This window comes from Hydra vulgaris, chromosome 02, assembly GCF_038396675.1.
Source record: "Hydra vulgaris chromosome 02, alternate assembly HydraT2T_AEP".
Classification (NCBI taxonomy): Eukaryota; Metazoa; Cnidaria; class Hydrozoa; order Anthoathecata; family Hydridae; genus Hydra; species Hydra vulgaris.
The window spans coordinates 36866884-36936995 of NC_088921.1; the positions used below are offsets into that span (position 1 = coordinate 36866884).

Sequence of the window (70112 nt, forward strand, 5' to 3'; positions counted from 1 at the left end):
TGATTTAACTAGTTTATCAGGTGTTAATTCTAAAATCTTATAAATCTTTTTGATTTGGATACCTCATATTCAGCATCATTAATTTATTTGCATAAAATGGAGCTACCAAATAAGTACACAGGCAATATTTAAATGCGGCATTTCCGATCACTTTCCACGTTTTTCATCTCACAAAAATACAATAATATCTATCCACAAAAAATTCAAAAAAATTCTGCGTTAAATCAATCAAAAATCCGTGGAAGATTTTTATTACACTTTTATCAGGTATAAAGTTTCTTGATAAACTCTAGCAACTTTAAGACTGCATTTCTTGAAGTAACAAAATATGCGAAAAAAACAAATAAAAAAATTATTAAATCTATGGATACCACCTTGAATGTCATCAAAATCATTGGCTGTATAATAAGATTCTAAATATATATATATATATATATATATATATATATATATATATATATATATATATATATATATATATATATATATATATATATATATATATATATATATATATATATATATATACATATATATACATACATACATACATATATATATATATATATATATATATATATATATATATATATATATATTAATAAGATTATTTACAAAAATTAAAAATCTATTTTTGATAAAATGCGAAACTGTAAAATGCAAACCTGTAAAACTGTGCTTTTTCGCAGACCATATTCTTTTTTATTTACTTATTCATTTATTTAACCATAAAATTTACAATCACAAATTTAATTATAATTTACAAAATTAGGTTCGGTGTCACTCATACAGTTAACAACTAGTCAATGGTGTGACACTATAATAAAATAAAAAAATAAAATAAAGAAATACTAGGACGAGGAAGTAATAATGTTATAAAAGTCAAAGAAACAATAGTATTGAAAAGAACGAAATTAGAACAAAAAATATTAAACGAATAAGACTAACAAAAACGAAAAAAAAAGAGAGAGAACGGGTGAGATAAGATGAGTGAGAACAAATGTACGAGAAAACACAAATTAAATGACATAAGCTCGCAAGTGTTATAGGTAGTTAATAATGTAATTATTTACTAGCCATTTTTTTAAACAATGCAACAGTTTACTGATCGTTATTTAAACTATGACGATGACTAAATATTGTCCCAACTACTAATGTAAATTTACCAGGTAAATTTACCGGTAAATTTTAAATCTGAAATGGTAAATTTAAAGAAAAAAACTAAAGAAAATCAACTTTGGGGTTAAAAATGGGGTATGTAACCTAGCAGAGCCGGAACCAGCTTTTTTTGGTCTTTGAAAAGCTAACTTCCAAACATGGAGCAAACGCCAAACATTTATATGTTTATACTTATGTCAAATAAGGATGCTTTGCAAAAAATTGCGATGATTGGAGGCTGGAAACAAAATTTGTGCCCCCCAATAATCAATAAATTTTAAGTTTCATAGTATTATCTTTCAGCGTTCAAAAATAATGACTATATAAAATTTACAACCCCCTCAAATTAAGGGGGGTTTAAACTTTATATGGTCGTAATTTTTGAAAGCTAAATTATTTTACTATAAAATTTAAAATTTATCGATGAATATAAGTCTAGTTGAGAGTAGTACAAAAAATACTTCATCAACTTGTTGCTCTTACGTTTGGGGCAGGAGGGGGGGGCACAAATTTTGGGTTTTTTTTGATCCCAGCCTCCAATCAACGCAATTTTTTGCAAAGCATCCATATTTGACATAAGTATAAACATATAAATGTTTGGCGTTTGCTCCATGTTTGGAAGTTAGCTATCTCAAAGACCAAAATAAGCTGGTTGTGGCTCTGAACCTAGTATTCAATTATCCAGCAATTTTGACTCTACTTTCACTTCAATACATACTTTTGTAAACGAAATAAAAGAGCCTCGTATTTTTTGGTGCAGATGTCCGAAATAATGAATTTCCCTCATTGAAGGGCATTATATATGTATTCTTGGCATTCTACTGAACGACTTAAGTTTTTCCCACATCCTATGCATCATTAGGCATTAGTTTTTGATCCTTAAGGTGGCACACAACTGAAAACAAGTTTTTTTGTAAATAATCAAAATTTTGATTTTTTTTTTTTTAATGACAATTATTTTATATTAAAATAAAATAAAAAACAGATAATTTTTTTTTTTAATTAATTTTATTATCCATAATGGCCAAAAATGGGTTGTAAAACATGTGTTTTTAGTAAATCTTCAAAACCTAATAACTTAATTTTGCCTCAACTACTGAAACTAAAATTTTGAACATAGCTTCCTAATCATATTTCACCCTGTTTGACCGTGGGAATTTTTATAATTTAAATTATTTCATGAAATATTGCATTTCTAACAAAATCACCTAATATATATATGAAATATCAATAAATTCAGCACTATAAACATCAATATTTCACTTTCTATAACTTTTTATGAAAATTCTGAGGGTTAAATGAAGTATTATATTATGATAAACAAATCCTGAAAATTGTATTATGTAATTCTGTTTTGTTAATGAGAAAATGTGTTTCAAAGTTTAAAAAAATACATATTGAGAAAAAAGCAAAAATAAGAAAAAAATATATAACAACATAAAAATTATCAAAATCCACCAGAGATGTAACTATCAGTTGTTTCTTTTATTTGCTGATCGTCTATGAAACCTTTTTTAACTGCTCTTATTTTTTTTCTCTGCATTTTACTTTTATCCGTTGACTTTGACTTCATATGTCGAATTCTGGTTTTGTCAACTTTACTTGACGAAGCTAATGTAACAATTCCACTCAAGCCAAAGTATTTTAAAACTTCTAATACACCATTAGCACCATCATTATAATGCAGCACTGCTGAGTATGTTCCCATTTCAATTGTAGACTTACTAACAAATGTGTGCTTTGGTACGCGAGACCATATAATAGAATTTAATGCTTCATTGGCATTTTGCGTCGTTCCATGCAAACATTTAATTAGAAGATCATCAGCCTGAAGATCCTTGATGATTGGTAAAATAAGATTCTTAATCCAGATAGGTATACATGATTTTGATTTGTAATTTGTATTATTTAGAGCCCAATATTTGCACCAACTTGCCAATCCTCTTGGGCAAAACTGATGTTGCATTTGCTGATTTTCAAAGTTGGTAAAATGAAATAAAATAGCATAAACTGCCTTTTTCATAGCATACAAGTTGTTGACATTTTGACGAATGGCCATGCCATAATAGTTTTGCATAGAATTTATACATTTTTCTGTTAGGTTACCTCTACCTGATAAAGGTGTTTTAGTGCCTTTGTGTGCTTTGACTAAATTTCTAAGTCGTGTACCCAATCTTTTTTGCACATGACCTACACATTCAAGTTTTATTGGAGTGATGTCAAAATCCTGGTAAGGGTTTGAGTTTTTGACATCTTTGAATGAAGAAGTGTCTCCATCACCTAGAAACTCTTTATAAATTAGATTATTTTTTTTAACCGAGCGATTAAAAATTGTTACTGCTCCTGCAGACTCCATACTTCCAGACGAAGATTTGTGATTTATTTCACATTGATGATCAATTATCCAACACTGATATTCTGGAGTTCCTTTTTTACTGTTCCACATTTTACAGCCCATGCAGTACTTAGACAAAACTTCAATATCAATGCATTTATCCCCAGAAATCGCAGTAACTACACCGTGCAATGAATTGTGACCGCGTTTCTGCCATGTACCATCAATTGAAACTCTTACACATGGTATATCCTGAGCAATGTCAACTTTTTTAGAGTCCTTAGTCGCTAATAACATACTTTTCTCTGAAGCACTTTTATAAGCTACCATAATAGTTTTGTTTAATTTTTGAAATCCATTTTCAGATATACATTTTAAGTTCATGCAAGATGAAAATGTTTTTATAGCTCCATAACCACAGCCTACTTCTCGAAAAGCTATTATTGCACGAATATTAACATCATATGGTGAGTTAGCTGTTACTGCATCAAATTTAGCATTTATTGATTTGTTTGATGAATTAAATCTTTTAACATAATCACAGTGTTCACATTTTAATTGAAACAAATGTGCAAATCCTTTTCTACTGGAATCAACATCTGTTAAAAGTAATGGCTGAAAGCAGTTGTTGCATGCAGTTTTAGCTATAAGTTCTTTAAGAATTGAAAAATTAATAAAAACAAAATAGTTATCTTTTCCAGAATCAAATGTATTCGAGTAGTTGGGTTTGATTTTCCTTTCACTAGAACAGCTACTTGCTGCTTGAGTTGTGGACGATGTCATCGTCGATGATAAGATGTAAGAAGAAGATGATTTTTTATTTCCAACAACACCATTCCATTTTCGTTTTATCCTTCTTGATAAATTTTGTTTAGTTTTATTTCCTTGTTCATTCATTTAAAAACAACTTTATTCCAACTAAATTGAAATCAATTTTTAAATTATTTGGTATAAAATGAGAGAAAAGTTACAAAAAGTATAAAAGACTAACATTAACAGATTAAAAACACTCTTGTTCGTAATTATGACTTTTAAAACTGAAAACTAACAAGAGTCTGCGTATAACAAATTAAAACCAAGTTTGTGATGGTGTTTTACTGTTTTGAATTCAGAAAAACTCCTATGACTGATGGTTGCTAAGGCGTTGTTAGGGAATTTATTTTCAAGTGTCATCTACTAAAATGATATTAAATCAACTTTTATATCATTTTTGAGACTAATTTTTTTTTTATATGTTCAAGGAATGGTTATAGAATCAAAATACCCAAAAATCTAAAAATTGATTTTTTTCAAAAAACTTGGTTTTTTTCAGTTGTGTGCCACCTTAAAAAGTAACGACTCGCTTCTTAAAATAAATAAAAAAAGATCCTCAAAACTAAAATTTACCCAACTGAATTGTGTCAAATACCCGACTAGCCGATTAAATTCGTAAAAATACCAACTATAACTTGAAAATCGTCTTTTTCAGGGGAAGAAGAGGGTGGAACAACCCCCCTTAAAAACGCCTCAGTATATATATTATTTTATATATTATTAGGCGCAGTTTGCAGTCCGCCTTTTATCAACATCCGTTTTATGTCCTAATAATAAATTAGAGAAGTTGCGGAACATGGATTTTCCAGCCCAACAGGAAGTTCACGCCTCCTTCCTTACAAATGTTGCAAATGTATCCAGAGGCGGCTTCAAACCACCAAACTCAAGTTCTGGAGCCACAATACTTTCCACGTAGCTATAAAGATTTCTTCGTGATCATATACTATTCGCAATAGTTTTGCGATACTGATATTCTGCCAAGTAATAAAATTGTGGATTGGCAGACTGATTATCTAAATCAAAACTCATTCGATGTTTGTACGCTCCGTTACGCCTATCCCTAAATACTCACGACTCAAACCCAGACAATTTATTATTCGGCATATTACTAAAACCATTGCGAATGGGATCTAGATCTATGATCTAGAAACAACTGAGCCAAAGCTATAAAAACGAATTTCTCGGAACTGATCGAGTTCGTGGTTCGTGCTTTTATATCTTGTTGATAAATTTATCAAACTGTTTAATTTATAGTTTATTCTCCTTTCCATCTTACATTAGATACTTGCCTTAATCCCTAACTTTTTGACATTTTAATGGTCATTGAAATTTAATTTTAGATATGGCCCACGATACCAGTGATTGTTCTATTTATACATTTTTGGAAGATTTGGGGACTCACCTTACGAAAAATAATCTAAAATCACTTAAATTTTTATTAAAGGATCGTAAAGTACCAGGTAAGAAGGTTTTAAAAGTTTAAATTTATGTTTTAGTTTTTAGAAATTTTATAACTTTTTAAATATAACGTTGACCCTTTTGGCTGCTAAATAAAATTAAAAGAAAAAGAAACAGTAGAAAATCAAAAATAAACAAACTTTCGAGAAACTGCAATACTGACAATGCCATGATGTCTAATATGTGCATAGAGGCCAATTAACAGTTTTTTACTCTTTGCCAATTTTACAAGATTATAAACATATAACGAAATATAAATAGTTTTATGTAGGTATCGCCTCTATTGGCAATGAGATCTATCTTACAATCAGTTAAATAAATTAATAAATTAAATAAAAGTAAAAAAAAAAATAAAAAAATATAATATATATATATATATATATATATTTGTTATATATATTTGTTATATATATTTGTTATATATATATATATATATATATATATATATATATATATATATATATATATATATATATTTGTTATATATATTTGTTATATATATCTATTTTATATATACATATATATTTTTTTTATATATATATGGATATATATATTTGTATATATATATTATATATATATATATATATATATATATATATATATATATATATATATATCTATTTATATATATATATATATTTATTATATATATCTATTTTATATATACATATATATTTTTTTTTATATATATACATGGATATATATATATTTGTATATATATATATATATATATATATATATATATATATATATATATATATATATATATATATATATATATATATATATATATATATATTATGTTTATTTAATAACAGTTAAATAAATTGAAAAATTTTAAAAAAAAAATTTTTATGTGGTTAAAAGAAGCTTATTCTATTTTAAATACCATAATGATAAAAACTTTTTTTTTACTACATATAACAAGGAAACATTCCTATACTGGAAAGCTTCTTTGTTTTTTTGGCTTTGTTTTTATGCAGTTTTCTATCAGACTTTTTTTACTAAATCTGATTGTACAATGGTCTGATGATACCAGATACTTGTACAATGCTCTGATGCTATCAGACCATCGTACAATTGCACAAATGCAAGTCATCATACTTTCACCAACATATTAAAATTGGTTGAAATTTATTTGCTCTTTATTCTGCTCACCTTTTTCTTAATCCTGATTCTATTCTCTTCCTCTATAATTTTTTGATTCCATTCTATAAATCTCTTATTAATCTTTTTATGGAGTAATGTTGATATAATTGAGTAGTTTTTTTTCTCTTTACAAATACTATCAAGTATGCAGTGGCAAAGTTGTACTCAAATTGTTTCTCTATTTATTTTTATGAACAAAAATCTGCAAATCTCAAGCACCGTTACTATTATTATCAGATTCAATCTGATAACAGTAATGGTGCATTTAGATTAATAATAGTAATGGTAACTTTAGATTCAATCTTTGGCATTTAGTTATACTAATTTTGATATAATTGTTTATTATAAAAAAAAGTAATACATGTATAATGTAGAAGTAATAAATTTGCTTCATTTTTAGCAATCAAAATAACTAGAGTAAGTTTTAATTAAGTGTAGGTGCTTAGTTAAAACTAATGAAACTTAAAAGTTTTTTTATTTAGAAAAATATTTTTAACAAATTGATTTTAAATTGAAAGAATAAAAATTTTTTATTCTTTCAATTTAAAATTTGGAAGAATAAAAATTTTAAATATGACTTTTGATTTTTTTTTAACCAGGGTAGCTAAAGTTGATATTTTTGTTACCAAGCCTAAATTTTTTGTGGTTTTAAATAGTTTGATCTTATTAAAATAAATCAGAAAAAGATTTAATATCATCTAAATAAAGATTTAGTTTTGCTACTAATCAAATCGGATATTGATCAACTCAAGTATGCAATAGCGGTGTAGTTGTAGAGCACTTGCTTCATAAGTGAGAAGTTCTGAGTTCAATCCCCACCATATTTCTGATAATACTTTGATTTTGAAAATTCTTAAAAAAAACAAAGGACTAAGGTTTTTAAAAATTGATCCCCATGGCATCTGTTACCAAAGATAGTATTATTTTTTTCCTAATTTTTTTTTATACGCATCAGTTAAAGAGTGTATATTAATAAAAATCTAAGTAAATTAATGTCCATTTATTTATAATCCAAAATGATCTCAAAAATCTGGTAAATTATGAAATAAAAACTTATGTGTGTTTTTCCATTTGTTTTTTAATTATAACAATTGACATTAATTATATTCAATAGAAGTTAGATATTATAATAGGATAGTTATTTTATTATATCTAATTTCTTTAAAAATGTTACTAAAGAAGTTTACTTCTTTATATAAGAAGTATAAGAATATATATAAAGAAGTTTACTTCTTTAGTAACATTTTTAAAGAAATTAGATATAATAAAATAACTATCCTATTATAATATCTAACATCTATTGAATATAATTAATGTCAATTGTTATAATTAAAAAACACTTATACGCTTGTAGAAAATTAGTGCTAGAACACTTGGCTCACAATCAAAAAGTTTAAGGTTTTCAGCGCAGCTTCTTATTTTACAAAATAGTGGTCTTGTTTAACAAAGTGCATGTTTAGGAGTTTAGGATCAAAAGAAAATTTCAAAGAAAATGAAAAAAAGAAAAAAGATATAAGCATAGCTTCTTCAACTCTAGTGAAAGACCCCCTCTGGAGTTGTGGGGAGGTATATAACCAAATTAAATTTTCACAATTTTAAAATCAAATTTAAATTTACATAAATTTTTATATATAAAATGTATGACAATGAATATTTATGAATTTAATGAATATTTATGAATTTAATGAATATTTATGAATTTAATGAATATTTATGAATTTAATGAATAGATTACTATTAATAGTGATTGCAGTATCAAATGCAATCACTTAATGCAAGGTATTTTGATAAATTTAAACAAAAAAATATTTCAAATTTGAATTATGCTAATGGTCATGTACAAAATCTTAATCATTGGTTGTGCCATTGATGATAAACAAAATCATAAAAGTTTATTTTATTTTTTTACTTTCTTTATTGTTAGTTCACTCTCAGTGAATTAACAATAAAGTCAGGAAAACATGATAATGGGAGAGATTTCCATAGCATTAGAATGTGGTGCAAAAAAGCTAAATGAATAAAAGTTTTAGAGTATAAAGGAACAGATACAGTAATACATATATACTTAAGTTTAGAAAAAAAGTTTTTAATAGAACTTAAAGTTTCATGCCTATCGGCAATCATCAGCCATGAAGTACAAAATCAAAAATATAAAAAACTGTTTAAAAATTACAAACTATGGTAGATTTTTCTGATGTTATTGTGCAAAAAATGGAAAACTAATCTCCACTAACAAATAATGAAAGGAGAAATTTATTTTGTGGCTACATTTAGAAACTAATTCTCCTCTTTTGTTTAGCAGTTTGCAGAGGCTGCCTTTGAACTTTGGAGGCCCTGGGGAAGATCAAAATGTGAGGCCCCCCTGAAATGAAAAATTTTTTTTTTAAACTATCTTTATTAAATTATTATTATAGTCATGACTTCATTGAAACTTGACTTAACGAGCTTTAATATTAGCAAATGTTTCAACTAATGCACTAATATCTATGTTCTTTAACTCGTCAATTTCAATTGATATCTCAGCTAAGCCTGTAAGTCTGCACTGTGCCATATTTGATCTGAAGTAGGTTTTAATTAATTTAAGTTTTGAGAAACTTCTTTCTGCGGGAGCAACAGTTAGTGACAATGTCAATAAAGTTCATAATGCTATAACTATAAATATATATAAAGATTGTTTGTAGTGATAAAATAAACTTGATCAGTGCCTTAGGGAGCAATTTTCCTAGAACCATACTGGATATTGCTTTGATTTCATCAAATAATTGATTTGAAATCACATCTGAATGTTCATCTTCAGTTATGGCAACCTCTAAATCCTTGCTATGTTTCTTAAGTGCTTCAGTATTTTGGGTGACTTCTGCAATTTTATATAAGAATCCAAAAAGCTCAGAAAATTCTTTCAGTTGATTAAATCGACTTGTCAAAGATAATAGCACTTGATCTACCAGTACATTAAAAACTTCCACCACATACTGTGTTTCTGGATTTAAAATTGATTCATCTGCAGATTCATAGGAAAAAAGAGTTTTTTTCTTTCGGGGACAAACTGTGTTTTCAGCTTCAAACTAAGGACTTACTTCTAATTCTTCTGCAATTTCCATAGCAAAAAGTTTGGCATCCTTAATGTTGTCCTATTTACATCAACAAATCCAATAAAATGCTCTTCAACTGCAAATAACTTGCAGTTGTAAAATCTACGAACTAGAGTTAATTGTTCTTGATGAGTTACGTCTGTAGTGCAATCCATAATTATTGAATAATATTTTGCATTTCTTTATCTCTAAACCCAAAAGTTGAATAATTTGGTTTTGAATGCTTTTGCCAAGACAGTGATCACTTACTTCGTGTGATTTAATTTTTCTTAGATGCTTTTGAAGTATTGGATCAAATTCTGAAATTATTTCAATCAAGCCCAGAAAATTTCCATTGCCTTAAGAAAATAATTTATCAGTGTGTCCTTGGAATGCTAAATTGTGAGAGGCAAGAAATTTTATAACTGAAATTATTCTCTTCAAAATGTTTTGCCAATACTCCACTTCTAATTTGAATTTTTTTTAAAGTTGCATTCATTGACAGCCTCATTTTTCTTCATTCTTGCAGCCAAATCCATCCACTTTATAAAGCATTCCTCGTGGTTTACGGACTTCTGATGGTCCTTGAGATCTGATGTTAAATGTTTCCAATCAGAATATTCATTTTCAGTTAATTTTGTGCTCTTTTTTCTGATAGAAAATATTTTGCAAGAAAAACAAAATATGCTGTTTGAATGCTTGGAATAAACTAACCATTTTCTTTCATAGGTTTCCCCATTTGGAAAATGCCCTTTATAATAGATCACAGAGAATTTTCATCATGGTCATCTTTTGGAAAATCTTCCTCCTTCAGTTTTATAGACCTTGTTGAACCAGAATTTCTCTAAAAGAGCAGGATCCTCAATTCTGAAATGCAACAATTAAGGAAATTAGAATTGGATCTTTCATAAGAGAAGAAAGATTTATACGGTAGAGTCTCGACTATCCGACTAATACAGGAGCAAGGGGTGTCGGATAAGAGAAAAAATTGTCGGATAACAAGGATATGGAGAATGGAAAAAAAAAAAATTTATATGCATTAGTTGGTTACAGTTCTTAATGTGATTGTGCGTATTTATATTATTTAAATAATACAATACAAGGCAAAAATATGCAAAATATCAATAGAAACTATGAAAAGGAAAGGTAAATTAACAAATAAAAAAAAAAGGGAAAACAAAATTCTTTTCGGATAACCGAGTGACGGATAACAGGGATTGTACTGTTTTCATATAAAAATAATTTCCTACTTACTGTGATGTTGATGGAAACGTAATATTTTCTTCAACAAGATTATTTTCTGGAACATAGAGGGGCTGTTGATCATCTTCAGGGTTGAGGGCCATAAATCCCATTATCATCTTCTTCAAGCTGTATTGGAACTGGATTGTCTTCTCCATGATGATGAGGTAGTGTATGTGGATCTTCTTCAAGCTGTATTGGACCTGGATCATCTTCTCCATGATGATGAGGTAGGGTATCTGGATCATCTTCAAGTGCAGGAAGATTGTCAAGATCATCTTGAGGTTGTGGATCTTCAAGATGAGGGGTATCATCAGGATGAGGACGGTGTGCAACTTTAGAAGTAGCGATCTCTTAAGTATTTGCATCACTCAGTGGCTTAAGGTGACGCGAAATTGAATTCTTCTCAGTGGCGAGGTATTTTTCTTCCTATAGTTTTCTTTTTCTCTTATTATGACCAGATTCAAACTTTCTCCCAGTCATAATTACTCTCTGATAAGTTTTAATGTAGCAAGCAATTTCCTTCTGCGCCAACAAAGATGGAGAAACAAAACAGAACTGACTGAATGAAAGTTAAAAAGCCAAAGTACTTTGGAAAAACGAGTATATCCAGAGTTATAGTATATTTATTCCGGTTGGTATGCTTTTTTTATTCAAATTGTTCAAATGTTCAAAGTTCGCAAATCCAAAGAAAAAGATTTGACAGACATGTAAAAATATTGATATTTTTATTGAAAAATATATATTAAAATTTTAAAATTCTGAGGCCCTAAAAATTCTGAGGCCCTGGCAAAATCCGGAATTTTACATCACCATATAAAATATTTTTGGTGGACAATCTAACTTGATATTTTTTGGAAGATAATTTATTATGCTAGGTGGATGGTTAGAATCAGCATGTACACAATTTAGCTTATTATAAGGCTTGCAGTATGATTAGAATGAATTTTGAGTAAGATTAATAGTTAAATATAATAATCAACGTAGTTAACAATTTTAACATTGCAGTTGATAGAGATATTGAGGTTGTTAACAGCAATTTACAAATACTTTAAAAGCCTTTGCTTTTAATGTGCTATAATTATTAAGATCTTATTTGTTACAGGAGCTTAAAAACTGTTGATATTATGAAAGTATTTTAAAGTATCCCATTGCAGTTTAATTTAATTTTAAACCATACTAAAAATTATTTAAACTAATTAACAAAAATTATTAATAGAATCTAAATTCAGTATTTAAAAAAGATTGTATTTCTTTATAATTTATTTCTTAAAACAATTTTATACTTAACATAATCTTTTGTTTGTTCATCAGAATTATTTTTTTATCTTAATTGTTTTATATTTAATGTAGTATTTTTAATAAAGTTTATAAACAATTTATAGGTTAGATTTATCTGTTGCCAATAAGATACTTGTAAATGCAATTCATGTTGATAATTGTATTACGCCAAAAGAACTTTACACAATATTGAATTTATAAGAAACAAAAAATACATGTGTGAAAAGAATTCTCGTAATAAAATTTGGCATAAAGTTTAAAAAAGTTTGGCATGCTGATATTCTCCATAAACTTTCTTCTTACAGTATATCAGGTAACATTTAAGATTATTGAATCCTTTCTTACCAATCGTAGTATAAAAGTTGTCCTTGATGGACAGCACTCTTCTTTAAATACTGTAACTTCAGGGGTTCCTCAAAATTAGCATCTGCTAAGGTTGTATCCCTTTATCGTGCTTGCTGCTTTCTTACTCAGGATTCTATTCTTTATCTCTATAAATCTCAAATCCACCCTTGTATGGAACACTGTTGCCATAACTGGAGTGGATCTTCCAACGATGCCCTTCCTCTTTTAGACAAGATACAAAAACGTATTTTAAACATAGTTGGACCTGCTCTTGCAACCAACCTCCAACTATTATCACATCATCATAATGTTGCTTCTTTTCCTCTTTTCTATAAATACTATAATGGACACTGCTCTAAAGAGCTAGCATCTCTTCTGTCATCATCCTTTTACTGTGACTGTTCCTAAGTGCTCCAAAAATTCTTTTTTGTCTAGTTTTTTTCCTTGAACGTCTGTTCTTTGGAAATCACTCCATCAATCTTGTTTTCCTGATTTATATAATTTGCAATCTTTAAAGTTGTCTGTCAATTGTTATCTTGCTCTATAAACTTCATCTTTTCTCTTTCAGTAACTTCCAACTCTAATAGGGGTTGCTTGCAGCCTTGTTAAAAGTGAAGATGTTGAAAAAAAAATTCCCATTTTATAAGAAAAAAATATTTTAATTTTCTTTTGCCTAATATGCTTATTTTGCTTATAATCTATGATAATTATGATGGAGAGACTTATATTTTGAATCAGATGATTAGAAAAAAACTTCTTTAATTAATATTGTGAAACTATTTTATATTCATTTGAAACTAAATTTTAGGTTCAACATTTTACTATTTTTTTACATTCCTTCAAAACTCAATATAAATTTTTAAAATCATATTTAATTTTCTAGTCTTCTAAAATTAAATTTTTTTATAAAACAATTTGTTTCTTTAAATTTTCATTTGCGGTTAAATGTTTTTTTTTTACAACCTAATATTTTCTAAATAAATGTCACATAAACAATGTTAAAAAAAAATTTCTACCTAAATGTATGCTTTCAACGTCTGCATTTTACAAAAAATTTTTCAATCAACTGAACACTTGAAATTTATAAAAAAGCCAACTGCGCAACGCTTCCTAACAAGGCCTGCCAATGTATTTTTTTGACGAATTTAGTTCTATTACTTTATCTCTAAATCCTTAAATAAAAAATGTAAAATAAAAATAAAATATTATTTTTGTTTAAACGAACTAGAACTGCTGATAATAGTCAATAGTCGCCCTTTTTCGGGTGACTTAATTGCATCAAAGGAATAAATTGCATCAAAGGAATAGTCGCCCTACACAAAATTTGGCTGTCTGGTACCACTAGGCAACCACAAATGTACACCTTTGATAATTATATAGATATATAAATAAATATATATATAAAATAAATATTCATATATATATATATATATATATATATATATATATATACATCTTAAAGTTCATTTTATTTGCTTTTCATATATATCATCATTAACTATTTTGAACTATCGGAGTTTACTAAATTATGGCAAAACTAGTTTAATTGCACAAAAAAAAATGTAGAAATGTTGTTATGTAATAATGTTGTTCAATCTTACTTAGATTCCAGTTTTTGAAAAGTATAAAAATATTTGTTTATTTTCTCGACATTTAACACAATCATATTTTGTCTATAACTGAATTGATAAAAAAATTTGTGTTTTATTTTGAGAATAGGTATTAACAGATTATAACAATTATTTTGTGAATAGGTATTAACAATTAATAACAATTATTTTGTGAATAGGTATTAACAGATTATAACAGTTATTTTGTGAATAGGTATTAACAGATTATTTTTTATTTTTAAAAAGTCAGTAAGTAATAAACTAAAAACTTTAAATATTCAAAGAAAAATAAACTGAGCAAAGAAAAATAAGCTAAAAAAATTACTAATTTTTTTAACAAAATGATTGAAAAAGGCTTGTAATATTAAAATGTGTTAATAATACTTGTGTTATTTAAACAACTTTGTAAAGATTTTTAATAATTTAAACAACTTTGTAAATATTTTAAACAACATTTTGTACGTATTTTTAATATTTACAAAGAATTTCATTTGTATTATAATAAAATAAAAAGGTGAAACAAAAGCTTTATAGGTTTAAACAGATAATTCTTGTGAAAAAGTAAAATTTGGTTATTGAAAAATAAATAATAACATTCACCCAAAAATTTAGAGTCAATGAGGTTAAACCTAAGCATTACATTAAAACCTAACCATTATTTTAAGCGTACATGCCATTTTAAGCGTACATGCCTAATGAATCATTCTGTCAAGTGATAAGATCAATCGTTATATAGAAACTAAAGAATTAAATTCTTAAGAGTCAAGTTAAAGTTAATAGTTAAGTTTTTTAAAGCAATATTTTATTATATCTAATACCTGAACAGATGTAGCTTATAAAACTAAGTAAATAAATATTTACATACTCTCGATTAGAGTATGTACTCTTCGATTAGATTAATTTTTTTTTCACATTTTATCCATTTATGTCATAATAAAACAATAGATAATTTTTTTTTCTGTAGCTAAATATCTTGATTATTTTGATATTTTGATATTTAGAAATTCAAACTTTATTATTTTATTTGTAAATAATTAGTATATTTTGTTTGCAATTAAAGCTTTTGTCACAATGCTGAGTGGTTTTTAAAACAATAACTACCTCATCAAAATACTGTTTAAAAATATCTATAGAGTTATTTAAATTTATTTTAAAAATATTAATGAAAAAAAAGTTTTTATTGTAACGTAAATAGCGTAGTACAACATAGAATCGCATAAAAAAATTTAAGAAGGAAGTTTATTGCGAAAGAAATTAAATTTTCCATATTTGTCATTTCAAGTTGTACACGCAAAACTGGATCAATTGCAGAAGATGTATGATAAATGTGTAAAACAAAGAAAATACAATTCATTAAATGAAGTTTTTGATATTACAAAAAAGATGGTGAAAGGCTCTGCAGTGAGGACAAAAGATTATATCAACTTCAGATTGAAAGCAAAGGAAAGGTCGGTATGCAACTGGGATGGCTGCTAGTTCAAAAACTGTCCATCCATCCAAAAGAAGAAAAATGACCTTGAAGCCTACTTCAACAACAGTAACAACAACAGCAACAATGTCAACTTCCAAATCTGAGTCTGAGGCAGAATATCAAAGCTCTGAAGATTCAGAAGAACGGTCTACAAGTACCAGCAAAAACTTCAGCAAAACTGCAACCTAATTAGTAACACTTCAAAGTTATCAACTAGTAAAGCCACAACCATTTTTCAACTGTTATCTCAAGAAACATTAAAAGTCTGATATATTCAGATCAACTATTAAAAAAGCTGCTAAACTTAAAGAATAAATGAAGAAAGCACTATATTTAGAAAGCTGGTCATTGCACTTTGATGGTAAACATATTAGTCACTAAAAATATCAAGTGTTAGTGTTGAAGAATAAACAAAGAAAAGTTAAGTTATAAGCACTAGATATACCAGGCGGAAAAGCAGATACTGTTGTTAAAAGTATAACAACTTTTCTTGATGAATACAATTTATGGAAGAGTATGAAGATGATTGTAGTGGACGCTATGAGTGTAAACACTGGAAGAAGGAATGTGATTGTCAGTCAGTTACAAAGGCATTTTACTAAAAAGAAACTGGAAGAACCACAGTTTATTGGTTGACAACATCATGTTCTTGACTGAGTTTTTTGCATACTAATGAATTTATCTTGGAACTTTCAAAAAACTATAAACAGCTCAGGAAAAATTTAAAAAATAATAAGGAAGTGATTATTAAAACAGAAGTATTGCATAATAAGAAATTTCATTTAACTCGGGTATTCAGCTTTTTTAAACAATACAGTGTATTCTTTAGTGTAATTTCTATAGTGTAATTTCAGAAATTAAATAATGTAAAATGGAATTCCTGAACAATACAAGCTTTTTTGGCATTTATTCTTCTATCAGAGAGAAAAGACTCACTTGTCAACATTTGTAGATTCATCTCTTACAGATGGGCAGACCATTGGTTTACTGACCAAATGTACAATGCAAATGAACCATAAAGACTGGAAATTTCCAGAACAAATCAGTGTGCAGAACAAACAATCAAGTGTCTTCTGTAAAAAGCAAGAGAATCTGTAGATTAGATTTATTTTGACTAAAAAAGCATAAGAGTTGTATATTACCCTTTAGTTAAACTGAATAATAAACATCATTTTTTCAATATATACAGTAGCTTTTTATATTTGTAGAATTGTTATTCAAGTTTGTAATTTTATATTTATTTATGTTTTATAGTGTTGGGATGTAATAATAAACTCTCAAATGCTTCAAAACTACAGGATAACTATACAATTAAAAAAGTTAAAATTAAAAAATAACGATCATAAAATTTTGGTTTGTGGGTGACCTTTTCAATTAAAAAATCAATTTTTCTTTTTCATTACTTGTGTACAAATATTCATCAATTTATGACCCAGCAGCATGGGTTCACATATATATAATTTACCAATATCAGCGGTGTATCCAAGTTGATTTTAATACTGGTATGGATCCCCGAGTTTTTGCCTAAACTTAATTTAAAACAACCAAAGCAAACAATTCTTATTATTTATTATCTTTTACTGTTATGTATAAAATTTATGATAACTACAAAATTGTTATTAATGTCATTTATAAAAAGCAACATTTGCAATGTTTAGAAAAAGCAACGACTTTTAAAACAGGTTATAAATGTATTTTAAGTCAATCAGAATGCTTAATTTGAATTCAAGTGGATGAAATATGGAATATGCTACAATTGGATGAAAATGTAAAGCGCATGCTTTGATTGGATTAAAATATGAAACGCTAAGCATGTTATATTTTTATAATTCCCTTAATAAAAACATTCGTTTTAAAAAACACATTATATGAGTTTCTCCTCTGTTTAAATTTTCATAACTATATTTTACAATGCACTTAAAACTTTCTCATTTTAAATAATAGTAAAGTTGCAATTAAAATGTAAATAAAGGTTTTAAATAATAATCAAATAAATAAAAAATTTTTAAATGTAATAACATTATAATAATAGAGCCAGAAAATTTGATTTAAAAAAAATAGAAGAACAACAAAAAAAATTATCAACTTTTGAATGAATTAATGCTCTTGCTATGCAATAAAATGCTATATAATAAATCTTTTAAGACTATTTAAAAGAAATATAAATATTGTTTATATAATTATATATAAATATTATATATAAACTATTAATATGAATATATTGTTTAATAAATGTTATAGTTATATTGCTTCTCTCGAAAGTACCAACAATAATGGGTACTAATGGGAGAAGCAATAAGGAAATGAATTTAATTCTTATAAAGCTTATAAATAAAAATTAGCTGCGAATCGATGTTGACAAAAAAGCCGCCAATGTAATATTAATGAATATTTTGATTAATTATTTGTATTTTTATTTTGAAAAACGTAATTTAATGCAATTTGCACAATTGCTAAATATATTAGTAGAAAATCACTTAAAAAATTTTTTTTTTCATTTTACACTGTATTTCATCAATAAAGACTCATCAGAAATGAATGATCAAATTAATAAAACTTCAGTTTATACCAAAAATTACCAAAAATTAAATTACAGGAAGTCACAAATGTCTTAACTACTGTAAATTTTCACACATTTGTGGAATTTGCTGACACTATTATAAAAAGAATTCTTTAGAAATGATTACTTATGCTCTTTTTAAAAATGTTATTTTAAGAAGGGAATTTAATGTAGGTATTATTTGAGCTCATTTATTTTTAAAGTTTTTTAGTAGAAACTTATTTTCATGCCTACATTTAGAAGTTAGTTCAAATTTTTTGTTTAATAAGCGTTCTTGGTTTGCATGTGTAATTATTTTAACTTTTTCTTGTAGGCATAGTATGCATTTTTTGGAAATATTGTCATATCTAGACGCTGTTTTAAGGATGGACCAATTCAGTATAAAATTATCAATATATTTATCTTTTAATTTCCATATATATTTTGACAGCATGGTGTCTTTTGAATACTTTTTCTACTTAAAAGATTGCTTATGATTGGCAAAACGTTTTTTCCAATCACCCTCTGTTATGCCAATATATTGTTTATCAGGTACATTCTTAGAGGAAACAACACATTAATATACCACAACATTTATATACCATAACATTTATATACCACTTTTTTTGATAAACAACTTCTACTCATTGGACAATTGTTTTTTTGTTTAAAATTACAATTTTCTGTAGTTTTTTCATTTAGGATTTCTTTTTTTTTAACAAAGCATTAATTAAAAGCAATTGCGACCTTTTATAATTCTTTCCATATTTTTTGTGCAACTTTAGCTAACTTTATTTGTATTTCGATTAAAAATTTTATGTAATTTATTACATAAAATTTTTAATCGAAAATTGGGCTATTAAAAATTTTATGTAATAAATTACATAAAATTGGGCAGGAAATGCTTATCGACCAATTTTAAAAACATTTTTCCTATGTTAGTGGAAACATTTTTGCTATATGGGGGGTTGAACCAAATTACATTTCTAATTCTATTTCGCTTTTTTGTATTTTTTTTTTCAGAGTCAAATTTTAGTTCAAAATTTTCAAAACCACTTTTTTTTAGGGCATCTTCAAATATTCGTTTAGAGGAATTGAATACATTTTCATTAATGGAGTTTTGGTTTAGCCTGTTACTAATTGAAATCGGGATTTGTTTTAGATTTTGGGGTGGATGATTTGAGTTAAAATTAATATACAATAATTTATCGTTTGGTTTTTTGAAAGGCTTATATGAATTTTCAGAGAGGTTAAATGTGACATCAATTCACAATTTTTAAATTTATGTTTATTTTGATTTGAAAGCCAATATTTTTAAAAATTTTTATATTTTCTTTTCTAATTTTATAGAGCTGTGGACCAGATTTTTTAAGTATTACTATTAAACCATTGTCGCAATAAAGGCCTAAATCTTTATATTGATTATTTTACTTAATAAATCTAAAATATATAGTCCAACAAATTCACAAATTTCTGCTCTGTCATAACTGCCCCTTGTGACATCAAAGCAGTCATGTGTGTTTTTCTTTTTCCAAGTTTCCTTATTAAAATAAAGTAAGGTTTTTCTACAATGTTTTATTATACGGATTGTTACATCAGGAATAACTGTGTGGCTTTTTGCAAATTCAATTGTCTTATCTAAAATATCTGTGGTTATTGAGGGGTAAAAATCAATAATGTCAAATTGAATAAATGTACAGTCATTTTTATTTTTGATTATGGAGAACCAATTTATAACATCAGTTCTCACTTTTTGAGGGAACCAATAACCTACAAGGAAGTTTGTTTTGTAAATTTGGTTTATGATCTTTTAGTGTTAAGAAGGCTTGGGCAGAAGCAGTTGGTTTGATTTTGTTATCAAGGTTTATTTTTTTAGCAATACTTTGCGCTTGTAAATTGATTGTGTTTTCGAAATTTTTAGGCGCTTTCTCGTAAGAACTAGTAATATTGTTGCGTAAAATTTTTTCTTAGAGGAAACAACACATTTATATACCACAACATTTATATACCATAACATTTATATACCACTTTTTTTGATAAACAACTTCTACTCATTGGACAATTGTTTTTTTGTTTAAAATTACAATTTTCTGTAGTTTTTTCATTTAGGATTTCTTTTTTTTTAACAAAGCATTAATTAAAAGCAATTGCGACCTTTTATAATTCTTTCCATATTTTTTGTGCAACTTTAGCTAACTTTATTTGTATTTCGATTAAAAATTTTATGTAATTTATTACATAAAATTTTTAATCGAAAATTGGGCTATTAAAAATTTTATGTAATAAATTACATAAAATTGGGCGGGAAATGCTTATCGACCAATTTTAAAAACATTTTTCCTATGTTAGTGGAAACATTTTTGCTATATGGGGGGTTGAACCAAATTAAATTGTTTTTCTTTTTCCAAGTTTCCTTATTAAAATAAAGTAAGGTTTTTCTACAATGTTTTATTATACGGATTGTTACATCAGGAATAACTGTGTGGCTTTTTGCAAATTCAATTGTCTTATCTAAAATATCTGTGGTTATTGAGGGGTAAAAATCAATAATGTCAAATTGAATAAATGTACAGTCATTTTTATTTTTGATTATGGAGAACCAATTTATAACATCAGTTCTCACTTTTTGAGGGAACCAATAACCTACAAGGAAGTTTGTTTTGTAAATTTGGTTTATGGTCTTTTAGTGTTAAGAAGGCTTGGGCAGAAGCAGTTGGTTTGATTTTGTTATCAAGGTTTATTTTTTTAGCAATACTTTGCGCTTGTAAATTGATTGTGTTTTCGAAATTTTTAGGCGCTTTCTCATAAGAACTAGTAATATTGTTGTAATTTTTTCATAGTTTTCTGTTGTGAGTTGGTAAATGTTGTTTGTTTTATCAGCAAAAACCAAAATATTAGGGTTTGATTTAATATTTTTAACATCTAACTTTGATTCTGTTTAAAATTCCTTTTTTATAGGGCGAGACTTTATTGTTTTAATTAAATGCATTAGTTCATTTTCAAAGTTTTCCAAATCGGGTATAAAAGGTGGGGTAATTTTGGTTATTATTAAATACAGCATCTGTTAACTTAACATCTATAACTTTTTTTTATCTAGTATAGGTATATTTTTCAACAAGGAATTAAAATTATTCATTTCTGATCATTCATTTCTGATGAGTATTTATTGATGAAACACAGTCTACAATGAAAAAAATTTTTTGTTAAATGATTTTCTACTAATATATAATTGCTTTGTTCTTTTTAAAACATTGAGCACTCTCTTTTGAAGAATATATTTTAAAGTTGTTTAAATATATATATATATATATATATATATATATATATATATATATATATATATATATATATATATATATATATATATATATATATATATATATATATATATATATATATATTATACAAAATATATTATTTTAAAATCAAAAAAATATATATTGTCTAATCTTTAATTTGATTTAAAATAAAAAACATGACTATAAAAAAATACTGCAATTAAAATATTAAAGTTGTTATTAATAATTTTACTTTAAATTCAACAACATTGACACCATCCAATCACAATTTATTGCCCTTTTAATATATTTTTTTTTTACATTTCTGTAATTAATGACAATTAGTTTAGTTTTTGCATGTAAAATTAGATTAATATTATATAATAAATAATATTTATAAAAATGTTTTATTCATAATTAAAATGGTAATAAAATGATGAAAAAGCTTTAAACTTGTTTTTTGTTGTTGTTATAAATAAAGTTTATTAAGTTATAAAGTTTTATTTCTGTTTGTTAACTTTTTTAAGCTGTTTTGTTATTACTATTTTAATTGTATTTATTGGCTTTGATGAATTAATTTTATAGATGGTTTACGTGAAGGAATTAAAGATGCAGAATCTTATTTTGAAATTCTTTTGAATAGGAACATAATCGGTGAAAATAATTTAAGCTATCTTGTTGTAAGTTTTAAAACCATTAAAAGAAACGATCTTGCCAAAATGGTTGATGAATTTGCAAAGAAAAATGTCAAAAAAGAAGAGAATAACAAACCAGGTTAAATATTCGAAATTTAATAATTACTTTACAATTGTTAATAATATTATTTATCATAATTATTATTATGGTTATAATAATTAATATAAATATGTTACAATTAATAAAGCTATATTGTAGCCAGTGTAAGCGTCAAATATGGGTTTGTCAAATATATGTATTATATTTGCTTAAAAAACTTTATAATATTTGTATTGAGTAATTGGTTGAAATGTATTTATAGTTACATAAACAAGGTTGAAATGCTTTTTTTAACAGAGTCTATTTTTTTATTAATTTTTTTTAAATAGAAATATTTTTTAGTTAATGAACTATTTTCTTAAAATTTTTCCTTTTAATTAAGAATAAATGTGTTACTTAAGAGAATGAAAAAAAAAATTAAAAATTCAATTAAAAATAAAGTTAGTTAAAGTTGATCATAAGTTAAAAAAAAATGTTAAAAAAATATAAATTTTTTTCTTTACCTGAAATACTTTAAATTTATTACATTTATATTTGTAATTTGTATTTGAAAACACAGATTATGTATATTTGAATTTGTATTTGAGAATCTAGAAATTTGTAGTTGGAAATCTAACTTACTTGTATTCGACCAAATATATTTGAAATGATTATACTATAAACATTACAAACATAATATACTTAATTTATATCTAAATAATTATTTAGATATAAATTACTAATTCTCTAATTTTTAATATATAATTATAATTATATATTAAAAGTTAGAGTTCCCACAATTATCAATACTGTATTGAACAAAATTTTTTGATACCGAAACCATATGTTATAAAACTGGTTTTTTACAGTTTTTAAAATTATAATATTTTGAACTTAACAAATAAAACAATATGCAAATCTTACTTATTTAAAACAAAAAACCAAAGATTTGCATTATTTCAGACAATTAGTTTTCTAAAAGCTTTCAGTTTAATTCAATAAGTTGTATTCCAATTTTGTATATGAAAGATAAAAAATAGTTATTTTGTTCTGCCATTGCAATATATGTATTGCAACATATGCGTGATTATTTTATATATGCATATGTGTGATTATATTATATATTGATATTTTTGATTTGTAATTAATGTAACTTTATTTGTGGTATATTTGATTATTATTTTTGTATATTATGGAAAATCATACTATTTGGCTAATGACGCAGAATGTACCCTTTTCAGGTCTCAATAAATACAAAGATTCAAATGCATCTGGTATGATAACCCCATGAGAACCATCCATAATATAGTTATCAAAAATATCTAACTAGATAAAACAACTTTTGCGTAAGTTTTGAAAAAGCAAATGAAAGTAGACGAATTCTTTAAATGCGATACTTTGGCTTAGTTGTTGGTAAAATGTTCTACTAAAGATGTCTTTAGGAACAATTACAAATTCTGATGCTATACACATGTTTATTCCAAAGCAGGATTTCCTATTGCTAAAAAGTCTAGCCAAGAGCTGTTTGTTAAAATTTCTGTTTGTTTTGTGTTTTTTGAGTTTTCTAAAAAACAAGTTCCTGTCTGTTTCTGTTAAAAGTTCAGCATAAAAGTTGATTAATTGTCATCATCATTAAAGTTGATTAATTGCCATCATCATTAAAAGGTATAATAATGAAACTCTGCACAATAAAATTGCATATAAATTGAGTTTTGTTAAATTTGATGGTTTCTTTGATGTTTTTACAACCAAAGAATCAATAAAACAATTGGTAGAGTTTGAGTTCTACTCAAAATATATCTACTCACAATGGCACTGCAATAATGCAAAAACATAGGCAGATAATTACTATAGAGAGTCAACTGTGCCACTTTGCATATTCTGGTAGGAAATCAGTAAAAGAATATGCTAGTGAAAGCAATCAAGTAGACCACTCCAATGACAATAATGATTTAGAATTGGATTGTAATTAAAATTAAGATCCTCACAAGAGTTGAGTTGCAGCATATTTTAAATATCATGTACGTTGATGATGACTTGAAATATTCACCAGCTATGATTCAATATGCCAAAAGTATATTTAAATGAAGTATTAACAAATATAGCCCAATATGAAATGAAGTATTAACAATATAGCCCATGTCAACATTCAACAAAAGACTGTTTTCTGTTTGCTGGTAACTTTTCCACTAAGCTTTGAAGCCAAATTTTTTCTTTCTTTACTTCCAACAAGGCTGCAAGCAACCACTATTAGAGTTGGAAGTTACTGGAGGAGAAAAGATAAAATTTATAGAGCGAGACAACGATTAAAAGACAACTTAAAAGATTGCAGATTATATAAATCAAGAAAACAACATGAAGGAAGCAAATTCCAATGTTTGAGTAAAAAAACTAGATGAATAAGAATTTTTGGAGCACTTAAGAATAGTCACAGTAAAAGGATGAGATTTAATTAAATGATGAGTAACACAAGAATGAATTTCAGTAGATGCCACAAGAGAGTCTAGCTCTTTTAAGCAGTGCCTATTATAATATATCGTAATGTTGTTTTTCTTTTATATAATATTTATATAAAAGAAAAACAACATTACGATAATGTGGTAATGCTTGGAGGTTGGTTACAAGAGCAGGTCCAACTATGTTTACAATGGATTTTTGCACCTTGTCTGAAAGAGAAAGGACATCATTGGAAGATCCGCCCCAGATATGGCAACAGTATTCCAAGGGTTGAATTAGGCGTTTGCAATTTGCAACACTATTATAGTGTTATTATGCAGTTAGTGACTAGAGTGTTATTACTTTTGTAGTTGTAAGTTTTGTGTTTTGTTTTTATAACTTATTGTTGATAACAAATTTAAGCTAATTTGCTCCATGAAAACGAAGTAGATGGTTTTGCATAAACTTAAATTTTGAAGACCAGATATTTTGCCAGATATTGCAAATCACAATTGCTTAATTCAACCTTTGTATTCCATACAGGATAGATTTGAGATTTATAGGGGTAAAGAATAGAATCCCGAGTAAGAAATTGCAAGCACCATAAAAAGATGCAACATTAGCAGATGTTAATTTTGTAATCAGTTAGATATATGGTTTCCAAGAAAGATCGCAAGTAAGAGTTAATCCTAAAAGATAAAAGGTTAAAAACTCATTGAGTTCATTACCATTCATATATATAGGAAGATCTAAATTATTGCGATTACGATTAGCTGAAAAAATTGAATTTTATCTAAATTAAAGTTCACCGGGCGGCAAGAGCCCCATGAGAATTTAGCAGAATTTAGATCCTTTTTAAGCTCAAATGAGTTTTGAAATAATCTTTTTTAAGCTCAAATGAGTTAAATGCATTTGAATACTGCCTTTGAATACTGAATATATTGAATAATAAAATACTGAATAATTTTTGAATAATACTGTTAAACAATAAATTATGAAATGAAAAAAAAAATGATCTGAAAATGTTTGAGTTATGTTTTATAACGTTTTGGCTAAACTTTTTTGATAATATTTTGCAATACTGGTACCGGTATATTATGGTAAATTGGTGTATACTGGTACCAGTATATACCAATACTGATATATACTGGTATTGAATTATTTTGAATACTTAAAGTTGATTTTAAAATTTTCTGGCTTTTGGATAATCAAAAATTTATTATTTTTGAATATTGCTATTATAAAGCTCTAATCCTTTTATTTTACAGAGGACATTACTGATGGCAATGTGACTTCCCCTTTCACATTGTTATTGACTGAGGTAGGAGATGAATTGAAGGTTGCAGATCTGAAAAAACTAAAGTTCTTATTAAAAGGAGCTGTACCTGGTAAGTTAAAATAAAGTATTTTTTAAAAGATTTTATGTGGTAAAGCATTTGGTTGAATGATAATAATGATAATGATGATGATAATGATGATGATGATGATGATGATGATGATGATGATGATGATGATGATGATGATGATGATGATGATGATGATGATGATAATGATGATAATGATGATGATGGTGATGATGATGTTGGTGATGATGATGTTGGTGATGATGTTTGTTAAATAGCAAAGTAAAATTTTTGTTTATTGTTTCATAGATGGTTTAATTGAAGAAATTAATGATTATACAACTTACTTTTCAACTCTGAAAAATAGAGATTTAATACATGAAAAAGATTTAACCTATCTTAGTTTATGGTTTCGTTATATTGGAAGAATTGATCTTGAAAAAAGGGTTCACGACTTTGTTAAGAAAAATTCTAAATTAGCAAAAGCAGGTTAGTTTTTTTATTTGCATCTTTTTTATGCTACTGTTACATAATTAGACGCTATTACATTTTTTGTATCTTGATGATAAGATTTCAAACTAAGTTGTGAACTTAACTTGGTTTTTAAAAGTTTGTCATGACAAATTTCAACACAGTTAACTAACCCAGGGTGACCTGGGTTAGTTACCTGTACTTGAATGTGTGTTTAACTGTGTTGGTTACAAAGAGGTTTTTAAAATTTCTCCGAGGTTCTTAAAATTGAAACCACAGATGTCACTTTTCAGGACCTATAAAACTCTAAGAATTTTTCAGGTCTTTAAAAAATCACCCAGAGTGATCTTTGAAGACCTGAAAAATTCTTAGAGTTTTATATTTCTTAAAAAGTGGCACCTGTGGTTGTATTTTAAGAACCTTGGAAAAATTCTCTTTGTCTTCTCAGATCATCATAAAACACTGACCTCTCAAGAAAAAAATTCATTGCAAAGTTAGCATTTGTTAGGGTTACTTTGGTTACTTTGGTTTCAACTCCTCCTTTTTTGTTATCTCATTTACTGTTTTCTTATTCCATTCTCTGACTTTACACTCTTAAATTTATTATTCAAAATACTGTTGTCATTTTTGGACTGGTTCTTTTAACAAAGCTCTCTCTTTTTTATACAAGATCTAATGGTAATTAAAGTTACATTTGGAATTCACTAATTATAGTTGATTATGAGTCATTATAAACATAAATTTGTTAAAATTGCTAAACATTTGCACATCACTGTATATAACATCACAGTACCAAAATAACAATGTAATTAATCTAGTTTCTATTTCTTGAAAGATTTATTTAATTATACAAATTATATTTAAATATTAGGCACTAGAGAACTTTCATAGATTCATCATTTGTGCAATTGTATAAAATTTTTCTATTATAAAATTTCTCTTTTGTTATAAAATTTTATTAAAATGTTAGATCAAGTGTTTTACACAAAATGAGATTGACATAACATAACAAAATTTAAATGGAAATCAAGCATTTTTTATATAATTCATAATATCCATAAATGTTTAAGAAATTATTTAAAAAGTTCAAGAATCCAATTTTCTTTTTATTGAAATGAAACCACCAAACGATCTATAAGGACAGCACATTATTGCAGAAATTAATTCAGTAACATCACATTGAAGCCAATTTCAAACACATTGTCTCCTAGTGTACAGAAACAAAAAAACCTATAAAAGATTATTAAGAAAGATCTCAAGAAAAAGTTTTTGTTTTTTATTTTTAGTTTGTATTTTATTTACATGAGGCATTGTTAATCTCTACACCACCATTCCACGCTATCTAGGACGCTCTAAAATTCTGTGTTGAAAAACATAAAGATCTTATAACCAAAAAATTTACCATCAATTTTATCATAGAATCTGCATTTTTTATTTTGAAAAATAACAATTTTCTATTTAACAACTAACTATATTACCAAATTACAAAGTACAGCCATGGGGACAGATTTTGAAAGAGGCTAAGGATGTTTTCTTTTTCTTCTTCGAGGTAACAATTTCTAAAAATGCTACCAAGATATTTTTTAAAAAAAGTAAAAAGTATTGAACAGTTTTATTTTAGATATGTATGATAATGATTTCAACATACAACCAAAATATTTAGAAGTAAAAGAGTTCAAAACTTCATTTGCAGAATTAAATGATTCAATCAGTTTTAAAATAGACTATGGCAATCAACTTATAAAAGAATATACTATAATATCTATAATATATATATATATATATATATATATATATATATATATATATATATATATATATATATATATATATATATATATATATATATATATATAAAATATCTATAATGAAGTTAATTTTCTAGATATATCTGTCATTCTTAAAAATAACAAATATATCACAACTATCATATTTTATAAAGATACAAATGCTTATAACAATCTAAATTACAATAGCCATCATTCCGATCAGATTAAAAGAAACATTCCATACTATCTTTCAAAAAAGATGTTTTTACAACCAATTATGGCACTGAAAAGCAATGTTAAGAAGAACTAAAATTATGGTTAAGCGATTGCTCTTACCCAAACAATGTAATTGAAAAGACTTTTCACATTATAAAGTTACAAAGACCAGCTCCCCAAAGTAAAACTAAAAAAATTTTTCCTTTATTTACAATATTTTATTGCAATCTAAACTGCCAACCTATTCTAAATAAAACCAAACCTTCCATTCATTACCTACTAATGAAAGAGTTGAAGAAATTTTTTTGAACCTGTAACCTTTAATGGCCTACAAGCAACTACCAAATTTAATGAGACAACTTACTTCTGCCAAATTTCAATCTAAACCATAGTTGAAGAAAACAGGAATGTTTAAGTGTAAAGATATTTGGTGCAAAATTTGAAAGTTATATCTAAAAGAAGTACAAAGCTTTGTAACATTAAATGGAACTTCTTGGAAGATAAAAAGCCATATTACCAGTTATAGCAAAAATATGATCTTTATTATCCAAAGTGTTTAACATGTAATAGTAAATCTATATACACTAATGAATCAAGTAATATAAAGAACTGGGCAAATGGTCCAGAACAAAACTGACAAAATGGTCCAGTAACAAAACTTGACAAAATGGTCCAGTAACAAAACTTGACAAAATGGTCCAGTAACAAAACTGTGGAAACTTTCATCCAGCTTTTTGTTTTTCTAGAATTTAAAAATTAAAAATTATTATCTTATGAAAATCATTATCTTATGAAAATTATTATCTTATGAAAATCATTTACATAAATAAAAACATAATATCTTAATAAAAAAAACACAAAGCAATTGTTACTCTTAACAGAAATTCAATTAACTTTTTAAGAAAAAGAAATTTTATAAAAAAAAATTTTTTGGCTACTGATATAACTATGAAAGTCCTCTAATGCTTATCTAATATTTAAATATAATTTGTATAATTTAATAAATTTTATAAGAATGTTTTTCCAGTAAATAATCTATTGTTTTTAAAGTGAAAAAATAAAGACATTAACAGACTTAATATTTCTGATTATACATTTATTATATTATACATTTACTTAAATAATTTAAAAAATTTAAAGCAACATAAAGATGGGGTGTTCTAGAGTATTTAACCATGAAATTTGTCCTCTTCAGAATTTTAGTAAAGTTTATTTTTTGAATTCTGCATCGAAAATGGATTTGGAATGTTTTCCTTTATTTTTTATTTTATTATTTTTGCATTTTTTAAGTAAAACTTCCAAAAAGAATGCAAAATCAAATCAAGGTCATTTTGGGAAACTTGATCAATAATAAAATAGTGTTATCTTGGGAACTTGTCAACATTTTTGCATATGTTTTTAAAATCAACTATTAAGGTGTGAAACAAAAAGGCACACGGTTCATTGGTTTAATGTGTAACTACTCGTATGATAATTATAATTAAAAACAAATTAGCAAAACATCAATCTATTCTAAATCTTTATTATTTTAAATCTTATTCTAAATCTTTAGCATTCTAAATCTTTATTATTTTATTGGTTAATTGAAAAACACAATATTTTGGAACTGTAATTTTAAAACTGTTATTGAGAGCGTTTTAATTGCTGGTTAATATATTGTATTTAATATAAGTATTTACGTTTTGATCTTAAAATTATTCTGTTGGTTTTTAGGTTTTTTTATTTTTTGTCATTTTAAGCTTCTTAAAATGAATACAATAATAAATAAAGTTTTAAACACTTTTGTTAACGTAACAAAAAAATGGTAAAAATATTTTTTTCTACATTTTCTATTATGTAAACATTTTACTTATGTTATTATACTTTTTTACTTATGTAATTATTTATGTAGTTTTGCTGTATTATTTTAATAGTTGCCAAAATTTTTTAATCTTCAGATAATCGTATTTCTTCTTCTTTAGATAATCGTATTTCTTATATTTTCAATAAGAATCCGTGTGGAACTTGTCTTATAATAAATAACAGATTTTTAAATAATGTTATAACAAAAGATGAAATATTGTTAAACCAACGGGATGGTACAAATAAGGATGTTGAGGAGCTAAAGAAAACATTTTCATGGTTAAATTTTGAAGTTGTCCTACATGAAGATGTTGATGCAAAAAACATGCTAAATATAATTAGGTCACAAGAAAAAGCTATCGATTGTTTTGTTTGTTGTATATTGTCACATGGTTATAAAGATGGAGTGTATTGTAGTGATGGAGAAAAAGTTTCGTTTGAAGAAATGAAAATTTGTATAAATGGGAAGTTGTGTGATTTGTTAATCGAAAAACCGAAACTGTTTTTCATTCAAGCTTGCCAAGATTATGAAAAAATAGATAAACATTTAGATGATGACTTTCATGATAAAGTTAGAATCTCTGAACAAGAGGAAAATGATATATATGGAGCCAGCATACAAAAGTCGACTGAAAAAGTAACATCAAACGTCACAGATGCCACCCTTTATCAGTGTGAGATAGAAAAAAAAGTAACAACAAATGTTAGTGATGGGAAACTTGATCAGTTTGAGATGGAAAAAAAGAGGAGACAATTACATGAAGATTCAGACTTATGTTTTTTTATAGCTGCGACTCCAGGTATTTTTCATAAAACTTTTTTTACTAGTAATTTTTTTTAAAGCTAGTCTAAAATTAATTTACATATATTTTATAACCTTCTAACAAGTTAAAATATTTAGTATTGAAAAATTAGTGTAAAAATGTTCAGCAAATAAAATGCGAAGATTAAAAAAAAAGTTTACACTAGACAAAAACATAGATTGTATTATTTAATGAAATAGAGTCATGATCATAATCATAATGGTGAATATTATGACCAATATGGTGTTAATGATTATGATCAATAAATGTTATTAATAATGATGATCATGATGATCATGTGATTAATGATTGTGTTGATGATTGTGATCATGGCGATGATATTCTACTTCACTTTCTAAGATCCTAAAATTGCCATTGATCTTTAATTAATTATTTATTGATCAATTATTGATCTTTAATTGGTTCTGCTAAAATTGAAAAAAAAAATGATGAACTTTTAAAAGCATATTATAATTGATCAGGAAGCAATCTATGTTTGAACCACTGTTCAAACTCTGTCATAAATTACTTCTTAGCCATTTAGAATAAATAGTCAAGCTTAATAACACTCAGAGTTGAACAAAATGTTTAAAACTATAAAATTGTGAGATATGAATTTAAGTTCTCACTAAAAAAACTCACTAAGCTAAATCTTATAAAATCTCACTAACAAACTCACTAAGCTTATATCCATTTATTTAACCAAAAATTGAAAATTACAAATTTTTATAATTTTACAAAATTAGGTTAGGTGTCATTCATATAGTTAAAAACTAGTCATTGGAGTGACACTCCAATGACTAGTTTTTAAATAAAATAAACAAACAAAAAAATTCAGCAGCGTTATTAATAAATGAAAGCAAGCGTAAATTTAATTAATTTAAAAAAATAATGATTAAGCTATAATAAATTTAATAAAAAGAAAAAAAAAAAATGAAAACACTCAATTAATAACAACAATAAAAATCATTAATAAAAACAAATAAAATCAGCAACAACAGCACAAATAATAACAAACTTTAAGCAAACGAAAAGGCACAAAAACTACAAAATGAAAACAAAAATTACATAACGAAAAGGCAAACACTAAAACAAAATAAAATAAATTATATTTGTTATTTTTGGCGGATACAGAAAAGGGTAGAAAATTTGTAGTGAATTATTTTTGTTTTAAGTAGTTCTTATTGTTATTATTTTGAACATTTTTCGAACTTCTTTTGTTTTAACTTGTTACTTCGCTAAATCTTATAAATTCTCACTAAGAAACTCACTAAAAATCTTATAAAATAATTTAATACAGAAACTAGTTCAATACTTAATGAAAAAAGTGTGAAAAAAAAAAAATTGACAAGAAAGTTAGTGACTATTTTTGCATTAAAAAAGGAGGTGTGATAATTACCTTGCAGCAATTGTATAATTTAATCTTGACAGTGGTTATGAATTTATTTTATATTTTTATTTTCAGTTTAAAAGCAAAACTATAAAAATTTCAAAACAAACAAACTTTTAAAATAATATTTATATTTAAAATAATATTTAAAATAATATTTATATAGTAATTGTTGTTTTTTGAGACATAGTTTGCATTTATACAGTAATATATTATTATATTATATTATATACAGTATTTATTTATTAAATTAGCAATTTTAAAATTATAATTATGCTTAAAAATTGTGTATAAATTTCTGAAAACAATTATTCATCTTGAAAACAATCATTCATCATGTTTTCCAGCTGAGCTAATAGATTTTTATTTTTGAAACTATAAAATGTTTTAATTTAGGGTTGTTTTAAAGTAGTAAAATTTATAACTGATTTGTTCTTGATGAATTGGTTTTATTTCTTGTATTATTATTATTATTATTATTTTTATTTCTATCATTTGTATTCTTTTATTATTGTTAGACATTTAATGGCTTGCTGGTTTTTTTTTTTTTTTTTGGAATTAATTTCTTTCCAGTTGTATTTCTTAAGTTTAGTGGTAAATTAAATTTTTTTTAATTTCATTTTTAAACTTATATATATATATATATATATATATATATATATATATATATATATATATATATATATATATATATATATATATATATATATATATATATACATATATATATATATATATACATATATATATATATATACATATATATATATATATATACATATATATATATATATTTATATATATATATGTATATATATATATATATATATATATATATATATATATATATATATATATATATATATATATATATATATATATATATATATATATATATATATATATATATATATATATATATATATATATATATATATATAGAGGACAATGATTGTTACTAAAAGTAAAAAAATATTCAAAAATCATCAAACATTGTCAACATTAAACAGTGTAAGGTTGTCAATTTGTTGCTGACGTTTTTTCCACCTAACTCAGAGAGATGACTATATATGTAAAGATTTTTTTTGTGATATTGTGTCATTAATTACTAAGTTAGTTCAAGTATTACTGTTGTATTTTTTGTTTTTATTTAGTCAAATGCTATGATTAAAATGAATATTCCTAATCAAATGCTACTTTTAATGCTACAAATGTTGAATAAAAAAAAAGGCTTTTGAATTATAATAATAGTTTTAATTAAAAAAAAAAAAAAATTGTTTTTTGTGTTTGTGTTGCTCTTATATAGTTGTGTTGTTAACTTTTGTTGAGAAAATATTTATATAATAACAATGTCAAAACAGTGTTATATAATAACAATGTCATAACAACAATGTTATATAATAACAATGTCAAAACAACAATGTTATATAATAACAATGTCAAAACAATGTTATGTAATAACAATGTCAAAACATTGTTATATAATAACAATGTCAAAACAATGTTGTATAATAACAATGTCAAAACAATGTTATATAATAACAATTTCAATAAACATTAATTAAATCAGAAAAAAACTAGTTAAATAAAACTAATTCTAATTTTGGCTTAAGAAAGTTCGTAACGTTTGTGCACAGGTAATGTTTTTTATTTATTGAAAAAATTTTGGTCAAGTAACATTAGCATTCAGGCAGTAAAAAGTCAAAAAGTAAAAAGCCAATTGTGTTATTTTGTATAAAAAGCAATTGCCAACCTTTATTCAATAAATAATAAATTAAAGAAGTTGCTTTAAACAGTGTTGTAAAAGATACAAATCAGTCAGGAGCAGTGCTATTCAAAAAGATCATGTGCATTGAGTGATATAAGTCCAGCTTGCATTCAGAAAATAGTTGGTAGCTATGCTATATAAGATGAAGTCACAAAAAGTGAAATAAACTAAAGTTAATTTTATGAGTTGTAAACATGAATATTATAGGTCTTGTACTAATATGGGAAAAGCATTTTTCAATATTAACAGTGAAATTGCTAAGCAGTTCAGGATTGGGAAGTCGAAGATATCATATAACTTATGGTATTTTCCCCTATTTTCATGATGCTCTCCTATAAAATACTTTGAAATCTAACTTTTTTACATAATGTACACTATGTTGTACAAAAAATTGAAATCTAATTTTATTACATAATGTAACTCTTATGAATCTAAAACATTTAGTTCTTTATGCAATGGCTATGCTGAATTCCTCTCTTCAATTGCAAAATTAGCCTCTGCTAAGGTTGCATCTCTTTATTGTGCTTGCCACTTTCTTACTCCGGATTCTATTCTTTATCTATATAGTTCTCAAATCCGTCCGTGTATGGAATACTGTTGCCATATTAAAGCGGATCTTTGAATAATGCCCTTTCTCTTCTCTAGACAAGGTGCAAAAATACATTGTAAACATAGTTGGACCTGCTCTTGCAGCCAACCTTCAACCATTGTCACATTGTCATAATGTTGCTTCTCTTTCTCTTTTTTTAAATACTATTATGGGCGCTGCTCTAAAGAGCTAGCGCCTCTTGTGCCATCTACTAAAATTTATTCTTGTTACTCGTCATTCAATTAAATCTCATCCTTTTACTGTGACTGTTCCTAAGTACTCAAAAAACTCTTATTTGTCAAGTTTTTTTCCTCAAACATTAGTTCTTTGGAATTTGCTCCCTTCATCTTGTTTTCCCAATTCATATAATTTGCAATCTTTTAAGTCATCTATTAATTGTTTTCTTGCTTCATAAGCTTCATCTTTTCTCTTTCAGTAACTTCCAACTTTACAAGTGGTTGCTTGCAGCCTTGTTGGAAGTGAAGATGTTTAAAAAAGAAAATGAAATTTTCAACTATCTTTTTAAGCAATTCTTTAAAATGAGTTATCAATCATAAAAATGGCCTATTTCTTGCACCTCTAAATGCAAGCATATCATGGGGAACAATTCAATGGAAATGAATGCAAAAACATATTTTAAGGATATGTCCTAAAACATTGTGCGTTGCACAATGTTTTAGGGCATATCCCTAAATCTAGGTAAGATTTAACTAATCTTACTTAGCTCTTAGAGTTTTAGTTACTTCCAAAGCATATGCCATTTTTCATCACATTAAGTTAGTTGAAAGAAAATAAAACTAGAGTTTTCATTATGCAAACCACTAAATCGATTTGTGTCAAATTCAAGATCTGCTTGAAAAGATATAAAAACCAATTTTCTCAACCCAGATATGGAGACATATTTTTGATATGTGTTATTGAGCATGATTGATCAAATTTTTTGGAATGTGGTTGCCTGAGTCATTTGTTAGGAAATTGAAGGAAATATAAATAATTCGACACTTTTTATTAATAAAAACAATAAGATTCAATTAATAAGAAATAATATTAATAAAAAACAATAAGAATAATATTAATGAAACAATTATGCAAAGTGGTCTGATTGAATGATTTTGTGAACAAATTTGTATAGCTATTTGAAGACTGGTCATAATTTTAAATTTAAACATTAACGGTGATGGAAATATATGGGAATAAAAATCCCCAAACTTAGATTTTTCACAGAGACCTCTGATGATCCAGATAGGAAAAGAATCCCATGAGAATGCATCGTATTTAACTTTTTTTAATGCAGATATCAAAAACATGAAAGAGGTTGGTTTTATTATCTTTAATGGACAATATTTTAATATCAAAGTGAAGCATCAAATATATGTGTACTACAACTGGCAATGGAGCTAGAAGTCTTTCTTACAATGAGAAAAATAGAATAATGATTACTGACTACATTTCAAATTAACACAACAAAATATTTGCTGAGCGGTTTGGTCTCTTGTTGTCTACTATTATTTGTACTGTCAGGTAATTAACATAAAAAATGTAAAGACATATGTAAGCAGAAAAAATTTTCTACAAAAAAATTTCCTGGGTTAGTTTGACGCCGACTATTCATAAGCTGTTACAACATACTTGGGAGCTTTTACTACATACTCGTGAGTATTACAACATACTTGGGAGCTATTACAACATAATTGGGAGCTAATTGAGTTTAACAACAACTTAAATTATGGAGTGAGGAAGACTTAAAGGCAAACAACAAACAACTGAGAATATTCAGAGAAAAATTACCGAGAAAGACATATCAGTTGTAGAACTTGGAAGATTGTTTAAAAATACTCTGGGTGACCCTTTAGTATACAATTCAAATTGTGTGGTTTGATAAGATAAAGTAAAAAAACAAGCTTCAAAGTTCACGAAAACAACATTGTTAATACTTTGTTTATGTAAAATACGGAAGAAAAAAAATCTTTTTTGAATAAAACTTCTTGTGCATTATGCCTTAATGAGTAAAACATTGGTAATAACAAATAACTCAAAAAGCGGGTAATTGGTAAAAATATGTGACATACCAAATTAAAGGCAACAATATGTAGTTTCCAAATTGTATACGGTTTAGTAATACCAGAAATTAAAAATAAGGAGATTTTTTTTGGCGCAAAACTGACTTTTTCATTAAATTTTTTGAAAGAAAAGAAGAAAATTTAATTTTTTCAATTCAATTTAACAAAATATTTTTTTCATTTTTGACTATAAGTCTGGTAAATATATTTCAAATTAAAAATTTTATGTGAATATATCTATGCGTTAAAAAAGTTTTTTTGTTTTACGTTTTGAGTTTTTTTAAAACTTTGCAAGATTGTCATTTCTTAACCAGTAATGATAATGACCTCTAGTCTTTTGCATTTAATTAGTATTTCATAGTTTTAAAAAATACTTTTATTCTTGAATCATAGACTTTTGTCCACCATTTTGAAGTATAGATTTTGTCGTTTTGTCCACCATTTAGACTGTGTAATGTTCAATATCATTGCAATCACCCCAACTTTAAGTTTCAAGTAGTTCAAATGTTCAACTAATTTGGAGCAGTGTAGTTTCGAGTTAATCGTCTTTTTAAAGTATTGTTTTTTGTTATTTAGAAATGATTTAGCTCTGATTGGCGTCATAAAAAGAAGCCAGTTTTTGACAAAAGAAAAAACTTCAAAAGAAAAGCAGACAAATCTCTTAAGTTCGTCAAAAAAGTCTGTTGAGTATTTTAACTGATGCTTGAATAAAAAAGGTATTTGCACTTTACAAAAGTATGGTGCTATATAGAAAAAAATATAATAAAATTACTATGCAAATCATTATTATGCAAAGTTCAATGAAGTCCCTGATATGTAGTGCTTCTTTTTTGCTTAATTTTTTGCAGGTGCGTTCTACAATTGAACTACTAGGGATACATCATCTTTATAAAGACTCCTGCTTTTGCTCAGACCCATGTCAGACCCAAGAAAAGGTGTTGCTTGATTGCAAGAAATTTTAGCTCAATCAGCTGCTGCAACATTTTCAGGATCATTAGAAATATTTCTTGAAGGATTTAAAATAACTAATTTTAGATTTCCTTATTTTCCTGATAACATGTCCTTTTATACACCATAGGGACCTTCTAAAACTTTCCAGATTGGGATCTTTCTAAAACCTTAAAATATATTCTTCTTGGTTGAAGAGTTTTTACAATCTCCCATTATCTTGCGTAGCATTTTAGCATTTTCTATAAACATTCCAGAGCTTCTTGCTTTCAAAAATGATCTGGAAAATTTCAAAATGTTCTGGAAGGTTCTAGAGTGATCTGAAAGGTTTTAGAATTTTCTGGAAAGTGCCTAAATGTTTTGATTGGTTCAAAATGTTCTGTAATTTTCCTTTATGCTTTTGAACAGAACTGAATATTCTGGACTTTCTTTGAATAATATAAACCTCCTAAAATCTTATGCAATGTAATTAAACATTTCAGAATGTTTCGGAAATCGGTTTAGAACTTTAAGAATGTTCTGAATCTTTTCTCTTTTTTTCTTTTGAAACCTTCCAACTTTAAGCAATACGTTTTGTACAATAAAAACATGTTTTTGGTAATTTAAGAGATAATAATGATATGTGCAATATCTGTTGTATAAGATTGTATTTCATTTTTTGTTAGATAATCTACAAAAAAGGACCACAAAACTAGTTTATTGAACAATTTAAGTTTATTTAATTATTAAAAGTTGTGCAAAAAAAAATGAAATTGATAGAATCTGGAAGGATATTCTTTCTAAATTAAATTCCAATATAAAAACATTCAACATTAGGGTGTATCGAGGTGGGATAGTTTTGGTAAAGAATTTTATGGGAAATTTAAAAAAATGATGTTTTGCTGAAAGGGTCACTACTATTTTATTATCTATTGCTTTAAATGGAAAAATGAATATAATATGCCTAATATAGGAAAATATCTTATATTTAAAGAAAAACTTTTTTGACAAATTTTCAATAACTCAATTTTATGTGGACTTTTATTAAATGTTTTGTTTATTTAAATTATTATTTAGCTTAAAAAAAGTCATAAAAATAACCATATAAGTGAGTTTTTGTGAAAGATTTTTATTTTAAAGAAGTAAGGCAATTTTTTCTAATTTTCGACAAAGAATGTTACTGTAACACTGTTCTCCAAATTGACTGCTAGATTGAAACTCTCTCCACTCCTAATTTTTTTGCATATAATCAATCATATGTATAGTAAATAAATTTAAGTAAAGAACTAGCTCTGAACTAAGCTAAGTATGAATGTTTTCAAAAATAAAGCTTATATTTTTTTGCTTTTTTTCTTCCAAAGTTTTATTAAAGTCAGACATTATGGCAGTAATAATAAACTATTTACGGCTGCTTTCCAGATATAGTTATAGTTTTCCAATACGGCATGAGATTTTAAATTATGTATCTGTGCAGTTTACTTGATAAATCAAGGTATCATATGAAAATCTTTAACACCTATAACACCTTCAGTTCACGAAAAAATCAAAAAATCCATTTGGCAAAACTTCGATGCTAATCTTGGAGTTTGTCCTTTAGTAGTTTGTTCCAGCTAAAGAAGAAACTTATTTAGTCTAAACAAAGGAGAGACTACATCTTTCCTACTGGTTAGAGACTATATCAAAGGTACTTAAATATGAATTAGTTGCTATTTTTTGGTGTATATGTGTGTGTGTGTGTGTGTATGTATATGTATATGTATATATATATGTATATATATATGTATATATATATATATATATATACATATATATATATATATATACATATATATATATATATATATATATATATATATATATATATATATATATATATATATATATATATATATATATATATATATATATATATATATATATATATATGTATATATATATATATATATATAAATTAGTGAAAATACTTATCTAATTTTAAGTTGTCTTTAACAGCGTGTTTCTCTATCAGTAGGTTCATCAGTAGGTTGAACTACTGATGGAGAAACACGCTGTTGAAGACAACTAAAAATTAGATAAGTGTTTTTACAAATTTATTATTGCTCTGTTCTTTAAGAACATTGAGCACTCTATTTGTAGAATACACTAATATAATTTATTTATATATATATATATATATATATATATATATATATATATATATATATATATATATATATATATATATATATATATAAATAATTTATGTTAGTATATATATATATACATATACATATACATATATTATGCATTTTACTGTTAATAATGTATTTTAGATAAATAGAAGTACTATTGGATGAACCGCTACTATGTATCCAGGCAAATGTTGAGCCAGAGCCAATATTTTAAATGTGACTGAGAAAATCTGTGAGCTCTGGTATTTGAATCTTGTTATGGATAAATATTATGGTTTTACAACTTAAATAAGATTAATTGAAGTATTCTCTTGATGTTACCTTACAGTTTAATTTAGCGTATTATTGTTTCTTATATAATCCCAAGTTACTTTTAAAATGATTATAAAATTCTTTATATTAAATTTAGATGGAAAAATTTTTATAATTTTTGCAAAAGTAAAGCTGTAAACAATATCAATGAAAGTGAAAAGCAATTCATGTTGGCTACAATTCATGTTGACTACAATTCATGTTGACTACAATTCATGTTGACTACAATTCATGTTGACTACAATTCATGTTGAATTCTTCTCTCTATGACAGTTAGAGTATATCAAAGTAACTCTAAATCAAAGAAAGTAAATTGAATCTCCTCCAAACTATTACAACTCTCAAATGTATTACAGGTCTTAAAAACAAAACTAAAAAATAAGATTATACTTTACGCTAGAACCTTACTGGTGTAGAATCAAGCATTAATATTAAAATGATTGAATTGCAGGATACTATAGATACTTTATATAAATGTAAAACAAGAGCTTTTTGACGGTGATCATATAATTGCTAGAGATAAATTGTAGATATAGCTTCAGAGGATGACAACAATCTCTAAGAATTATTGGCACCTGGTCAACTTAAAGAAATTAATTTTCATCTGGCGTTTAATCTAAAGTGTGCAAACAGTATTTTTAGAATTTCAAGCCACTCAGGCAAATCTGCTTGTCTGTACTGTGAAGGTGAATGCTCCTTCAAAATAGGAACTAAAAAATTAGGTTCTACTTTACGTAAGAACCTTACTAGTGTAGAATCTAGCATTAATATTTAAATGCTATAAACGTTAGGCTCCATAAACTTATCAGTTTGGTTTGGAGCTGGGTATAGGTATTTCTGTTAAAATTGAAAACTTCAAAAGTTCATTTTTAGTCTCCAACTGCATTCAAAAGATATTTTTGACAAAAAAAGTAACTTAAAAGTTTTGTAAAAAATACATACTTTAGTTTGTTACATTCTTGCCTTATTAGAACACAATAGTATTAATTTAGGAAACTATTCAGATTAATGTGGTAAAGCTGTTAATAATGAATTAAAAAATGAACTATAAAAAAATTAGTAGGGCTATAGTGGATTTTAATTTAAACAAACAACATAATTATCATTTGTGTTGTAAATGTATTTATTATATGTGTTTTTTGTATATAAAATTAATATGTTAATATCTTATTTTGACAACCAAAATGATGAAGATGAAAGATTAAAATTCATTTTATTTTTATTTCTTACATATATTTAATAACTTCAATGTTTAGTAAGCAATATTTTAATATAGTTCCATATTTAGTTTTAAACAAAAATCAGAATAGCGCTTAGCATGAGTTGTATTGAATTTTAGAAATATTAGGAGTTGTTACTTGTTTTCTTCAGTTTAGCATTTATTTATTGATAGTCAAAATAGATGCATAGTTGCATATGAAACATATATACATGAGAAAAAAATAGTTAATTTATAAAGTGTCAAATGTAAATGGGTCTTTTTAGCAACAGTTGTGAAAGTTACAAAGAAAAATGTTTCCTTTTTTCTATTATTTTTCGCAAATACTAATAAATAAGTGACGTATATGGCAATAAAAAAATAACTATAAAAAGTGATTATTTAAGCTTTTATATTGTAAAGAAAATTTTATTATATGTTAACTAAATGAAATATAAAAAATTGTAGAATCAAATTATGGCTGCCTTAGCCATAAGTTAACTATAGAGACAAGAAACATAAGAAATACTTGTTTAACTGAGTTCATTGGTACTCGAAAAGAGTTTTATTCAAACATCCAACATATAAAGATATTTTGATGTGGAGTTTTATTAAAAAAACAACTTCATTAAAACTGCAGGTTTTTTTTATAAAAGATTTAAACAACAGATAGCGAGCTTTGCGTTAATATCCAGCATCTAAAAGCAAATGCTAGTTTGCTACAACTATTATTAATTCTGACTATTGTGAACAAAATTATAAAAACTTGGAACGTTTCCCCATATAATTCCCTATTAAACTTAACCCCCCATCTTTGTTTGAAATCAAAGCTGTTTAATAATGGATAGGTTTGGATGAAAAAATTTAGTGATTTATTCGATGTTACAATGGGAGCATTTGATTATGCAAAGATTGATGAACTTGTAGTAGCAGGGTCGCCGAGAGCTGTCACGCCGCTTGGGACAGCAACCCTGATTGGCGCCCTTATTTATCAAAATTTTCCTATATTATAGATATAGGACTTTTTTTTGTTTTCTTGTTTAGGTACCTTCTTTTCATTTGGCGCCTCTTGGATACCTGCCGCCCGGGACAAACTGTCTATTTTGCACCCCCTATCGGCAGCCCTGTGTAGGAGTATTTTTTTTTCCAAATATCACATTTTATAACAAATTTGACTTTGGGGTCTTCCATAAAGTACGTAGGTACGTATAGTATGGTAGAATTAGTTGAAAACACCCCTCAAACCTGGAAAAAAATCATATAAAGTTAGGCTTTTGCGTTCGATTAGTAGGATGGACAGCAATGACCAAAAAAAAAAGCACGTGTTTTTGAGAACAGTAAGTTCCATTTTAGGTCTATTTTTCAAATACAAATTTGGGCAAAATGACTAAATTTTTTTATATCGCTTAAGTTATTAGTTGTATATCATTTGAAAAATAATTTATTCCCGAGTAAAAACGTATAATGTTAGTTTACGCAAAGTCAATGTCTGCCAGCTCCCGGTAAATATGTATAATTTTAGCCGCAAATCATTATGGGATGTCTTTGCGAGATCAAATAATCCTAACTGTACACAACTCTTAGTGAAATATAAAAACTTTTGCATTAATCTTACTAGAGGGCTTCCCATTAAAAAAAAACTTTTCTTTTATGAATTAAAATAATTTTATAACCAATGACATATATTTAATTTTTTTTTTGTTTTTTACTTCACCTCCCCAAGGCCGATAAGGCCACTACAGATGAGGAGGCTACTTGTGGTTATAACCCTCACTCAACTCTATAATTCCAAACACGAACCTTGACGAACAAGGCCGCTGCGCGGAGAAACAAGTTGCGAGAACTAGATGCGTAAATTAAGTTAAAATGTATAACCATTTTTTTGCCTCCGCCATCTTGCGGTACGGCAAAAATCTTAAATTCTGAAAGCCTTACATAGCTCATTTAAACTGAGCTTGAGTTTTCAAAAAGGTTTTAGCTGTTAAATTTTTAAGAGCAACTACTTCTTTTTGGAAAATTGTAGAGTTATGGTTATTTCGTGCTGTGCATATGGATGCACAAATCGCCAAAAACAAAAACAAGGTTTATGTTTTTTACATATAATTGTTGTTTATTTAAAGTTATGCTTATTTTTTATTTTTCAAAGTTTCATTAAACAAGTGTATCAATCCGTACATAAACCGACTGATTTAGAAGTAGTCGTATCATTTTTATGAGGACTCACATGTTGATCATTTTTATGAGGACTTACATGTTCAATTGATAAAAAAAAATTGCTGCTAGACTTTTAACCATTAGACTCAAAACGTCAAAAATATTTCCTCGAACTTATTCAAGGAATAAAAGCAGGTCTTCGACTTGGTTAAAAAGCGCCTTTTTGTTAAAAGGTTTTAAAAATTTACAGGTTTTGATTCATGCTTACTTTTAATTGAATATTTTAAAATCTACCTTTTATTACTATACTAATACTTCTACTGTATTATTTTAGATTTCCTTAAAATATGATTTTAATTTTGTAAATTTTAATGATTTGAAATTTGCTTTATTAATTATAGGTGCCTCAAGAACCTTAAACATTTAACGGATCCCCAATAGCCATATTTTAAATATCATGTCTGGTCTCAAATAAAATAAAATTGTACAAAAATTTGAAATAATTAGTCTTTTTATATATATATATATATATATATATATATATATATATATATATATATATATATATATATATATATATATATATGTATATATATATATACATATATATATATATATATATATATATATATATATATATATATATATATATATATATATATATATATATATATATATATATATATATATATATATGTATGTATATATGTATATATGTATATATGTATATATGTATATATATATATATATATATATATATGTATATATATATATATATATATATATATATATATATTGTAATTGAAAATATAGTAAAAATTATTTTTCTATGGATGCTTAATCAAATCAAGTTAAACTTATCAAAATAATAAAGAATTTATCAAAATTTCATGACTAATTATTATTTATATATTATTTAGATAAATAATTCTTAATGTTTTTATAGTCGGATCTTATGTTTTTGCCGTACCGCAAAATGGCGTATGCTAGCTTCACTAATACGCAAAAAGTTGCGAGTCACACATCTAGTTATAATATTACGTCATTGTTTAAAATGATTTCATAACATTTGCTTATATAACATTTATATATCATCTAACATTCATGTTGACGTAGTTAAAATTTGATGTAAATTTAACCTGTTTTACATGAGTGATTTTAATTATGTTATCGCTGTACTCGGTTTCATTTTAGTTTAAATATTTACCCCTTAATTAGATGCTAAACAAATAGTTAATAATACCGAGAGAAAAAGCAATTATAAATAAGAAATAAAATCAAGCAATGAAAATGCGAGCTAAATTTTTTTCACATGTCTAGTTTCGTGGTACCAAATCTCGATTATAAAACCTTATAAAATAAAATATTCTCATATAATCAAAGTGTCGGATTAAACTTTCTTCTAAATGAAAAGCATGATCCACATGTTCATCTTAAAGAAATGTAAAATTGCAATCGTTTTTTATTATTTTTACACTTTCTTGTATAATATTTTTTTAAGTTAATAAAAGTTTCATTTGCGTTTGCAAAAACAGTTTCCATTTCGTGAAGTAGGTTTTGTAAAAAAGAATCAGTATTAAATAAGTTACTTTTACCGGGTGTCACGCTTGAAAGAACTTGTACACATTTTTGACGTTTTTATTAAATCACCTGCAATTGATTTCAAAACCTGTTTAATTGACTGTGAAACTGAACCAGTTAAAACATTTTGTTGCATAAGGGTGTATTTTCTTTTTTAATTATGCAGCTGACTGATTGAAAATCAATTATTTATTTGCAGAGATTTGATTCTCAAATACTCTGTTGGTAAATGAGTCAGTGGTAACTGCAGCAGAGAAATCTGATTCAGGGAGACTACTGTTAGAGTTAAATTGTTTTATCGGGAGGAATACTAAGACATTTTTATATGCTGATTTAAATTGCATTGTTGTTGGTCTGTCATTCAAGTCTCCTTTGCTTAGTATTAACGCAAAAAATTTTTGATTGAATTGAGCTGTGCAAACATAAAAAAATTCTTCATGGAGCAACTCGTTTGCAAAACAAAGAATATTAGAAATAGTGACGTCCCAATGACTGGATATACTTTTAGAAAAATGCCATCCCTTAATCCAAACTCTTAAATCTTCAAGCTTTTGTATAAAACTTCTATTTAGAATTAAAGCACAGCGTGTTGATTTATCTGCTTTTAGTTTACGGGAGTTCAAGATGTCAAATAAAATATCCATATTTTTAATAAAAAAAGCTGTTGAAAAAACATTTTCAGGCAACAGCTTTGCAGAAGCATAATCAGTCAAAGCAGTAGCAACATGATCACTAAAAATTGTGTAGCCAATTTTACTTGCATGGCTAATAGTGATCCTGGATCTAAATGACGATCTGTTAACTTTGGCACAATTCGGACAGCATTAACCTTGTTCAAATTATAAAGTTCTTCCAGATGCTTCTGCGGTATTATTTTAACATCACACCCCAGTGGGCATGCGTAGTAGTTCAAAAGTGACATTTTCTAGCCAAAACCCCCAAAACAAAAATTTTATTAACTTTTTTTATTGGAAACTGTTTATTACATTGAAAAACACAATCTGCGGTAAAAATAACGTTTGTTTTGAAAAAACTTTAAATCTTATTACATAATTGCGCAAATTATTTAAAAACTCCAATTTTTTCCAATTATAAAAAATTCCGTCAAATCACTCAACAGGTTAATATCAAGGATATCATTATTATTATTATTATTATTATTATTATTATTTATTCAACCAAAAATTGAAAAATGACAAGTTTTTTATAATTTAACAAACTTAGGTTAGGTGACTCATATTGTTAAAAACTAGTCATTGGAGTGACACCTAAATAAAATAAACAAACAAACAAAAAAAATTAACTGCAATAATAAAAAATAAAAGCATGCGTAAATTAAATTAATTTAAAAAGATAAAAAAAATAATAATGATAAAAAATACGACAAAAAATAATAAATTATAAGACAAAAAAATATGAAAACACTCAATAACAATTGCAAACAAAAATGAAAATAATAACAAAATTTACACAAACGAAGAAAGGCAAAACGCAAAAACTTATGTTATTTTTGGCGACAAAAGAAAGGTGTAGAAAATGTGGTAAAGAAGAAAAACAGAACAAAAATAAAAATAATTAGCTACAAACGCACAAGTAATTATTATTTTAAACTATATTTTAAGTAAAGTATTCTGTTGTTGGCTCATGCAATGGTTCAATGATACTAGAAGGTAGACTTTTTTTGTTATGCATATTCTTTCTAAATGTGCAAAGTAAAGGATTAGATACACCTAAAAGACGGTGAAAAAGGTCTAAATTGTTTTTTTTTCAATCGCATTTTCTTTTTTCACGAAAGATCTTAAAAACCTTAATGGTAGCCTCTTGAACCTCATCAGAAAACATACCTAATGAAAGAGTAAATAATTCAATTACTTCATAGTCATGAATCAAAATATTATGAAGTGTTTGGGTCATAGGATACCAAGGGTACAAGTTTACATATAGCTTAGCAGTTCCCCAACAGATTGTTTTAAATTTTGATGAGCTAATGTCATAATCACATGACATTGTGGTCAGAATAATATGAAACCTTTTCATAAGATTTGCACCTATGTTCATTATATTAGCTGAGACATCGTATTGCTGAAAAATTGCTTAGCTGTGTTATCATCGTTCGATGTACCTGCCCCACCGACTCTTCGTTGGTCTACAACAAGACCCAGCCTTTTTTGAAATTCAACTTGAACTTGAACCTTTCTCAGTTTAACAATACTTTTTTCTTCTTCAGTCCTAGCCTGCCACTTCATAATTGACGTCTTGTAAGAGATATGGAGCATTCATTCTAAAAACCTTATCCAAGCATGCAAAGATGAAACACCATGTCTGATATTATCTTCTAAAGTTTTTTTGAACTATTAAAGATAGATTGTTCATTTCGTTTGGAGATGCACCACACATAGAACAGCATTGGTAAGAGTTGGTAACTGTGAATTAGTCTACTACAATTTTTAGGCACAGGGGAATTTAACACAACACTATAAGCTGAACATAATCTTGATGGAGTATGAAAAAAAAGATCTTGTAATGGTAGCTCTGCAGAATAGTACTGACCTGAATGTTTTTAGGGTAGCATTTATTTACTGCCTCTTTTACTATATTACGATATGATGGGTATGCAGAGTTAAATTGAAGAGCATTATTTTTTAAATGCTGATAATGCATATTATTTTGACAATTTTTTCTTCTATAAATCTTTTTTCAAACTTTAACTCGCTGCATATAGAAGCTCATACGATCTTTCGTTTGCACAGACGTATCTTCAAACAAAACTGAAGGATGTTCACCTGAAATTATAACAATAATATAACGATAATTTAATTATCATAATAGAAACAAGTTGTATAAATTATAATAAATTTTATTCGTAGTTGAAGTAAACATGCTACAGGTTTTTGTTTTAAGTATTTGTTTTTTCCAGTCAAATATAATTTCATCTAACCAAATTTTGTTTCTTTTTTTAAATACTGCACTCGTTCTATTTGATTTTTTCCACTTTTATTTGGCTTTTATTTAATTTCAAAATAATTGACAAACTATTATTAGATTCTTCAAAGTTGCTTTCGGAAACAAAACTTAAAATTTTCGCATGTATGTCATCATTTTGCAGAAAATTATTTCCCATTATATAATTCATAAGACATCTTTTATCCATTTTCAAATGACCGTCTATCAATTCAATACTTTTTAGTTATTTTGTTATGAAGTAAATTAAATATTTTAATAAAAATTTTTATTAAATATATAATTTTATTTTAAATAGTTAAATAAATTAAATTAAATATTAAAATATTAAAAGGTAAATATTTTGTATTAAGTTAGTTAATGCTTTTTATGGTTTTTTTACGAGTCGTAACTAAGTCTTTCCTTTATTTCTTACTGGTTGTTGTCGTGTTTTTTATCGAATATAATTTTATTGTTTTTGGAAATTTTAAAATAAACAACAAATAAATAATATTGGTAATGTCTCAAACTTGTACAAGGTACAAGTTTATAATTTCGTATTTTATTTAGTTTTTATTACTTTAAAATTATAGCATATAAAATGACAAATTATGGTTTCAACGCGATCTAAATTTTTATTGAGCGAATACTATGCAGTAACTAGAAATCAAAAAAATCAAAAATGTTTTTTTTAAAACTCAAGTCTATAAAAAAACAATTATTATAAAGACAAGCTGAATTATTAAAAAGACAAGTTTTTTTAATTCCTCTTAAATTTTTTATTAATGATAAATAACGCAACAACAAGAAACGTGGACGTATTTATTTTGAATTTAAAAATGTACTTGTTAGGCAGCTATAGGCATGCAGTTTTTGAACCACGAGATTAATATCATAGTGTTTAATGATATATAACTTTTAGATTTTATATAACTTTTAGCGGTTGATACAGGTTGATCCGTTGGTTTTAAAAGATATGTTTGAAGGTTTTTTATTTTTTTACTCAAAATGAAAGATGTTTTCTTTGTTAAAAATATTTATATAAAGTGCAAACAAAACAATTTTTTTATTTTATTTAAATATTAACATAGTAATATATAAGTTATTTATATGGTAAAATATAAACTTAAAGTTCTTTAAAATAAATAAAAGTTTTAAAAAAAGAAAATTTTTTCACTTTTTTTTTTTTGATGGAAGGTTTTTAAAGCGATATTTATATAACAAATTTGATATTTTATCGCAAAAATATTTTCTAATAAAATATAATTTCTGGTTTAATAATATGTTGAGCGATTCTTGCCATTTTTTAAATTTCAAAATTTCAAAATTTTTTTGTATGGTTTTGCCACACTTTGACACTGTGCATCAGATAAAAAATCATGTTTTATTAAATTTTTTCCAACATTTTTTATAAAATGTGGTAGATCAAATATTATATAAACTTTTGTTTCTGTAGTTTATAGAATTTATGTAAACGTTGTAACTCATAAGAGTTGAAACTGAAATTATGTAGAATTTCAGTCTAAAACAGCTAAAAAGTTTAACAAAGTTAAAAACAATATACAAGATCTGAGATTTGAGGCTAAAATTTAAAGTATTTATCAATGTGGTTCTTAAATTGATTTACGTTTTTTGACTCAATGATTTCTTGTGTTAGTACATCCCAATCATTTACAATTCTATTAGTGAAAATTTTTTGTCTGATTATGTTAAACTTGTAGTTGTTTTGTGTTTTTATTGACTCCTTATGCGTTTTTAATTTATGACCTCTTGCTCGACCGTAAGTATTATGCATTTTTAATTTATGACCTCTTGCTCGACCTTAAGTATTATGCGTTTTTAATTTATGACCTCTTGCTCGACCGTAAGTATTATGCGTTTTTAATTTATGACCTCTTGCTCAACCGTAAGTATTATGCATTTTTAATTAATGACTTCTTGCTCGACCATAAGTATTAAAATATTCAATTCGGTTATAGTTGGATGTTTTACTTTTTTGACTTAAAAAATGAGAACTCTAAAATTACTTGAGCTTTGATCACAAATAAGACATCTTACAGCTAAACCTGGTTGAACACAGTAATTTTACTGTAAAAATAGCAATTGGTTGTTTCCATTTTGTTGATTACACCCGAACCATCAATACAAGTACCTGGTTTACTGGTTTGCCATTAGGTTGAATTCCAATGATCATGTCATTGTTTTTGTCATAGTCAATATGTTGCTTTAAAGACATTTCATCAAAAGCAAGGCTGCAGTTTTGTTCCAATTTTTTCATGGTATCTACTCGCGTTTTTAGTAAAGCCATAACCTTATTGGAAAACCCAGATTCTAGAGTTCCAAAAGATTTTTCAAGAAACATTAAAGTAGTGCTTCTAGCATGTGATGAAAAAACTCTTCTAAACATTTTGAAAACTTGTGTAGTGCGATACATGATTCTCAAAGCTAAAATTTTATCTTTAACAGTCCAGCGTTTTCCTTGTTTGACACAATTATTCATGTATAATTGACTTTGAAAAAATTGAAGTTGGGTGTTTGTTAAACATTTTTTAGACAAATTAATAATATGTTCTATTGAACCATCTCATTTTTTTTAATAACTCATGCTTTATCTTCAAGTTTTTGAGTTTTTTTTTAAGTCGAGAAATCTTAACTTGAGATGATAAGAACTTATTTTTAAAAGCAGTTTTGGCAGTTACATTATTTGTACTAATATTTCCAACATTATTTATTTCATTTAATTCGACTTTATCATTGATTTATTTTTTCTTTTTTTTTTTTTTGTATTTTATCTTGTAAATAAAGTCTGTTTATAGACTGTTTTCTCTTTAAATTTAACGCAGAAGGTTGATTTGGAAAGTTAAAAATTGTTGTTACAGCAGTAACAAGTGCTCTTTTACTACCATTATTGGCAAGATAGTATTGGGAAGAATCAAAATGTTTACTAAAAATAGTATAATTAAGATTAAATTCTCCACATGATTTTGTATCGAGATCTTGAAGACGACAATTACAAATTTAGTGGAATTATTTATATCATATTATGTATTAAAATTTTTTTTTTCATAAAATTTAAAGTCAAGTTGAAAATAGTGCAAAAAATATTTCATCAACTATTTTCTCTGGTTATTTTTAAAAAAAATTAGTGATAAATATAGAATAATAATTTTTTTAGGATGGCAGTAGTAATTTTGTTTATCTTTATGACTTTTTAAAATAAAATTATGTACAGTTTGAATGAATAGTTTTTGTTCTTCTGCGACACTTAAATAAGTTGCATTGAAAAAACGACATTATAATGAATATATTTATTAGCAATTCAACAATATAGCATTAGGACTAGCAATTCAACAAAATCTTGACAACATCAGTTTTACAGAAGCTAAGATCAAGACAAAGAATAAACTTTTATCAATTTTATCTTTGACAAAGTGCACAATAAAAACTCAATTTTATCAAATCAACAAAATTATTTACAAGATTAGCAGCAATTGCACAGAAAGATGATAATGAAGGTACTTTGTTTATGAGCTCAACCCATTTCCACAAGCTTTGTTTAAAAATAATCTTATGCGGAGACCTGATAAAGCCTCACTAAGAAAACTACTTCTAACAGAGAAAAAGGTTTGTTCAATAGAAAAAATGGTAAATTGCATCTATGTTCTTGATGAAGGTGCTTTATTGCATCGAGCGCACTGGGTTAAGGGAACAAAGTTTAGCAACATATTGTATGCATATGCAACCTATGTTCGGAACAACTATGGCAAATGCATAAGTGTATTTGATGTATATATGTCCACAGTAACAACAAAATCGAGTGAACACATTAGAAGAACAACAGCTACAACAGCTAGTGGATCTTCAAATAATATTATCATCAAAGAAGATAACGAAGGTTTGTACTCCAAAAAATGTTTTTTGAGTAATGCGCACAATAAGGAGCAATTAATATCGTTCCTAGCAGCAAACATCACTAAGGATGGCCATACGGTTCATGTATGTGAGGGGGGGGGGTGCTGACACAAAAACTTTTTCTGAGCCTCTCGAGGTTGCAAAAAACTTTCCAACAGTAGTTGTGGCTGATGATACAGATGTGACTGTAATGCTTTTTTACTACTGGAAGTTATGCGATTTTTTTTTTCAGGAACACGGTGAGAAATGTTGTAGCATTACAAAAAGTCAAATAGAAGTTGCGAACGTCAAGGATCATTTGCTTTTTGTTCATGCGTGGAGTGGATGTGACTCCACTTCAGCAATATTTGGCAAAGTAGAAGCAATGTTTCTTAACTCCGTCAAAAAGTCAGAAAGTATGAGGCAGATATCCGAAACATTCATAGACTACTGGGTAACAGACAAAAAAATTGCAGAATCCTCTGTCAATGCTTTCAAAGAATTATATAATGGACATCAAAAGACTTCATTAGCCAATTTAAGGTTTATTCTTTTTTAAACCTAAAACTATAAGTAAATATAAAAACATAAAATGATTAGCTGAGCTTAATAAAAATTTTTCAAATAGTCAAACTGTATTTGTTTTGTCGGATTGTCTTTATATTTAAACAAATTTTTTTTAAACGTTAGGTGTTCTAAATATCTCGAAGCAGTGTGCAAAAGTATTGTCGTCCCTAAAAAGCTACCACCAACGGAACAGGCTGCTCATTTTTATGGTTACAGAGATCATTTGCAAATAATTGAATGGAAAATGCTAAACGAAGGATTAAACTTAAAACCTACGGAATTGCGGATGGAAATCAATCAATAGACACCTTGATCCAATTCCAACTGCAAAGAAATAGCTCCAACAAATTTGCTCAAGGTCATCCGATGCAACTGCAGATCTAGTTCATAAAATCAATGCCAAACAAAAGCATGCATTTGTAGGAAAAACGGCATGAAGTGTATGCCAGCATGTGAAGATTGCCATGGGATGAAATGCAACAATAAAACAAACAGAAAATTTTAAAGAATTAAAATTATATTTACGCGTTAATTAATTTATATAGGAAGAGAAATCAATGATATTGATCAATAGACATTGAGGAGGAACATGAAAGCAATGACTACGGTGATAAAAAAGAAAACTTTAAAAATATTTTAAATGACATGTTTTAAATATCAAAATACTTAATAATCCTAATAACTTAAATGTTTTTTTTGTAAAAAATCTTTAATAAAAGGTATATTTTCAGTTTCAAATTACGACGATTAGGGTCCATTTTTAAATTGGCTTTTTTCATGGCAAAGTTGCACAAAAGTCTTTAAAAAGTTTAAAAAAATAGGTCCGCTAATAAAATTTGGGGCCATAAAATGTAAAGGGCCAAGGCTATACCCCTGCCCCACACCTAGTCCCTCCTTGATCCAGCGCTAATATTTTTATGTTACAAATTACACAACATTTTACTTAGCATTAGATTATATTTCTAACGATATATCATTCTTACTATTTCCAACAAAAAAAATTTCGAAAATTATGACGCCATAATTCTCTTTGAGCAGCTATAACTTACGAACCATACATTTTTAAAACTTTGCTAAGTAAACATTTTACTTTGCATTAAATTATCTTTTAAATGGTATATATAACTAATAATTTTGGCAATAAAAATTAGTCAGTTTGCGTAAATTTTTTATTTAAAAAATTGGCAAGTTGTAAGTGCAATCTCTCTGACCACTCTAAGTAAGATCAACAGCAAATGAAAAACCATACATGCAAAATAACCAAATACAATCAAAAAATAAAAGAAATAGTTTTTAAACTTGATTTGCAAAGTATTCTCAATAAACCACAAATTGCATACAATTTTCAACAAAAAAAAGTTGTAAATATATATCTACATCCAAGAATGAAAACAATAATAAATTCGTACACCATTCTAAATGCAAATCACAAGTTTCAATAAAAATAGCTACCGTTGAAAAACACATGCCGTTTATCTAATAGTTACTTGACGAAAAAATGCCATATAACAAGCAACTGTCACTTCAGATGACCCGATAAAACAATAAAAGCATACATTGGCGTAGGTAAAGCTTCCACAATACTGTGATAGGCTAAGTGTTAAAAATACTGCAATATTCCAAAAAATAAAAATTATAAATATAAAACTATCGAAATTCGCTAATGGGTAATGTCAATTATACATATTATGATTGCTCATCAATCTTCTTAGTCTTTCGCAGTATTAAAGATGTCTTAAGCTGGAAGTCCATTTTGTTTCTTTGCGTTAAATAGATTCAACCAAGGTTTTATCAGTTTTTAAATAAAAAGCCCAAATAGACACTGTATAATTATGGTGTGGTCTAATAAACACTTTAAATAACTTGAGAGTCGTATTTTCATGAATGAATGTGAATGGGATTAATTTATTATACCTTTTTATTCTATTTTCCATTTATTCCAAAATATTATAATTTTAACTTAAGTCTGCTTTGAGGTAGAGAATCAACGCTTTGGCGAAATCGAGATTACATTAATAAACTGCTGAAATGCTATAGAAGATGAAGCAATATTAAAAGTTTCTATTAGATTAGTCACGCATAATTTATGCTTAAGAAAGCCATGTTGCAGAGAGCATTTTATTATCGTTAATGTGTTTAGATACTGTTTTTATTTTATGTGCTCTTTTTGCTTTTAATATTTCAGCTTTTACAGAACGATTAAGAAGATAGCAGTTTAAGTTTATTATTCTTCCATTTAGTTGAGCAGTTGATATACCAAGCGGATTTTTTTTGCTCGGAATAGGTTTTTAATATTTGGAGTAACCCAAGGATCATACTTTTTCTTTATTTTGTTAAACTTGGGGATAAAATATTAGCAAACAGTACAATTGTTAAAAATTAAATTAAACAATAGTTCCGTGGTTTTATGCAGAAATAATTTTTTTTTTTTTAATTTTATATGGTGCCCCAAGAAGTCCTTACGGTCTTATCACAGAGCACTGCGGAAGAGCATTTAATAGGAAGTTCATGTCTCCTTTCTTATCGATGTTGCAAAGCTTGTCCAGGTGGGGTTCGAACCCCGGATCTTTTGTTTCTGAGGCAAGTGCGCTACCACTGCGCCAAGGCTGCTTTCTCTTGATTGATGCAATAAACTTTGATATTGAATCGTAATCATCTTTGCTGTAACAAAACAACTAAGACTCATTTTCGGGAAACGGTTTGAAACAAAAATTCCTTAAGTGATACTAAAGTGGCCCTCAGTATTATTACCTAATGTAGCATTAGGTTAATTACTATTATTACCTCAGTATTATTACCTAATGTAGCAATAGGTTAATTATTATTATTATTACCTTAGTATTATTACCTAATGTAGCATTAGGTTAATTATTATTACCTCAGTATTATTACCTAATGTAGCATTAGGAAACATATTTAAAATAGAACTACTGCTGTAGGTAAATAACAAGTCCAACATGGTTTGAACAACCATATGTTGATGTTTATGAGTTAATACAGTTTGTTTTAACTTTTTAGATATAAATAAATAAAAAGCTCACTATTTGAGGTATTAGTTAAATTATTATCAAAGCTAAAAAAAACAGTCTGAAGAGTTTTTAGTTCCTAACTATATAATAATAGCAAAAATTGTTAATCTTGCTATGTTTATATACATGCATATTATTTTTAAGAATGACAACTTAAATAAAAAAATTTGAAAAACTGGGATTGGTCCCCTAATAACTCTGGGCCCTCCCGCGGCTGCGGAATCGTCTCTACGCTATATATATATATATATATATATATATATATATATATATATATATATATATATACATATATATATATATATATACATATATATACATATATATATATACATATATATATATATATATATATATACATATACATATATGTACATATATATATGTATATATATATATATATATATACATATATATATATATATATATGTATATATATATATACATATACATATATGTACATATATATATGTATATATATATATATATATATATACATATATATATATATATATGTATATATATATAAAAGTATATATATATATGTATATATATGTATATATATATATGTATATATATATGTATATATATATATATATGTATATATATATGTATATATATATATATATATATATATATATGTATATATATGTATATATATATATATATTAAAGCATGACTTTACGACTAAAGATCGAATAGAGAATTTAATTGTTTATTTATTAATGTTAAAAAATTTCACAAGGTTAAAAGGTAATGGAAAAATCATTTTGCCACTCGGTTACTTTATGAGAAAACGATTCAAAATTTGTTTGACAAATTTAAGGAGACAGTCAGTAATGACAATCAAGAAAGACCCTGGATTTTTAAATATTTTTATTACTTTATTCCATCGTTATAAATACTTAAGTATTTACATAATTATTATTAGAGTTTTTGTAATTATTAAATTGTTACATTTTTTTAGTGTAAAATAATTTTTTAGTTTTTAAAACATTTTTAGGTGCACCTTCTTGGCGTAATAGTGAAACAGGTTCATGGTTCATTCAAACCCTCTGCAAAATACTTAAAAAACACTCTAAGAATAAGTCGCTGACAGATATGTTAGTCAAGGTCAACGAAAAGATTTCTAAAAAACAAGAAGAGTTTGAAGATGGCGAGCTTGCAATGCAAGTTTCAAATGTACGTTATTTAAGTTTAAGATGGCCATTATATTTTAAGCCAAACGGAACGTAGATCGACTAATGTTTTAGTACTGTGTGTAAAGTCATAATCAGGTAGAATTATAGCTTACAAATCTTTGTCTAACAAAAAAAGAAACATTGAATTAAATTAGTTTTTTGTTTGTTTGAAGATTTAAAATATTCATTGAATCATTCATTTATCTTTTTAACATTTAAGTTTTTAACTATATATTTGTAATTGTATTTTGTAGTTTTCAATCACACAATTTTTAAAAGTATTTTTAGTATTTAAATATTTTATATAACATAAATTTTTACATTAAGTATTTTAAAATTTTGTTATTAATAAGTGCCAGCCTCAAGTACACGCAACATACTCGCTACACATTCAAATATTTTTTTCAAGAAACATTTTGAAAAAGGTTATATTTAAAATTGATAAAATTTTTGATTTATTTGTTACAATCAATCATATTTTTGTCAGAAGTACATACGAGCATAAAATATCTGCCTAATAGTAATGAATTGAACGGTTTGCTGAGTAAATAACTTTATGGTTCAACCAAATAATTTCGATCGAAAGGGAAATAAGTCAATCCTTGGATATAATTAAGCTTGATGGTTCGTATATTAATAATTCGAAGAAAATTCGCGAAAGTTTGCATTTTAGCTTGTTGCTGAACTTTCAACAGAAAATTTTGTAAAATAATGAGTGCGCGCTCAACATTAAAAATTTGCTTTTTCTGTTTATTTTTTGGACTCAGAAAAATTCATGCTGCGAGACAAAACCTTGGTAATTTCAAAAATAACACACATTACGATTAGAAAGATGTACTGATCTTCAAATTAAGTATAAAACCTTGCGAAAAACAGTTTTTGTGAGGTCTTGCAAATTCTAAGGCCATTTTTAATAATCATAATAGTTTTATATTTTTTTCTAAAAATATTTTAGTTTAGTTTTTTTAATATATGAATTTTGTTAATTTGTGAAAAATGTTGTTAAATAAAGTGTAAACAGCATCCTAGATTTTTTTTCACATTTTTTTGTTGTCGTATCGTTCATAACTGTAAATTTTCATATTGTCTATATTATTTTCTTATCATTAAAAATAATCAGTAGTAATAAATTTAGTTTTAATATCCTAAAATTAGTAATTACTATTATAAAATTTAACAAATTCCTAATTTTCCAATTCAGAATCTTTTTTAATTTACATTTTATATACCCTTGATACAATGTAACATGTTTTATCAAAAAAAAAAAGATTAGTCGAGTGTTATAAGGTAGCCGTAAGTATGTGATGATATAGAAATATATACAGGTTATATTTTACATAATTGAGAAATAATTAAGTTTTTAATTAACTAGGGTAAAACACCCAGTGTTCGCCATTTTTTTGAACTTATTTTAAAATAAATAATTATTTTTCGCTTTTATTTTCATAAATTATAAATTTTTTAGTCTTAGCCTATAGATCGAAAGTTGGACTTTACGATGCTCATAGAATAAATGACCTCCGATAATAAATACAGGAGCAATAGCCTCCGAAAGAGCCAAATGGCGACCACAAGCAAGAAACATATGTTCGCCATCTGGGAATTTTTACTTTTACAAGTGTTAGCCACAAATAATTTTTTTAAAAAAATGTCTAAATTATTGTTAAAGAATCAAAGTTTTATATGCACTTTTTTTTCACTTTAGTTACAAATTAAACTAGAAATCTCCGGTCATATCATTGCGTGGAATCTAAAAAAGTGACCAAGTGGTTAGTGACCAAGGGGCAAAGACTAGGTCGCATGGCGAACACTGGGAATTTTATCATGTCTAATCCTAAACTTACGGAAAAAGAATTATTAGACGCAGTCTCTTTGTTAAAGCCCAATAAAAGCGTAGGTTTCGATGCCATAAGTAGAAATGTCGTTTTCAAATCAATAAAAAGCATCACAATTCCATTATTACATATTTTAATTTATCTTTAAAACATGGTGCTTTTCCAGAAAACCAAAAATCGCAAAAATCATTCAGATTTTAAAATCAGGCAATCCTTCTGAAGTTGCAAATTATCGTCCAATCTCAATTCTTACTTGCTTTTTTAAAATATTAGAGCGAGTTTTCTATAATAGGCTTTATTCTTTTTTAAATGTAAATAATATTCTTTACCATAAACAATTTTGATTTAAATCTGACCATTTCACCGATCGTGCAATCATTCACCTTGTTCAGAACATATTTAAATCGTTTGATGAAGGCAAGTATACCCTTGGTCTTTTTATCGATTTAAGTAAAGCTTTCGATACTAAAAATTTGAAACTAAAAATTATGGTATAAAAAATACTAAATTGTCCTGGTTCGAGAGTTATTTGACTAATAGAAAGCAGTAGAATAAAACCGGGTCAAACCGCACACTTGTCAATAAAAATTAAATGACTTTTTTTTATTTTTTTATTAAATAGGTAATAAAAAATTCCATAAGATAATGTGAATATATGTTAAAAAAATAATAGTAACATTATCGATAATATTAAATGTAAAGAAAAAAAAATTGTGGTTTTAGGCGACATGATAAAACCGCACATTTGAAAAAACATTGAATTATTTAAATTTTAACTTTTTTTTGTTATTTTATTTAACACAACTTATATTTAAGAAACTATATTAAAGTTTTTAAATTTTTTGCAACAAAAAAATTTAGTTCCAACTACATATTTCTTTGGTAAACATGTTTCTTCGCACAACCGTTCCCGACTTACCGAATTCTCGCATTTTTTGGGTAATACATTTTCCGCCAAATTTTGACATGTTGCACAGCTTCAATTTCTTAACATGCGATTGATTTCTGGCTTGAAAACTGCTTCAGCTCTATCTCGATACAGTTTTTGCAAAACTTAACATATGCTTGATATCTATTAAAACTTGAAGCAGGTGTAGTTGAGAAAGATGGTAATCGGTGTGTAGTTGGAGTAGGTGCTACGGCGGCTGTTAAAGATGATAAAACTGTGTCTGAGCAAGATGGTGTAGGTGCTGCGGAACCTGCTAAAGTTGATGAAGGTAAATTAAGCATTTGTGTGATTGCTTATGACTTATGATTTATGTTGTTTTTATTAAGTGGAAATGAGCCAGTGTACTGGAAACCAGCAATTGCGTGCAAGCGAGTAAAACATTTACCACTCTAGTACAGCAGTTTGTGCAACGGTGAAAAATTTTGTTTATCTAAAATCTTACATTTTGAGTCTTTGCAATACTTTGTAAGAATTTCTTTCCATGCTTGTTTGACATGAAAATAGACACCTCTATCTAATGGTTGTAGAATATGTGAAGAATACTCTTGTAGACAAATCAATAATATTGATTTGTGTGGTCATCTAATACTAAAATGTAATTACCACCAATTTGCTCAGTTTTGGGTATAAATACTTCTTTCAGCCATTCAAAAAACGTATCGTGCTCCATCCAACCTGATTTTGAAATTGAATATTTGGTGCCAACTGGACCATCTCTTGCTCAGTCATGACGAAAGTTTCTTTTGGCTTTGTATATCACAAATGGTGGCGATTGTTTACAGTATAATGAATTTTTTCTTTGTTACCAGTAAGTTTAAATCCACGTCTTATCCCTTTTCGACACACTAAAGTTTTTTTGCCTTGATCCCCCGTAAAACCTGTTTCATCACAATTCCAAATATGCGACCCAGAAGTTATACCAGTGTGTTGATATTGCTTGGCGACTCATTGAAAATAACGATTAATTATTTCTGGCGTACAAGAAGCGGCTCATTTAGATGCTAAGTTATCCGTTTTTCTTGTTAAAATTTCTTTTGACCATCTCTTCATGAAGGCAAAAAACCAGTCTTTATTTGGCTTGCCATTTTTAAATAAGTGCAATTGATCTTCGCGTTTAAGATAGCCAAATACAAATTCCAAGATTTCATTTTGAATTAAACCATTACCCTAGTCACCAATTGCAAGTAAACAATTGCTTCCAAATTTAATAAATAGTTTATAGTAGGACCAAACCTAGCTGAAAAAATTCCAAACCCTAAAAAATTAATAAAGGCAACATATGACCCTCTAAACTTGTATCTAAACTTTTTTGGTTTGTCGTTTGAAGAGTTTGAAAGTGCTTTTGAATTGTTAAAGTCAAATAAAGCAGTTGGTCCAGATGATGTCAATGGGAATGTTATTATAAACAGTTTTGACGTTTTAAAAGACATACTTTTCCAAATTTTTAAATGATCTATTAATTAGGGAATTTTCTCATATCCTAAATGTATATAAACTAAACACCTCTATCATGTTCTTATTTTCATGTTCAAACTTAATAAAAATATATTAATAACCTTTATTTTTTTCAATTTTTGAAAAATTAAATCACATATACCCTCCTAGATTTTCAAAATACAACTACATTCAATTCAAAACTTTAATATTTTAGCTTGTTATATATTATATAGCAACTTCTGGCCTACCTAATGTCAATAAAAAACAAATCTAACTAATTTGTAATCAATCCTAATTGTCTAAAAAAATTTAGAAATATCAATCCTTACAATCTTGCAAAGACTTGTGTATTGAAGTTACGATACTCAGTCAGTATTAATTAGGGTTAAGGTCCCTATTTATTTAATATCAATTATTACAAATAGTCAGATCAACATCAAACATAAAATACTGACGTTTAGATGAACCATGACCAATACTTGGTGGTGGAGGGTTCATAAAAATATCCTCAAGTTCCACATCATAAAGATTGTCATTTTCTCTTACAAATTTGTTAAAAGTCTCCTGATTTCTTAAGATACACAATTTTGTAAACTATACCAACGACTTCTATAACTGAAAATCTGCTACATAAAGTCCAGAGTATTTCCTTCCGGCCAACTTGACAGTTTAAAAATTTCCAGAAACAATTTCACTTTTATTATAAAGTATATTTACTATTGACTTACCAGTAACATTTGCCAAAAAAGTCAATATCAGTAAAGACGTTTTCATTAAAAGGATAAATACCTGTACATTTAAATCTGTTTACAATATTATTTGATACAAATGCATGAGGATAAGCTTGATTAACAAGGTAAGATATATCATAAGGTAAGATATATCAAGGTAAGATATATCATTTTACCAACATTACCTGGTGATATCATCCAGTTGTTCATGGCATTGCTATGAAAAGTTTTAAATGGTCCAAAAAAACTACAATCAAGAGATCGCATTTTATGGGTTGTGTGAGAATGAAATTTCATTAAAACTATGCCCGATTTTTTTACTTACTCAATAACAGAAATGTTTACTTAACTCTCATGATTATCCATTAATAAAAGAACTGGTTTTTCAATTGATGGTAGCACATTACTAATAAAATGTTCAAGAAATTGCACAAAAATGACTTCATTTGACCATCCAGACTTATTAGCTGCTCCTACACTTCCAGGAGGACAATTTTTTTACCTTTTGGAGCTAAATATTTTGGTGGTACTTGGACTGTGATAGTTCCTGTTTCATCACAGTTCTAAATATTTGATGGGTCAAAATGACAACGTTCTAAAACATTTTTGTAATTTTTATATACAATTCTTACAGTTTCTTTATTAAATGCAGAAGATCTACCAAGACCTGTAGGTTGTGGTTTACGTAGAGATAGCTTGTTATTACATCTTTTGTGATAATCTCGCAGCCATTGTTCACTTGTACATTTATTTTTTATCCATGAAGTTTCATTTTTTTATGATTTGCTAAAGTATACTCATATGCAAAGGACCTTATCTGCTTTAATGTAAGTCCATAATGCATATTTGCAGTACCTGCCAAGTAGTTTACCAAAATAATTCTTCTTCTGTTGAGAATATTTTTTTGGTTTGGTATGTGAATATAAATATTCGTAACTACCAGATTTTTTAAACTGCTTCAACTGATATATCAAAGTTGATTTTTTAATGTTGCAATGTCTTGCAGCTTCACTTAAACTCTTTTTTGATAAAGCACAAAATTCACTGCATTAAGCATATCCGTTTCGGAAATCTTTTTGCGAAAAACAGCAAACTTGCTCCTTGGCATTTTAAAACTAAAATATATTAACAGAATTAATTAACTATTTTTATGCATTTAGTTCCCTATAGCTGTGCAGAAGTTAGGTAATAAAATGAACTTGACAATAATATTGCTTCAGCTGTCCAACTAACTAAATTAACAAGATTGATTATTCTGAGTGTAGTAGTGGTCCAATAATAAATAGTGAATTGCATTAAAACTCAATGGAATTTTTCATTACCATAATACTAGAAATAACTATGCATTAAAAAGCAATAAGCACAGACGCCTTATTATTATTAGATAATAAATTTTATAAATAAAGCACAGACGCCTTATTATTATTAGATAATAAATTTTATAAATTTGCTCTCTTAAAGTCCGCAAACCACCGAGGAAACAAAAAAGATTTTGTCGGTCAAAGGTACAACGTCCTAGTCTGGTCAAAGGTACAAGAGATGGGTTTCTTTAACAATTATCGTCTTAATCCCCATTTACGGTCAGACATAATCATACAAACTTTTCAATAACAAAAAAATGATGCTGGGTAATGTTAATAATGTCGTAGATGAATCAAACAGCAATTTATCACAGTTTTAAAATCAGAATAAGATTAATACAAATATTTACTTTTTAAGAGCCAAATCTTATAATTAGTTTTGGATCAATACCATCTATCCCAAGTATGGTGCTTTGGAGTAAAAAAAGTTGTCATGGACTATTATTTCAAATGACACTTAACTTTTATTTAAAATAATAATAGCAAGCCGACAGAGTAGAGTGACTAAAGGTACAACGTGGTCAAAGGTTCAACAGGTTCCCCTATGCATCGCTTAGCGGAAATAGGGATTTGTATATATTTTTGAGTGATTTTTCATATTTAAACTTTTAAAGTTTTTTCTTTTGCATTTAGGTCTTAATTCTCTACAAAAAAAAATTATTTTTAGTTTTTTTAAACTTTTGATATTTTAAGGGTTTTTTCATGGTTTTAAAAAATTCGCATTTTTTAAAAATCTTTTTAAAGTATATGATATGTGATTAATTTCTATATTATTTTTATGCAAAATCAAAATAATCATATATTTAATTGAATGTATAACCAGAAATAGTAAAAAAAGGTTTTTGCATAGCATTTTTTTGCTGATTTTTTGATTTCTTAAACATTGATTGATTTGAGCATGTGGTCACAGAGGTAGCCTCGTTTTTTTTTTAAATAAAATATAGCTACTGTGAATTGACTGTACTGCCATGCAAAAATATTCATGTGACCTCTGTGACCTCATGCTTTAAAATCATTTTTACTACTGTGAGTTTTATTCTAAAACCGACTAAATTCTGTGAGGTATATGAAAATTCCATAGTTCAATAACATACAGTTTGAGCTTGCGATGGTTTTTATAAATTATCAAAATGGCTATATTCACTCTTCGTCAAATTCAAACACATGCATTTCCCCCAAGGCATATATTCTTAAGAAAAAACTTTAAAGCCTGTGCCAAATTTTTGCAGTCTAAGTTTATTGCACTAAACAATGCAGGCTGTATGGTTAGTTTCAAAATTTTTCGAAGACTGGCTTTTGAGTTGATAAAAAACTTTAACAAAAGTAAAAAAAAGCAGTTTGTTCTTCACTAAATACAAAAATTTTCTGGATAAAAAATAGAATACAAATTTTATGTCTCGTTAGTTTTTTTATTACTTTTATATATATATATATATATATATATATATATATATATATATATATATATATATATATATACACGCATTTTATAAATGTTTTAGGAGAAATACTGTAACAATGGGAACACCTGAAGCAGGTGTATTTACTGTACCTTGTGCACCAAAACCTAGAAAATCTTTTTTAGACCTCACGAGTAGGATGAAATGTAAAAGAACTGAAAATATTCAGGGAAAAGAACTGGAAGGACTTCAACATGCTGTAAAAAGGTTTGTATATAATCTTTCTACTGCACCCAGGTCTACTTTATATTTATAAAAATTTATCATTGCACACTTTTTGCAGTTTGAGACTAACAGACAGAACATGGGCTGAATTTTAGAAAATTGTTACATAAAACCATCGTATAGTGTTTGTACTGTTGGAGATTCGAAGTGGAAAAAAGATAATATGGAAAAATTGTAATCCAAATAGTCCAGATGCAACCCGTCATCTTATGTTTTGTTTTGCCAAATAGACTGCTAGATTTATTCAAGAGAAGTTTAAACATTTACAAAATGAAATTTTGTCTTTAGAGAATATTAAGTTTACACTTCATGACAATACTTTTGTTATAAATTCAAGTTTGTTAACTATTTATACCACAATGAATGTGAGTGGAAGAATTTTAAATTTGAATACCAATATGATCAAACTTTTTAGGAACCTGCTCATTTATATGAACAATACAATCACAAGACCAGATATAAAAATTTTTAAGCAGAAATCTGAACATCTGTTTGGTTTCATTTCTAACGATCAATTTTAAAAGCCATTCCAATGTCACAGTTTGTGCATGGAATGGTAGTTCATGGTGTTTCTCAAATACAAATTAAATATTTTAAGTATCCTATAGGTTTTTTGTCTGAGAGTGCCATTGAAGCCAGGAACAAAGCCAACAAAACTGCACCAGTAGGTCATGCACGTTTATCTTCTTTTGCGGAAAATACTAAGGATACAGCTAATTATTTATTTAAGACATCTGACATGTATCTATACTGCAAGAAGAACATAATACAAGAGGTATAAAAGCTACACTGCAAGAAGATTCAGCTGATAACTGTTTTTAAGGTAAATATTGGAGTAAGCTATGTGTATCTTTAAATTTAGATATTTAATGTTATTATTTAATTTTAATAATGATACATTTTAGGTGCTGGTGGTAGCCAATCGGATATTTCTGAGGATATTTCACGTAATCAACACAGTATGTTTTTGATTCATTTTGCCATGATTTTATTTTCCTCAAAAATGTGTCGAAAGTCCTATTTCTACTTAGGGATGCATAGTGCAATTCTTGAAGGTTTGTTGTAAATATTAAATGTTGCTCCACATAAGGATTGCTAAGACATGTTTAGAATGAAAATTTTAGTTCTATTTTAATTATATCTATTTATTACAGTGAATACAGTTTTTTTTCTTGAATATATAATTATTAGAATTAGAGTTTGATAATAGATAATTTCTATAATAAAAAGTTTATATCTTAAACCAAACTATTTGTTACAAAAATAAAACTTTTTAAAATTTTAATGTTTGTTGTTAAATAATTTTTGAAAGTCGAAGAGTAATGGTTCGTATTAAGAAAAGAAATCAAGGAAGTATCATTAAACCATGCAGCTGTAATTGATAAGCAAGTTTTAAAAAACGGCTATTTTCATAGCCACATATTGTTAAAAACCTATTTTAGCATCAGAACCTTTATTCTGCAATTGAAGGAAATGGAACTTCTGGTGTATTTATTTTACTTTTATTTAAAATAAAATACTTATGTTATTTCCTTTTTTATTTAACATGAAAATATACATTTTAGACAAGATGCTGGTCATGTTATATCCTTTTTTATTTAACATGATTATATAAGTAGGAGAAAAAAAAATGCCTCTAACCCCTAAAAAAGATAAACTGATGTATCAGATTAGAGTTTTAAATATTAAAAACTATCGGTTTTATATCTTTTTAATCAAAAATCGAATAAGTTCGGATAAACCGTCTAAAAAACCAGAACGAAACCGGTTTTAAATAAGACCGGAATTTTTTTATAAATATTATATAAACAAACAATCTAATAATTAATGCTTTGTTAAAAAAATTACTTCAAAATTTTAAACAGATCTCTAATTATAAAGCTATTTCCTTTTTTTTCTATTAGCGCGACGTATAGTGCCACGCTTTAAATAACAAATCAATATTTTTTTCGGTAGAATAAAAATGGTACATGTAGCAATACTACAATTATTACAAAAATTGTTGATATTTCATAGTAGTTTGAAAATAGTGGTATTACATAGTAATTTGAAAATAGTGATCAAATATCACAATAAGCGGTAACGTTATGAGGTCTAAGTAGAAAAAAACTTACAAAATATAAACTAAAACTGCCATAAATCCCCACGAAACCAATCAGACTGAAATTTTATCCAGAAATTAGTATGGTCATATGCTACATTTGAATTTATATTTTTATCAAATTATATGTAGTGGTTCTCATTCTACAGACGTTTCTATTGTTGCACTAAAAAGGTAAAATTTAGCTTTTTGAACATTGTAATTAAATTATTTTCTGCAAACAAAATTTCAAGATTTCAAAATTTGCGTCACAAATCGATCTGTACGCTATCACCCCATATAAGTGGCGTTCTTGAGTCAGCTATGTTGGCATTATCAGTATCCATGCTATCCGTGCGAACTTGACCATTTCTATTCAAAAACACAAAAAAATTTAAGTTAAAAAAGTTGATTTTTAGATAAAATTTAGATTAGTAAAATAAATCATGGTTTTACATCATCTAGTTAATAAATTTAAATCAACAATTCCTTGAAAATAAATATATGAAAATAGTCCTAAAAAGTCTGTGAAGTTCGGTGTTAATTTGGTACTGTTCAAAAAGAATTAATTTTACTAAATGAAACAAAACTAAAATAAATTAATTGAAGTGAACCATCATTTTCAAGTTTTGAAAAACTAATTTATTTTTTAAGTCAAGATAAAAAAGAACTCCGGTTGGGTGTTTTAAAAGTGCTTTAAGTTCATCTAGCAATAGTTTAAAAGATCTTTTTGTAAAAATTGATCAGATGAATTATTCAAAATGATAGTATTGGATCACTCCGCATAACTCCGAATAGTGTGAACAAAGTTTTCCTCACAAAAGAATTTCACGCTAATGCTTTTGAAAATAACAATAAACTTTATTGTTATTTCCAAAAGTATTAGCGTGAAAATTTCAAAATAACCAGTTATTTCACAATACCATTTTCAGGCTAATACTTTTGGAAATAACAATAAAATTATCAAAGTCACCTTCTTTATCAAAGTCACCCCATTATATCAAGAAAGGCTACATTATTTTTGAGAATTGTTATTTGAGATTATAACCAACCATTTCAATTTTATTATCTTATTCATCGTATTCAGCAGAAGTCATGCAAAATGCCTTGTTGGATACCACAACAAACAGAATGTCAATCTTCAAGGCATCAAAGTTATATGGTATACCATATGGTACTCTGCACAACAAAAGCAAGCTGAGACATATAAAAAAAACCTGGAGGCAGTGCAGATATAAGCCAAAAACCAAAAAATAGATACTGCAGATTCTTAGCATCTTGACAGGTTAGAAACTTCGAGTAGTATGAATATACGTCTGCTAGTAAAAGACTCTCTGGACAGGATAAGTGTTTGTGGTTCAATTTTTAAAAACAACTTCTCTAGCCCTGAATCAATCTGACTGCCAGAGTTGCTGACAACGATAAACCAACAAGTGCTAAACGTGATAAAGATTTAGTTCGTATTTGTTTTGATTAGTTATCCGTTACACTACAAAACATTCTCAATACTAAAATGGAAGTATATTAGACAATTCAAAATCTGGTTGGTTTGACTCTAGAATATTGTTAGTATTATATGTTGGTTTTAACTTTTACACTTGAAACACTACCTTCTACAGGAATGAAGGTCGACATTTGAGATAATTTAGTTTTACATTTTTTTATTTGGTAAAAGCACGCTCAAAAAATATGTTTCAAATTCTCACAATTTCCAATATGAGGTTACTAAGGAAAAATGAAGGAACCAAAAATTTGTTTAAATAACCAGTTACAGAAGACTTTGTTGTTGCTATACTTTTTTCATACTTATTGGAACATCTTCTACCACCAAAGACAAATAATTGATATCAGCTACAGTTTGCAAATGTAAAAAGTTTTGATACAATCTATTAGACATGTGTATTTGATATGCTATCAGCAGATATCAGAAACATTTAGTATATAACTGATCTTAGAGCTTTTATTATAATAACATTAACATCTAGTCTTTCTAACATTTGTTTTTATAATTGCATTAATTTTATACTACACAGTACTACTTAATTACTAATCAAATTTTGACACGATTTATTTGATTATTTTTGTTTTGTCTCTTAAATGTATGCCTAACTTTACAAGGTGTGATTTTTTAGCTTTTTGTTTTGGCAACTTTTTTATTTTCTAAATGTAGGTAAAAACTAAATTTTTAACTAAAAGACTAAAACTTCTATTGGTATTATTTTATTATTATTTTGTTTTGGTATTATTTTATAACTACTAATTATGTTTATTTGTCTTCTTTAATGATGCTATTGATATATAAAATTGATTTGTTTAACGTAACTTAATATACATTAAAAACATTTTTATTATTTTTGTTTGTTATATTTGGTTAAATTTAATTAACCCATTTTCTTTTTTAAATCGATAGTTTTATCAATGAAATGTATTAATTTGTTTTCATGTTTTGTTCTAATTTAGTAAAAATCCATATAAACTATTAATGACACTTCCCAGATAACACATAGACATTGGGCCGACATCGGCGCGACGTCCATATTTAACCGGCTAAAGATGTAATTTTTTCATCTTTTTCATGGGCGGCTACTCATCAGCAGGACGTAAACAAAAACGTCAAAAAAGGTATCGGCCCGACGTCCGTATTTGATCGACTAAAGATGTAATTTTTACAACTTTTTGACGCGCGGCTGCTCATAGGTAGAACGTAAACAAAAACATTAAAAATACATCGGGACGGCGCACAGTGGGACGAAATCCCGATTTCGTGGCCAAAAGTCAAATTTTTGAGTTTTATATTTTCGTCTTTTTACGTTCAGATCTTGTTTACAGATAGTCCTAGAACAAAATTCCGAACAGGGCAGGTATATACCTGCTCTAGGGTGGCCTGGGCGTCAGTTAACATTTAACCTCCGTTCGGTACGCACTAAACAAG

The 70112-nt window shown here is 26.7% G+C and overlaps 1 protein-coding gene across 2 annotated transcripts; it reads left to right on the forward strand.

Annotated features, from left to right (window-relative positions):
* The first annotated feature begins 5366 nt into the window (after positions 1–5366).
* On the forward strand, positions 5367–58253 carry LOC100207763 (caspase-8). Of its 2 annotated transcripts, XR_010636682.1 has the most exons (9): positions 5367–5508; positions 5647–5766; positions 22336–22524; positions 26169–26288; positions 26553–26732; positions 30661–31341; positions 37728–37867; positions 38000–39762; positions 40391–41776. XR_010636682.1 is itself a non-coding variant. In XM_065790773.1 (7 exons), the coding sequence occupies exons 2-7, from the start codon at positions 5649–5651 to the stop codon at positions 57155–57157; spliced, it is 1521 nt and encodes a 506-aa protein (XP_065646845.1). In that variant the 5' UTR covers positions 5367–5508; positions 5647–5648; the 3' UTR covers positions 57158–58253. The 2 variants fall into 2 exon arrangements, 1 of the variants encoding a protein (XP_065646845.1); XM_065790773.1 differs by lacking the exons at positions 37728–37867; positions 38000–39762; positions 40391–41776 and adding an exon at positions 56925–58253.
* The last annotated feature ends 11859 nt before the right edge of the window (positions 58254–70112 follow it).

Bases quoted from the DNA above. Each gene is read 5' to 3' on its own strand.
- LOC100207763 (XM_065790773.1), top strand. From the start codon at position 5,649: ATGGCCCACGATACCAGTGATTGTTCTATTTATACATTTTTGGAAGAT. The intron at 22,525-26,168 runs GTTAAATATTCG...TTTATTTTACAG, and splicing joins AGAAGAGAATAACAAACCAG to AGGACATTACTGATGGCAAT. The intron at 26,289-26,552 runs GTAAGTTAAAAT...ATTGTTTCATAG, and splicing joins ATTAAAAGGAGCTGTACCTG to ATGGTTTAATTGAAGAAATT.